The following is a 72,089-nucleotide window of genomic DNA, read 5'->3' as shown; positions in this document are numbered from 1 at the left end:
CACCTTGTCTAACTCACTCGACTGTTTGTTTTCTCTACTTTCATGTTCTCTCACACTTTCAATCACAGGAGGATCACCCACTTTCTTACCACTACGGAGGATTATGGCCTTCACATGCTCCCTTGGGTTTACCTCAGTCTTGTTAGGTAAATCACCTTGGTTTCGATTTTGACCGCATTAGCTATTTGGCCTAATTGGTCTCGACATTCCTATACATATTAGTGAGTTGGTCAATCATTCCCTCAATTCTTTCAAACCTTTGAGTAGTGGCACTAGCTAGTTTTTCAATTTTATCATTTGATACATTTGCTAGTTTCTCAATTGCCAATTCCCAAGCTAGTTTAGACTCCGGAAGTGGTTGTTTCGATTGAAAATCCGGTGGATTCATTGATCTTTGTTGGTTTCCTTGATCCTTCCATCCAAAGTTTGGATGATTACGCCACCCTGGATTATAGGTATTGGAGTATGGATTGTTTTGGAGTGGACGGTTATAATTGTTGAGATATTGAACCTGTTCGCTGCTAGAACACATAGAATCATCATGATCTCCTCCACAGTTAGTACAACACACAACAACTACTTCTTGGTTAGAACTAGAACCAACTTACCTGTTAAGCATCTTAACCACATTATCCATCTTTGCACTTAACATATTCAAGGTATCTACTTCAAGCATACCTGCGGTTCTCCTTGTATTACCTCGTTCGTTGGCCTATTGATAATTATTAGCAACCATTTCTTCAATCAATTGTTGAGTTTTCTTGGCCGACTTTCCCATCAACGCTCCTCCTGCTACCGCATCTACATGCGTCTTTGTCGGATAGATGAGACCATTGTAAAATGTTTGGACTATTAGTCAATCAAGGAGACCATGATGAAGACATCTTCATTGTAATTCCCAATAGCGCTCCCAAGCTTCATATAATGTCTCTCCTTCCTGTTGAGAAAAACTAGTTATATCCATTCTAAATTTAGCAGTTTTTCCAGGTGGAAAGAATTTGTTAAGAAAAACCTTAGCTAATTCAGCCCAAGTAGTAAAAGTGTTTGGAGGATGAGATTGTAACCAAACATTGGCCTTGTCCCTTAGTGAAAATGGAAACAGTCGAAACTTAATTGCATCATCACTAACACCATTAAGTTTTATAGTGTCACAAATTTCAAGAAATATTAACAAATGAGAATTTGGATCTTCAGTAGCATTACCTCTATATTGAGATTGTTGAACCATTTGAATAAGTAATGGTTTAATCGTAAAATTGTTAACAGTTACCGTTGATCTTACTATGCTTGTTTGAGATCCTTGTGTCCCCGATAGAGCAAAATCTCGTAGAGCTTGTCTATTTGCTTCGTTTTCGGCCATCTCTTCTTCAAATGGTAGCTCTATTAAGATTTCCTCTATCGGTTGCCAAATCTCTTGTTCTTCTTACTGTGGTGTATCCCTCCTTTGTCTACGAAGTGTCCTCTCAATTTTTGGATTAAAAGGTGTAACTTCCCGAAATATCCGGTGCATACACTACAAACAGAAATAAGAAAATTATGCAGATTCAATTGTCAAAAATTGATAAAAATACAAAATTAACTATAAACAACTCAACTAATAAAAATAAGGCTGTCTAAATTAATAGAGATGATTAGACCCTAATATTACTGTTCCCCGGCAACAACGCCAAAACTTGATGGGTCTTTTATATACGTACAACTAAATTTCAATTTATACCCGTTGACTGCAAGTATACAGACCAAACTAGTAGTTTAGGGCATTTAATCGGGTCGATCCCACGAGGAGCAATGTCTACAAGTACTAGGTCCAAATTTCCTCTATTATTTAGACTTACAATGAATTTGAGCAGAGAATTTATATTAACTACTACCTACAATCTGATTTAACAATTGCAAGATACAAATGGAGAAAATTTCACTAAAGACTTGAATCTAGGGATATAGATTCCACTTATGGCACAAAAGATCCAAATGAATGAATTTAACATTTATTACTACTCTTGTTTAACCAGGAATTCATTTCCAAAAATGCAAAATCTCATTCTCATGATAATAATGATTTAAAACAGCTTAGTTTCTCCTAATCTTTTGGTGAATAACTAATTCTGCTCTTGCTTAATTCATGAAATGTACATTAATCCACTTGAATGTATTTCTATTCTCATGAACATACAACTCAAGTTCTACTCATGTTTTTCCATTGCTACCACCAATTCTCATTGAATAATAACAACTATAAACTTGTTATTGGTGATCAAATAATAAAAAGTAATTAATCATGCACAAGTAAACAAGTTAATACAAGATATAACAAGTGCAAATCACATTCAATTCATATCACTTGGCCATAAGTTTCATCTACTCTCTAGATATAGAAAATTAGCCACTCATGAATGATGTAATAAACAAACTCATAACTTCAATAATGGAAAACATCTCAAGTTACAAGTACAAGAAGTATAAAGAAAAACTTAGCCAAATTGTTGGTGAAGCTCTCAAAATTCTGCTATGTCTTGCACTAGATAATTCCAAGATGAAGTCTCCAAGTGCTCCTTCAAGAACTTCTTAGTTAGAGAGAAAATGTTACAAGAAGAAAAACTAGCTACGTATGGTTCCCCTGACTTCCCCTTCATTTTCTACATAAAAAGATGGTAGAAAGTGCCTTTTTTCTCTCCTCATATTCCAACATCTCAGATTTGTTAAGAAAGTCAAAAGAAATGTTGTTTTGACTTGACAATAAATCATATTGAGTTTGTTTGGACTGAGTTTATTTGGTTTGCAAAATTTATTCTCACAAATCCCAACCACCTTTTTATCTTCCCAATCACCTTTTTATTTCACATACATCACATCACAAAAAGTGCTACAGTAAATATCTCAAATAAATCATCCAAATAAACTCTTATCCAAACAAACTCATTGTCTTTCTTTTTACTTCAGAAGCATGTGCCACCGAATTCTCTCATCAAAGATAGCTGGAAAGTTGTGTGAAAAGAAAGAAAAACGGCTGAGCCACTTGCAGAGGAGAGATGCAGATCCGAGGCCTTGGATCTGAGGGATGCAATTGGATCTGAGCTCGATTCCTAGCTGATCAGAGGTCTTTTTCTCATGGATCCGAGCTCGGATCGACTGACCTCGGATCGACTGTTTCAGAAGTACAGACGAGGGCTCGGATCTCCCTTGGTCCACACGGATCCGAGCTCTTCAATTTCCAGAATTTTCAATTCCTTCCCTTTTTCTTCATTTTTGCTCCTAGTTTCTTTTGCACTTTATCCTCCAGATGATCCTTACTTTTTCCTTTATCTCGTACATGAATTTCATATATCAATATCCTTCAAAATATCACTAATTAAAGCATTAATCCACTCATTTATCAAGTTTTGAACACTTAAACAACATTTAAGCAATTAGCACCAAAAGAGTTCAAATATGGTTTTAATCTTCTCAAAACATACCAAAAGTTCATGCCAAACTTGTACAAAATGTATGTTAAATATTCACTTATCAAGGAACTTGTGAAAATTGGAACTATGAGCATGAAAAAAGCTGATGCAGGCTGCTATGCATCAATTTTGTAGCCTTGCGTTGACCTGAGATTTAATCCAGTTTTTCTTTTGAATTCTGGTCATAAACTGCCTTGTTTTGCTTAGGATAATTTGTGATGGAATCAATATACTCTGTACATTTGATTAGAATATGAAACTGGGGAGGAACTAAGAGGAAATATTAGCTGCTAAGTTACTACCTGCTAGAACCTGTTAACTTCAACCGAGATGAAAAGATAGGAAACTCTAGATGTCCCTTGCAAATTCTAGCCTCTAAGCTAATGTATTAAGCTGTACTATGTTGAAAGGTCTCTTAACTGCAACATGCAAGAAAGAAATGGGTGGAAACTAAAGTGAACATTGAAGGGAAGAATGAATTTAATTGACTGTAGGTAGGTTGGCCGAGGGAATGAAGTAGGCTATGCAACTCCTTGTTGCTGATTCTGGAACTTTTACTAATGAACACATGGAAAATATGTTAATCCCTTGATTTAATAGATAGGTGCCTTTGAAATTAGCAAACTTAAGAAAAGTCTAGCTAAATTTGGTAAAAGAAAGCTGATGCAATCTGCGATGATACTGAGAGGGAGGAAATCAACTTTGAACAGCTTTCCATCCAATTTCCAACACTATAAATTTTCATAGATGATAGCCAAGGCTGCTCTGTGGTTTAGTAACTATGTTTAGCACTATGAGTAGAGTTAAACTAAGGCAAATAAGGAGGAAAGCTATGAATCAAGCTACTGAATTACATCATGGCCGAGTGAGAGGGAAGAGTTTGATCAGTCTTTCCTTTGAGTTTAGCTACCAATTTTCTATGTTCTGTTTAAGGCTACTTTGTATCTTAATAAATATGATTTGCCTGTTTAGTTGGAACATGAAATTGAAAGGAAGGATTTGAGAAAAACAACAATTGTTAGACTGTTACACTGCTAGAAAATTTAGTTGGGGAATGCTATAGCTAATGACAGCTTTTGTATGTGATTTTGGCCGAATAACATGCTGAAATTATGAGTTACTCACCTTAGTTCATGTTGAACAGAATGAATACTAAGTGACTAATATTTGAACAAATGAAAGATGGAATTTGTTGAAGATTTAGAAACATTAAACTCTCATGAAATTTTTGAAAACTTAGGTTAAATGGTTGTGAATTTATACGGAGCATCTTATAACATCTTGAAACTCTTTTTATGAGTATTTTAAAGAACTTAAAAATGGAAAATTAGTAAAATTTAAACGAGATTTAAACTATAGGCAACTTAGAATCTAGTTTAATCTAAAAAGGAAAGAATGAAAAGTCTATTTGCCTTAATCTTAGAATATTGGATAGAAAATGGTTTAATCTTAGGCTAAACGTTTTATAAGACTATAAACTTGGAATATGTATATTTCTTTGTTTAAAATGATAAAGTTGATAAGTTTCGAGATAAAATTTAAGAAAAGGTTGGATATATTATATATTGTATTTTAAGACAAACTTGACTTTAATAAGTTTAAATTATAAGGTAACAAATGATAAGTGATTATCTGCGAATTGTATCTTCATTTTGGAGTTATAAATTTATCTCAGGGGGTAGCTGTGAGCCAGAAAGTGAACCCGAGACTCGAGAGTAATTTATTTGGAATTTGGTGAGTGTTTCCACATTTGTGTGTTTAAAATTGCCTATGTATTACTTAAATGATGTTTATATAATTATGCCAGTGCTTTATTATGAAGTGTTTTCAATTGTCCCTCGCTTTCTAAGTCGAGAGTGTACTTTATCACACTCGACTTAGTTTGAGGTTGAAGGTTGATAATTGATCCAGTGTTATTGTAAGTGTGCATGACTGTAAGCCGTGTGTGTACTTTACCACACCAGCTGAACTGGGCCCCAAAATTCTTTGTTCAACGGACTATTTGAGTTAGCAAAAGGGCTTGGTCCGATAGGATGGTAGATTTGGGTAAGTATATAGGTATGTTCGAGTATTATCACAAAATAGCATATTACTGATATGGCCATCTAAGTGAGGGAAGTGTTTATTGTTTTGGAGGTTGTTGACCTTGGTCGATCAATCCTTGGTTTTGATGATTAACAAACTAAAATGTAGATTTGGGCTAATGTTTTTATGTGAGCAATTTGTTAGAACAGATTCTTGTGGCACAAAAGAAGAAGCAAAAACAGGGCACTCATGTGGGACGTCCGAAAGGAAGCTATCGGACGTCCGAAAGGATGAAGAACATCAAGAAGGAAACTCTGTCGGACGCTCGTGAGGAAGCATCGGACGTCCGGAAGGATCGGACGCATGCATCGGACGCACATCGATCGCATCGGACGTCCGAGAAATTTCGCAAAGATTTGATGACTCTCTGACGACGTTCGGACGCAGGGTTCGGACGTCCGACAGGTGGTTTGGACGCAGGGTTCGGACGTCCGACAGGTGGTTCGGACGTCCGACAGGCCAACGGCTAGTTTTGACAGCATTTAATATTTGACCGTTAGAGAGCCTTTTGAAGCCATTTCTCACCTTCTATAAATACCCCAAAGCACAAGAAGACAAGAGACTTTTGCCAACACAAAATACAAGCTTACAAGTGAGATTTTTGAGTAGAAAGATTCTTTGTTGGTTGTATAAGGGGTTGGGGAAGTTGGGTTGTGAGGTTGCTCAAGTGAAGGTTATTCTCTAGGAAGAGTAAAACCTTGGTGAAGGTGAACCTATCACTTGAAGTGGTAAAACCTTGGTGAAGGTTGCCTCATTTGTATAAAATAGTTCTTAATTGGGTGAGTGATCTTTCAAGTGTAGGCTGTTGAGGGTTAACTAGAATTGTTGTAAAACTCCTTGGCTCAACCAAAGTGTGTTTGGGGTGAGGAAGGAGTGAGCCTTCACTTGTACATCTTGGTTAGCATCGCCATCAATTGAAGAGGCTATTGGTTTGATATTTGGTTTGCATTTCTTATCCTTTCTCTTTAATTAAGTTTTCTTTATTGTGCTTAAATTTGATATATCTTTGTGCATCATTGTGAATTTGTTTGTACTCATTGGGTTGCACCGGGCACTTACAATTGGTATCAGAGCTTGGTCTCTTTTGATCAAGCTTAACCGCTTAGAGTAAAGATCATGGCAACCATAAAAGTTTCTTTTTTAGAAGGACAATCTATTGATAGACCACCTATGTTTAATGGTTCTCATTTTAGCATGTGGAAACAAAGAATGATGATTTTCTTACAATCCGTTTATATTGAATTATGGTATGTGGTAGAAGATGGTCCTTATGAAGTTAGAATAGTTGACTCTACCACCAATTTGAGTAGATTAAAGACTAGACAAGAATTGAATGAAAAAGACAAGAGATACCTTTCTTTGAATGTCAAGGCCATGTGTATATTGTACAATGCATTAGATGTAAATGAATCTAGTAGGATTAAAGGTTGTAAATCAGCTAAAGATATTTGGGATAAATTGTGTGTATTTCATGAAGGTAACCAAGATATTAAAGAACAAAAGAAATCTTTGCTTGTTTCTCAATATGAATTTTTCAAAATGCATCCTCTTGAAAATGTTGATGAGATGTGTAGTAGATTTTGTGACATTATTGAAGATCTTAAATTGCTTGGAAAAGAATATTCTTTGGGTGAGAAAAATAGAAAGATTTTGAATGCCTTGCCAAAAGAATGGGAAAACAAAATAAATGCTATAGAAGAGGCAAAGGATTTAAATTCTATGTCCATTGAATCTCTTGTGGATACCCTAACCTCTTATGAATTAAAGCTGAAATTCAAAGTGCAAGAGGAAGAAAATGCAAGAATGTATAAGAGAGGCATAGCTTTTAAAGCATCTCAAGTGGGGGATAACCCATCCTTCATGGGTAATGAAATCATGGAAGTGGACAATGATATAACTCCTCACATCAAAAGTTTCAAGAAGATCTTCAACAAGAGATGTTCAAGAGGAGATTGCAAAATTACATGGGATGAATGCAATTCAAAAAGAGAAAAAGAAGAGTTGGCCCAAATGGCACTAATGGCCGTTGGAGAAGATGAGGTAAGTTCTTATCACTCTTCTTGTGATGAAGATAATGAAGATGATGATGTGAAAATTCTTATGATTAAAATGCATAAAAGTTTGAGAAAATCTTATGCTAAAAATAAAGATTTGAAAACAAAAATAAATGATTTGTTGGAAGAAAAATCCAAACTTTTTCAAGAAAACAAATGTTTGAGAATGGAAAATGATGATTTAAAAAATCAAAAAAGTGTTTTTGATTGCAAAAATAATTTGAAAAGGAAGTTGGAAGAGAAAACAAAGTTTTATGAAAAAATGTTGGAGGAACAAAATGTGTTAAAGAAAAGAATTAATGACTTGAACGAGTTTCTCCAAAATGAAAAACAAACGTTTTCTCAAACAAAAGAAAGCAAATCTTTTCAAGGTACAAATAAGTTTGCTATGATAAGAAGTAAGAAAATTAGTTGCATTAAATCCACCTATGTGCAAAATACTTCTATTATGTGTCACTTTTGTTGCCAATTTGGACATATGCAAAATGATTGCTATGTAAAGAAAAATATGAGAAAAGGTATGAAATCCATGTGGATTGCTAGATCATGTTGTACTAACTCCCAAGAACCCTATAAAAAATTACAATTGGTATCATGAAAGTTTTGTCATTCTATATGGTCTTGATTTGGAAAATAAAGGGGGAGTTTGCTTTTTGATTGATGTCAAAAGGGGGATAGGATTTTTTGAAATTTCTTTGTATGTTGACATTTTCTAAGGGGGAGTTTTATTTGAACTTATTTGATCAAAGAAATCTTCATTTTGTTTGTCATCATCAAAAAGGGGGAGATTGTTGACCTTGGTCGATCAATCCTTGGTTTTGATGATTAACAAACTAAAATGTAGATTTGAGCTAATGTTTTTATGTGAGCAATTTGTTAGAACAGATTCTTGTGGCACAAAAGAAGAAGCAAAAACAGGGCACTCATGTGGGACGTCCGAAAGGAAGCTATCGGACGTCCGAAAGGATGAAGAACATCAAGAAGGAAACTCTGTCGGACGCTCGTGAGGAAGCATCGGACGTCCGGAAGGATCGGACGCATGCATCGGACGCACATCGATCGCATCGGACGTCCGAGAAATTTCGCAAAGATTTGATGACTCTCTGACGACGTTCGGACGCAGGGTTCGGACGTCCGACAGGTGGTTTGGACGCAGGGTTCGGACGTCCGACAGGTGGTTCGGACGTCCGACAGGCCAACGGCTAGTTTTGACAGCATTTAATATTTGACCGTTAGAGAGCCTTTTGAAGCCATTTCTCACCTTCTATAAATACCCCAAAGCACAAGAAGACAAGAGACTTTTGCCAACACAAAATACAAGCTTACAAGTGAGATTTTTGAGTAGAAAGATTCTTTGTTGGTTGTATAAGGGGTTGGGAAAGTTGGGTTGTGAGGTTGCTCAAGTGAAGGTTATTCTCTAGGAGGAGTAAAACCTTGGTGAAGGTGAACCTATCACTTGAAGTGGTAAAACCTTGGTGAAGGTTGCCTCATTTGTATAAAATAGTTCTTAATTGGGTGAGTGATCTTTCAAGTGTAGGCTGTTGAGGGTTAACTAGAATTGTTGTAAAACTCCTTGGCTCAACCAAAGTGTGTTTGGGGTGAGGAAGGAGTGAGCCTTCACTTGTACATCTTGGTTAGCATCGCCATCAATTGAAGAGGCTATTGGTTTGATATTTGGTTTGCATTTCTTATCCTTTCTCTTTAATTAAGTTTTCTTTATTGTGCTTAAATTTGATATATCTTTGTGCATCATTGTGAATTTGTTTGTACTCATTGGGTTGCACCGGGCACTTACAATTGGTATCAGAGCTTGGTCTCTTTTGATCAAGCTTAACCGCTTAGAGTAAAGATCATGGCAACCATAAAAGTTTCTTTTTTAGAAGGACAATCTATTGATAGACCACCTATGTTTAATGGTTCTCATTTTAGCATGTGGAAACAAAGAATGATGATTTTCTTACAATCCGTTTATATTGAATTATGGTATGTGGTAGAAGATGGTCCTTATGAAGTTAGAATAGTTGACTCTACCACCAATTTGAGTAGATTAAAGACTAGACAAGAATTGAATGAAAAAGACAAGAGATACCTTTCTTTGAATGTCAAGGCCATGTGTATATTGTACAATGCATTAGATGTAAATGAATCTAGTAGGATTAAAGGTTGTAAATCAGCTAAAGATATTTGGGATAAATTGTGTGTATTTCATGAAGGTAACCAAGATATTAAAGAACAAAAGAAATCTTTGCTTGTTTCTCAATATGAATTTTTCAAAATGCATCCTCTTGAAAATGTTGATGAGATGTGTAGTAGATTTTGTGACATTATTGAAGATCTTAAATTGCTTGGAAAAGAATATTCTTTGGGTGAGAAAAATAGAAAGATTTTGAATGCCTTGCCAAAAGAATGGGAAAACAAAATAAATGCTATAGAAGAGGCAAAGGATTTAAATTCTATGTCCATTGAATCTCTTGTGGATACCCTAACCTCTTATGAATTAAAGCTGAAATTCAAAGTGCAAGAGGAAGAAAATGCAAGAATGTATAAGAGAGGCATAGCTTTTAAAGCATCTCAAGTGGGGGATAACCCATCCTTCATGGGTAATGAAATCATGGAAGTGGACAATGATATAACTCCTCACATCAAAAGTTTCAAGAAGATCTTCAACAAGAGATGTTCAAGAGGAGATTGCAAAATTACATGGGATGAATGCAATTCAAAAAGAGAAAAAGAAGAGTTGGCCCAAATGGCACTAATGGCCGTTGGAGAAGATGAGGTAAGTTCTTATCACTCTTCTTGTGATGAAGATAATGAAGATGATGATGTGAAAATTCTTATGATTAAAATGCATAAAAGTTTGAGAAAATCTTATGCTAAAAATAAAGATTTGAAAACAAAAATAAATGATTTGTTGGAAGAAAAATCCAAACTTTTTCAAGAAAACAAATGTTTGAGAATGGAAAATGATGATTTAAAAAATCAAAAAAGTGTTTTTGATTGCAAAAATAATTTGAAAAGGAAGTTGGAAGAGAAAACAAAGTTTTATGAAAAAATGTTGGAGGAACAAAATGTGTTAAAGAAAAGAATTAATGACTTGAACGAGTTTCTCCAAAATGAAAAACAAACGTTTTCTCAAACAAAAGAAAGCAAATCTTTTCAAGGTACAAATAAGTTTGCTATGATAAGAAGTAAGAAAATTAGTTGCATTAAATCCACCTATGTGCAAAATACTTCTATTATGTGTCACTTTTGTTGCCAATTTGGACATATGCAAAATGATTGCTATGTAAAGAAAAATATGAGAAAAGGTATGAAATCCATGTGGATTGCTAGATCATGTTGTACTAACTCCCAAGAACCCTATAAAAAATTACAATTGGTATCATGAAAGTTTTGTCATTCTATATGGTCTTGATTTGGAAAATAAAGGGGGAGTTTGCTTTTTGATTGATGTCAAAAGGGGGATAGGATTTTTTGAAATTTCTTTGTATGTTGACATTTTCTAAGGGGGAGTTTTATTTGAACTTATTTGATCAAAGAAATCTTCATTTTGTTTGTCATCATCAAAAAGGGGGAGATTGTTGACCTTGGTCGATCAATCCTTGGTTTTGATGATTAACAAACTAAAATGTAGATTTGAGCTAATGTTTTTATGTGAGCAATTTGTTAGAACAGATTCTTGTGGCACAAAAGAAGAAGCAAAAACAGGGCACTCATGTGGGACGTCCGAAAGGAAGCTATCGGACGTCCGAAAGGATGAAGAACATCAAGAAGGAAACTCTGTCGGACGCTCGTGAGGAAGCATCGGACGTCCGGAAGGATCGGACGCATGCATCGGACGCACATCGATCGCATCGGACGTCCGAGAAATTTCGCAAAGATTTGATGACTCTCTGACGACGTTCGGACGCAGGGTTCGGACGTCCGACAGGTGGTTTGGACGCAGGGTTCGGACGTCCGACAGGTGGTTCGGACGTCCGACAGGCCAACGGCTAGTTTTGACAGCATTTAATATTTGACCGTTAGAGAGCCTTTTGAAGCCATTTCTCACCTTCTATAAATACCCCAAAGCACAAGAAGACAAGAGACTTTTGCCAACACAAAATACAAGCTTACAAGTGAGATTTTTGAGTAGAAAGATTCTTTGTTGGTTGTATAAGGGGTTGGGGAAGTTGGGTTGTGAGGTTGCTCAAGTGAAGGTTATTCTCTAGGAGGAGTAAAACCTTGGTGAAGGTGAACCTATCACTTGAAGTGGTAAAACCTTGGTGAAGGTTGCCTCATTTGTATAAAATAGTTCTTAATTGGGTGAGTGATCTTTCAAGTGTAGGCTGTTGAGGGTTAACTAGAATTGTTGTAAAACTCCTTGGCTCAACCAAAGTGTGTTTGGGGTGAGGAAGGAGTGAGCCTTCACTTGTACATCTTGGTTAGCATCGCCATCAATTGAAGAGGCTATTGGTTTGATATTTGGTTTGCATTTCTTATCCTTTCTCTTTAATTAAGTTTTCTTTATTGTGCTTAAATTTGATATATCTTTGTGCATCATTGTGAATTTGTTTGTACTCATTGGGTTGCACCGGGCACTTACACTTGCCTTTCGCCATCCAAACTTATCCAAATATTACTCGAGATATCAACTTATCATAAAGGTATCACTCTTTGGTACTCGGTACAAGAATCCGAAAATATGATAATTCACCACTCAAGCTGGCCAGGCTCAAAAGCAAATCACCCGTATTAGAGATTCCTACCCAACATACATATCTAAGGTCCCCAACAATAGACAATTGTTCCACACTTAACAAGTCAATCCCCACAGTCCGAGAACCTTCTGCCGGCACGAGCTCGATAGGACCTCTGATACCAACTGTTACAGCCCCACCTTCCCCTAAGGCGAACCAAAGGGTTCGGCGGACTGCCTGCCCAACTCTCACCAGGACTCAGTCATTCACCTCAGATAAAATCGAAATGAAAGATATTATGAATTTTTTTTGCAGAGAAATGAAAGAATAAAATTGTTGAAAGTTCAAATAGTGGAAATTATTAAGAATTACTGAATTTAGTAGTTATTTTTAGTAAGTTTTAGTTTTGTGAGACTAAAGTTTAAAAAACAAAGATGATCAAAAATAAAAAGATAAGGCAAAATCAAATTTTTCGATTTTTGGTTCGTTGCAAACTGAGAATTCAAAGAATCATGGCCATTTTTTTATTAGCAAATTTATGTTCCATTTGGATTGCTATTTTTTTTAATATTTTTGTTAAAAAAATACATTGTAAAGCTTTGATGTATATGCTGTGAAATGATAATTCAAAAATGTGTTTACAAAAATGTAAAAAAATTTTGTTAAAAAATTACAATCCAAATAATGCTTTTAGTATTTGGTTGAACCAAAGGCAAATATCCAAATTAAAAGCTAATCAAACGGACCAAATCCATCATAACTGCATGGTCCCATTATGCCTCACGTGTAGCAGATTAAATTATAGAACTTTATGCAATTTGGACCTCTGAACTATTACTAATTATCAGTTTACACCCTACACTAATAATTGCAGCATTCAATTACCTTATACTTTTTTTAACGTATCACATGTTACTCACAGGGACAATTGCGCTAATTGCCCCTCACGTATTAGCGATATGAAATTTTAGTCTCTCAGAATGAAAAGGAGCATTTTCGGTCCCTAAAACATTAAAAAAAAAAAGATCAATTCTTGTAGAATATTTTACGGACTCAGTCACGAGAACATCACATGACCAATTTTGAAGGTTAAAAATGGCCAATCACTCAGATGTTGACCAATTAGGGACCAAATGCTTTTCTTCTTCAATCTATTTCAACTATTCATTGAATCCCTAAATCTAATTGAAGTTGCCATGGGAGAACCATTAATCTGTGGTTGCGGTATACTAGCCATGGTGAAGACTTGATAGATGGCTAAGAACACAGGAAAGAAGTTCGATAGTTTGCCCATTATGAAGTAGTATTTGCTTTAGATTGCTTTAGATTCTTTTGTTTTCTTGTTTGGACAATCTAAGCTCCTAAGAGACAATTATTTCACCATGAATAGCATAATAATGGCAACGGTGCCTACTTCAAGTGGTATGAAATAAGCGACTATGAGAGGTGCGATAAACTGGTGAGGCACACATGGAGATTAACAAAGGAGGTGAAAGATTTGGAGGAGGATCTAGAGGAAAGAAAGAGCAATTAGAGAAGAATGAATGCAATACTGTTCATGGCTATTGTTACTATAATCTATCAATGGCTCTGGAAAGAGTAATTTGGCACTGGTTGCATATGTTTGTTTCGATTGTGATTAGGTGCCTCTGATATAGTGGCTATTAGGTAATGTATCAATGAAGATAATGTAAGGGACATAGATAATATTTAGCTGTGTAGTTATGAATGTACTTTTGCAATAGCATTGGAATGAAATGCTTTGTCTAACAATCTTCAAATTACATTAGAGTGTGTAATATTGCATGTATTGTCCAAAGTGATCGTGAATTCTTTGGAAGTCTGAGTATGAACTTTAATAATGAAGAAATAGATATTGACATAGATGACAGTAGAAATAACTTTTCGGATCAATGTCATTGCTCCAAAAAAAAAAGAAAGTTTACCAACAAAGTAGGTCACATAATTACACAATTCAACCTATTTGTCCATGCCTTTAATAAAATACAAGTCAGAAGTTGATCAAAGTCAGCTAAGGTCAATCCTAGTAGCAAGGCACTAATTGTTCCAAAAACAAAAAAGGTGAACTAGACAAAAGGACATAAGAGGTCTAATTTTGCAATAGTAGCTTTCTTTGTAGCAGAACCATTCAATCCTTCTTTGCAACAATAGTGGTCTTTGTAGTATAACCATTATTTGTAGTAGCATCTTTTGCATTCTTAGGCCTCTAAACATAAAAATGAAAAATAAACACTAAGGAAAAGACCACTAGATACTATCAGAAATGTGAAATTTAATGGTCAAGCAAGAAAATACAACATACAGCCAAGCCACATGGCCCATAAAGGGCCTTCCTATAAAGAGCAGCCAATGTAGAGTCAGAATTACTTCAAGTGTGCCCACATTTTTGACATACACCACATCTGTACTTCACTTTTTTACCCTAACCATGGTCAAGAACAAGAGAAAAAAAGTAACTAATATTAGGTAATAATGCAATAAATCTACAAATCGAATTAGTATCAAGAAAAAGAGTATTAACTAAAGAGGGGCGAGTCTTGGTTGTTTCAAGTTGAGTAGGCGGCTGGCTACTTGCTGGTTCAGGTGGTATCTAATTGATGAGATCAATCATAAGCTCATCACTTATATCAATGAAGCAAGTTCTTGTTCCAATCATTGGTCTAGGTGTGAATATTAAGGCAATTTAACAAAGTTGTGTGTCTAGACCAGTAGTGGAATTGTGACGACCCCACCTTCTTCTAGGGCGTACCTTAGAAGTTGACGGGCCGTCTGCCTGGCTCTCGCCAGGGTTCACTCACTTACATTAACTTCAGATATAACATTTTACACTAAACATCTAAACATCCATTCTTTATACTATACTAACTTGAAACAAAAGATTCGACCATTTCAAGGTACAAAAGAAACCATGACTACAATATATACACATTAACAGATCTTCCAAAATAAACTTTCTAATTCAACTCGATCATTCTTCAAACTTCAATTCCTGTAAGGAAAACAAACTAAAAGGTTGAATGAAGCCTAGTGAGGTTCCACACAAGCAACAATCAATTAAACATTTAAACAAGTAGCAAAATTAAACAAATAAGGAAACACTTCACTGAATAATCACTGTTAAAAGGGTACAATACTCATATTAGAGCCACTTCAATGCACTACACACTTCGCCGAATTTCTCCTTATAACCTCTGTCAGGATCAAGCGCTTACCATTGCACCAAAAGCTATAGCTTTTAGCGAAGGCGCAACTTTATTTCCTTAACCACAATGGCAGCGCAAAGCACCGTACCACGCTCGGCCAGCATGAGGGGCTGCACCCCTGGGTGCCACGGGCTGGGCGGTTAGTCCCTTCGAGCCGGGATCTGAGGGATGTTGCTGATTAGGCCAACAATCCCTCCCCCAGCAACAGCCAGGGAGACTCGAACCCGCGACCTCGCTCTGATACCACTTGTCAGGATCAAGCGCTTACCATTGCACCAAAAGCTATAGCTTTTAGCGAAGGCGCAACTTTATTTCCTTAACCACAATGGCAGCGCAAAGCACCGTACCACGCTCGGCCAGCATGAGGGGCTGCACCCCTGGGTGCCACGGGCTGGGCGGTTAGTCCCTTCGAGCCGGGATCTGAGGGATGTTGCTGATTAGGCCAACAGCAAGGCATGGGGGTTGCGAATGTCGGGACTTAGGATATATTAAAGATATTAGTGAGATTTGGGGATCCTGATTATTCACGCGTACATGCTTGGTTGTACTTCGTCAAGTTTTGATTAAGTAAAGTGCCTGAGCAATACCTAGAGTTACTGTCCCGTAGGATGTGTGAATTGCTATGATATATACAAAGAAAGTGTGTTATTTTCAATGTGTTTTATTAATTTTCGTTTTATGATTTGAAAATGCTTTTATTGAACCTTATAGCTATTTTATTTTGCTTATACTTATTTACGAATAACCATATGAATTTACGAATAAATGAATTAATTTTGAGGACGAAATTCTTTTAAGGAGGGAAGATTGTGATACCCCGACTTTTAGGATATTACGGTTTCTATATTTTATTTTAAGACATTGTTTTATTTTAAAGATTAGAAATCCTAAATTCTAATCACAAGAAAAAAAAAACCTAGTTTACTTGTGACTAACCGGTTTTCTTAAATTTCTTATATTTTAATCGAAACCCTAATTGTAAACAATGAAATTGTAAAATCCCGCACATTTTTCTTAAAATTTCTTTTATTTGGAAATTATTATTTTCTAATAGCCTTACTCCCAAATCACACCACAATAAGTGCAAATAAACATAGAATCAAGGGTTTTTCCTTTCATTTCCAAGTTATTATAAATTAGGATTTTCACGTCTTTTCGTAGTGTGATTAACCGGTACGGAATGTGTACTACATTTGGTGATTAAGAGTGATTTTTAGATGATATTAAGTGTGTGATTAGAAGTGATGATAATAAGTTAGGGAATTATAAGATAAAACCCTAGTATACGCGATTTAAGAAAAAACAGGTTGTACCGACGGGTACCGTTTGTTACCGGGTAAACACACCACTTGACCCATACTTTATTACCTTAATCTTCTCATTTTATTTCAGCTAATTAACCCTCAAAATATCTCATACATCAGCCATAATATTTGACCAAGAAAACAAGAGAAAAGAAAAAAAAAATTGACTTCCAATCACAAGGTGACACTTGTCACTTTTGACCCAAATTCATTCTATCATTTTTAACCTTCTTGAAGCTTCATTGAGCCTTCATTTTCTGCCTACTAGCCGAGAGAGAGAGGAAGAAAAGCCAAGAAAAAGAAACCACAATCCATCTTGAGTTTAATCCACTTAAGTGAGAAAACAAGAAATCTAAACCAATTAATCACTAGTTTGGGAGCTTGGGAAGTTTAAGGAACCAAAAATTTCAAGGAGAAGTGGAGGATCCTTCTTACAAGCTCTTGTCTTGAGGTATAATGGCTGATCAACCTTTCTTTCTCCATGAATCATGATTAAGTTGGGTATTAATGTTGGAATTGTGCTTGTGATGCTTGTTTCAAATGGTTTTGATGATTGGAGTGATGAATTTTGAGTTAGGGTTTTGATTGATTCACTTATATTTCTTGTGGGTTAGGTGTTATATGCTGTATATATTTGGTATATCATCTGTAAAGGAGAAAGTAGTGGTAGTTTTAAGGTAAAAATGTGAATTATAGCTTGAATATAACAAAATTTCTGATTTCTGGAAATTGTAGCTTCAGTTCTGCCCGGTTCCAGTTCATTATGTTAGAGGCCGAATTAGACTTAGCATAAAACATAAAAGTTGTAGAGAATGATATTTTATAGTGACCTGAAAATTTTCAACTCAATCGGAGCAACGTAGCCTATGAAACGACAAAAATACCCCTGACTCTCATAGGTTTAGTCCAATGGACAATTTTGATATTTCACAACACTAACCGTGTATTTTCACCCTGATGTGTCCTGAATTAGCATTTAGCCAAAACATGAAAGTTTTAGTGCTATGTCTTAGCTTTCCAACGCCCCTGGAATCACCTCATTTGGACTTTGGTAACCTGAGTTATGGTTGTTTACACATAGTACGGTTAATTAGCCCGAATGTGAGATTCTGGTTCTGTAAATGGCAATTTTGACTTAGATACACTACAAACTGGACTGAGTGGTCTTCATAAAAGTTGTAGGCCTTTGTCTTAGCTTCGAAATGGTATAAATTTCACCCCAATATGATAAGCGTAGCCTCGGTTGTGTTCGTTACGCAAAACAACGTTAAATCTATCTTTTGTTTCTTGACTCAACCTTCATTTCTGCACATGTTCCTAGCTTGCTTTTGTGCTTGTATGACTTGGAGCCTATGGAATGGCTATTGAAATGAGATGATTTTGCGTGTGACTTTGGGATTGATTGAGGAAAATAATGAAGCCATAAATGGCTGGAAAATAGGTAAATACAAAGGGCGTGCTGCCCAAATTTACACTCGAGAGCTAGGACGATATACTTGCGACTTGAGTAAGGCTTGAGAGCAAATACCACGTGAACCATCTAGGGTATTTACGTTTTCTTTGCCACTTCGACTCAAATAGCGATTTTAAAGTTTTACAAGTGAGTCTAAGTTTTACAAATATTTTACTTATGTCCTTTGGTTTCAATGTACTCTTTTCACTACCAAAACCATATTTATACTTTGTACTAGTATGTATTCGACTTGTCTTTGACTCACCTACATCTTTGATGGTTGAAGCATAATGTGTTCATTTGATTATTAGGGTTCCTTGGTGATTGAGAGTATTATCCGAAAGGAAACTTTGGACGTTATTTTGCTTAAATAGGTGAGTGTTCCTTGTTTGTTATATTTTCCTTGACTTCATGGCTTGTGTTATTGTTTGACAATGTGTTAAGTGCTTTCAAGGATTTCCAAAATGAGTTTTCTAGGCGAGTGTGTACTTTATCGCGCTCGACCTAAATGAAATGTGAAAATTTTAATGATTTAATGATTAAAACGTTACATGTGCATGGATGTAAGCCTTTTGGCTGAACTGGGCCCTACCCTTCGTTATCGATCGACTCGAGCCAGAAGCGGACTCGGTCGGGCGATATGGTGATCCTGAGTGAATATTTGGTATACTCGAGTATTACCTTGTTGTCGGGTGGAGCCAGGCCAACGTCCAGGAGGGGGTGAATGAAATGAACGAATGAATGTCAATGCAAACGAGGGTTTTACTTACAAAAATGCATTTTTAAATGATTGGAGAAATAAGGGGAATGACAGGAGAATGAACGAACGAACGAACGAACGAATAGCTCCCTGTGAGCCCGTATCCTTTTAATGAATATGTTATTATCGCTTTCCATTGTAAATGTTTCTTGAACTATTGATACTTTATGATTAATGTATTGGATTGAATGTTTGATTATGTGTTCGGAACCTCACTGAGCTTTTAGCTCATTCCTTTAATTTTGTTTTCCTTAACAGGGGACGGCAAGCCAGGACGAGAGCTCCGTATAGACTAGCCTAGTCGAGTTCTTTGATTTTGTAATGGTTCTTGTGAGGACTCGTAAAAGTATTATTTTCGATTCCTATCTTTGCTCATTTAAATATTTATTCAAATATTTGCTTCGATTATTATTTTCTAGCCTTATTAGACTTAAATACATGGAGTTATGACTTCATTATATTTTTAAAGTGACTCGTTTCAAAAATTAATTTTTTGGAAGCTCGATTAATGAAAATAGTGAAAACGTGTCTGAAAACTTTAGCCATTTGGGAGTACAATAAGTTCAAAACTTGGAGACATGTACAATGGTCCTAAAATAGGTAATTCTAGGTTTAAGTACTCAAGTGATAGTTAGTGGTACGATCGTTACAAGAATTTCTCGAAGGTTTCACTCTATCGCGCCTAAATTGGAAATACGCGTTTTCACGCGCGCGATTAATTGAGGGACTTTAGACCCTTAATTTGGGATAACTAGGAGTGAATAATATTTATATGAATATAAGTGCATTAAAGGTTTAGTGCACTAGTGCAACAAACTTAAGAGGAATCGAGCCCAAAACGCGCGCGTACGCATACTATTTGCGTTTGACTTTTTCGCACCTAAGCTCTTAGCCCTCAAGCTTCCTTAGCAAGCTAAAATCAGATCAAAACATCTCTCTTTTCCCTCTCATTCTGGCCGAGCAACAGCTGAAGCAAAACACCTTCAAGTTTTGCAAATTTCACCTCCAAATCTTGCTCAAACCTTCATAGATTCACACCAAACTTCACATACACTTAGCTCTACACTTGAACACCACTTTGAGCTGCAAAAGGGAGCTAAAACTCACGGTTTTTCTAGAGCAAAAAGGACCGAAAATCACTACCTTGGACATCAACTAGAGTAAGTAATGATCAAGCTTTCAAATTTCGATTTTTGGAAGTTCTAGTATACCTTTAAGCTCTTAGTTTCATATGGGTTGTTGTTGTTGTTGGAAAAATTGGAAGGTGGGCTCTATGAAATCCCACCTCTGTGTTAATGGCTGATTTCATGCTTGATGATGTTTATAATGTTGGATTAGTGCTTAAATTAGTGGATTATTGGTGGAAAATTGATGGAAACTCATGATGGGTGCAAAGGCCAAATCTGACCATTTTGCCCCTGCTTTGTTCGGCCACTTTAATGCAAAATTTTGAGGATTTAATGGCTTGATTGTGTTTTTTACATGTTTTAGTAGTTGTATAAAAATTTTCATTGAAAAATATTGAGTTTGGTTGGTCAAATGAATTTATTTCCCAAAGCTAGTAATCTGGAAACTGTTCCCGTAATGCTCAGACCAGTGTTCGTATTTCGTCCATAACTCCGTGCTCCGATGTCAAAATCAAGTGCCGTCAGTGGCATTTGAAACTAGACATTCCCACCTTTCCAACGGTATAAAATGCACGTTCTGGTTCCATGTATGTGAGCCGTACCACTCTTTTGAACTCAGCTGTTCTGTTTCTCTGTTCTGCTGGAATGAAATACAGAAGCTGTGATTTGAAACTCGATTTCGAGCTAGTTGTGTACTGAATTTTAAAATGATTTCTTCTGAGAAATTATAGCCCTATAAATGTATTTTCCAACACTATCAACCATGCTCAATTCCGAGTTAAATTGAGTGAGTCATGATCAAAATACGGTGACTGCCCTGTTCTTGAAAACCCTTGGATTTGGACAGATTTGATGTGAGACTTGTTGTGGTCTTACTAAATGAATTTCTTGGTACTAAACACCTACCAAATGTACCATGTATGTTCCTTAGACTTTTCTTGCACAAATGAACCATGTTTGGAGGTTTTCCTTAGCCGAATGTTTGGAAACGGAGAGAAATGGAGCTAAAAGCAGTTTTGCCTTAGTAATTTCAAAACTTTGGTTGATTGATTAACCACCTTCCCGAAGGTATTTTTCCATGAAATTTGATAGAGGGATACCCTTCATATAGGAGTACAATACTGCAAAATTTGGCACCAATCCAAGTCCGTTTCGACACTTAACTAAAGGTCCAATGTCGGAAACTCAAATCTGGAAATTGTTCAACAGTCTTGAATTTTCCCCAACTTTGAGATACCATATCTTTGTGCTCGAAACTCCGATTCTCGATCCACTTGTTCTGTCCTAAAGTATACTTGCACCTCTAATTGAGTTATAAATTTCAAGGGTTGGGTTGCAATGAGTGAATTCTGCCGAATTTCCAAAGTTAGCGAAAAACCAACCCCAGCTCAATCCTGAACATTCTGGAACAGTGATTTCAAGCTCATTTTTGAGTACTTTTCACTTAGATTCGTGGAAACGTGTCTTCTAAGAACTTTTAGTACTTTTCAACAGGTTTCCAACGGTATAAATTTTTCCAATTTTAGACTTGTATCGAGTGAGATACGATTTTTCAAAAATCCATATCAAAACTGAAATTTTTCAACTTTCAAGGAAATAGAGTTTTCCAAGAACTCTTTATTCTTTCGACATTATGCAAACGTTTTAACCTCGATTTCCAAGATAAAAACCCAAATGCTCCTGTACTTTATGAAACGCCACTCGAATCTAGATTTACAAGCAATTAAGGTTCCTTTTCACAAAATTTCCTAGATTATAATAATGCACGAATTATTTCTCGATAATTGGGTTGGGTGAATAATAATTCATTATTATTTGCTCAGGCGCACACGAGGACCTTCAAGAGGATCCCACGGTGGACGCTTGAACTTTCCTTGACCCTACTTGCACTTAATATTTGGTAAGTGTCAAGTGTATGAGTATTTAATACGTGCTTAACTGTTATGAATGATTACTGATTTTAGGAATGGAGACAAGTGTGTACTTTATCTCACTCGTTCTCATTTGAATAAATGATATTGAATGATATTGAATGAGATTGAATGCAATGGTTGCGTATGTCGCTGGAGTGGATCTCCTCGACACGCAATTGTCAATAGGGGACGCCCAAACTCATAGGTTGACCTGGGACTCGAGCCGGCATGGGTTTGGTCGGGAACCTAGGCGTGCCATGAGACAAATAAGCTCGACCTATTGAGAGGTCTTGCTTGGCATACTCGTGGAGTATTGCCTCATACATGTCTTGTGGGCCCGAGTGGGTGTTGGGTGGACGGAAAGAAGTAAGTGGTGATCTACGGATTGGAAATACCGACCCAGTTGACGGAGTGTCATCGGGGAAAGGTATACGAGTGACATCGGCAAAGCGAGTGGAACTTAGCTCCTGAGAGCTACTATATCCTTGAATTGTTTCTGATAAATTTTCTTTGGTGAATTGTCAATTATTGAAATATATTATTGTTTAGCTCGTAATTGAGATTGTTATTTGAACTACATGCTTGCATGTGTGTTCTTGGCCTCACGAGCGTTTTGCTCACCCTATAGATTTATTTTCCTTAACAGGACTGAATCTCGGGAAAGTGTGGAGAAACTCTCCTGATGTACTTTTGTTTTAGGGTTTCTATTATATTTTGGCTATGCCTTTGGTTTTGGAATTGAAATGTAACTTTTGGGGTGTAATGTATATTTGGGGTTTATGATGTATTTTGAATACCCGACGTGCGGGTTGGATAATGGATGACTATTGAAAAGCTTGAACGCTTCCGCATTTACTGTACTTAAGTTACTTACTTTTATTGTGTAGTTCGATAATAAGCTTGAATGATTTGGCTTGAGTCCTGGCGAGAGCTAGGCAGGCGTCCCGCGGATACCCTTTGGTTCGCCTTAGGGAGAAATGGGGCGTCACAGTTCTCGCCCTAGTGCTTGGCACGGTTTAGGTGTATGGTGAATTGAGAACCTTTGTATATTCGATGTTTGTATTCCCTTTTGAGATAGTAATGTACATAAGTTTGGCTTTAAGTTTTGGATTGTCGTTATATTTATTCTTGTGGGTTTATTCTGGTTTTGTTTGAAGGTTGAAGTGAACGACTAAATCCCGGCGAGAGCTGGGCAGACGGTCCGCCGAACCCTTTTGTTCGCCTTAGGGGGAGGTGGAGCTGTCACAGTTGGTATCAGAGCTCCTATCGAGCTCGTGCCGGGAGAAGGTTCTCGGACTATGGGGATTGACTTGTTAAGTGTGGAACAATTGTCTATTGTTGGGGACCTTAGATATGTATGTTGGGTAGGAATCTCTAATACGGGTGATTTGCTTTTGAGCTTGGCCAGCTTGAGTGGTGAATTATCATATTTTCGGATTCTTGTACCCGAGTACCAAAGAGTGATACCTTTACGATAAGTTGATATCTCGAGTAATATTTAGATAACTTTGGATGGCAAAAGGCAAGGCATGGGGGATGCGAATGTCGGGACTTAGGATATATTGAAGATATTTGTGAGATTTGGGGACCCTGATTATTTACGCGTACATGCTTGGTTGTACTTCGTCAAGTTTTGATTAAGTAAAATGCCTGAGCAATACCTAGGGTTACTGTCCCGTAGGATGTGTGAATTGCTATGATATATACAAAGAAAGTGTGTTCTTTTCAATGTGTTTTATTAATTTTCATTTTTTGATTTGAAAATGCTTTTATTGAACCTTATAGCTATTTTATTTTGCTTATACTTATTTACGAATAACTATATGAATTTACGAATAAATGAATGAATTTCGAGGACGAAATTCTTTAAAGGAGGGGAGATTGTGATACCCCGACTTTTAGGATATTACGGTTTCTATATTTTATTTTAAGACATTTTTTTGTTTTAAAGATTAGAAACCCTAAATTCTAATCAAAAGAAAAAAAAAACCTAGTTTACTTGTGACTAACCGATTTTCTTAAATTTCTTATATTTTAATCGAAACCCTAATTGTAAACAATGGAATTGTAAAATCCCGCATATTTTTCTTAAAATTCCTTTTATTTGGAAATTATTACTTTCTAATAGCCTTACTCCCCAATCACACCACAATAAGTGCAAATAAACATAGAATCAAGGGTTTTTCCTTTCGTTTCCAAGTTATCGTAAATTAGGGTTTTCACGTCTTTTCGTAGTGTGATTAACCGGTACGGAGTGTGTACTACATTTGGTGATTAAGAGTGAGTTTTAGATGATATTAAGTGTGTGATTAGAAGTGCTGATAATAAGTTAGGGAATTATAAGATAAAACCCTAGTATACGCGATTTAAGAAAAAACGGGTTGAACCGACGGGTACCGTTTGTTACCGGGTAAACATACCACTTGACCCATACTTTATTACCTTAATCTTCTCATTTTATTTCAGCTAATTAACCCTCAAAATATCTCACACATCAGCCACAATATTTGACCAAGAAAACAAGAGAAAAGAAAAAATAAATTAACTTCCTATCAAAAGTTTCATCTTTAGTTTTATAGTTAGCGTAAATTAGGGTTTTGGCGTATTTCGATAGTGTGATTACTTGGTGAGGTGTGTGTACTAAATTTGGTGGATAAGAATAAATATTAAGTAAGGGAAAGTGTGTGATTAAAAGTGTCAATAATAAGTTAGTGGATCATGAGTTAAAACACTAGTACGGGCGAGTTAAGGAAAATCGGTTTGAACCGACGTGTACCATTTGCTACCGATTGAACACACCACTTGAACACTACTTTATTACCTTAATCTCCCTGTTTTTATTTCAGTTAATTAACCCTAAAATATCCCTTAAACCAGCCACAGTCTTTGACCAAAGAAAGGGAGAAAAGAAAAAAAAATGAGAGGAAATCTAGTTGCGACACTTGTCGGAAATCTAAAAGATGTTGACCAAGCCAACTTTCTTTCTTCTTATCTTCCATTTTGGCTCATTTTGCTTCATTATTTCTTCTTATGGCCGAGAGTTAAGAGGAGAAAAAGAGAGAAGAAACACTTCAATTTCAACCTTGATTTTGGCCTTGTTTGAGTTGAATCCAAAAATCTAAACAGATTAAACCTTCACTTTGGTACTTAGGACGCTTTGTGTGGTAAAAGTTTTGGAAGAAAGGGGTGTGGTTTTCACTTACAAGCAGCTATTGGAAGGTATCATGATTGCCTTTCCTTTTCTCTTCCTTAATCTTGTTTAAATTTGGATAGAAACTTATGTTCTTGGCTTATTATGGTTAATGATTCAGTTTTGGATGATATAGTGGAAGGGTTAGTTAGGGTTTACATTTTCAGCCTTGATTATGGTTGTCTACCTAGTAATTGATAGTATTAAACTAGTAATTGATGGTTTTGATGATATCGTACTTGATAGTATTGAGCTAGGATATGAATTTTTAGAGTAGAAGTGAATTTCCAGCATTGATGATGAATCTGCCCTGTTTCTGAACTGCATATTTGTCCATGTTAGAGGCCGAATCAGGTCTTTTTCAAAACATGAAAGTTGTAGGGAATGGAGTTAAATATCTACCTGTAAAATTTCAGCTCAATTGAAGTACTGTAGCATGTGAAATGACTAAATTACCCTGACTACCAAATGCCCTATTTGGCGGGCAACTTTCTGTTTTCTCTGAGATTGCACATTTTGACCCCCTGAAAATGCACAAACTGGGTGTCAATGTCTTCATAAGAAATGTAGGTCAAACCTGCTATTTAGCTATTCGTCTTTAAAACTGGTTTACGGTTGCATGCTAGACTTACCTTGTATTTGGATGACATTAAGCCTAGTTGAAGGGCTATTGTATTAATATTGCTTATGTATGACTTTGGGCTGAGTTGAGGAAAATAATGTAGCCATAAATGGCTGAAAAATAGCGAAATACAAAGGGCATGCTGCCCAAATTTCTATTACTTGCTTTTATGAATATTAGTGAGATGTAGGGTTTGAGTTTAGGGTTAATTGGATCTTAAGTTACATATTTATCCTTGAATGCACTTCAATAGTAGTATATGAGTTGTTTTGACCAAGATTTGGTATCAACTAAGATGAAAAATGTTAGTTTTCTATCGAAAACTTTGAATTACATTTGCTCACTTCAATTTGGGATTGGTTATTCTTAGGGTTTGTCGGTGATCAAGGGTATAACCCGAAAGGAAACTTTTGACGTTATTTTGGCTTAGACTGGTGAGTGTTTCTTGTATGTTATGCTTCCAATGACTATGTGGATTATTATGAATGTTTGATTAAATGGTAAATGTTTTCAATGATTGCTAAAATGAATTTTTGCTAGGCGAGTGTGTACTTTATCTCATTCGACCTAAATGAACATGAAATTTTCAATGATTAAATGCTACTTGTGCATGAATGTAAGCCTTTTGGTTGAACTGGGCCCCTGCCCTTCGTTGCCAGTTGACTCGAGCCAGAAGCAGATTCGGTCGGGCGACTAGTAACCCTGGGATAATGTTTGGTATACTCGAGTATGACCACGAAGGTTGGTAGAAAACTGGCCAGTGAATTGGCTAGTGGCGGGAAATGAAATCAATGAATGAATGTCAAGAACACTGGAGGAGTTTTCACTTGCAAATATTTTTCTCATAATTGGAGGAATAAGGAAAATGGTTGGCGAGTGAATGAACAAATGGCTCCACATGAGTATGTATCCTTTTAATGAGTGTGTTTTCATTGCTTTTATTTGGTGAATGTTTTCTCGATTAATTGTTCTTCAATGTGAATAATGTCCTTGTTTAAATTGCCTGATTACTTGTTTGGGAACTTCACAGGGCTTTTAGCTCATTCCTTTAGTTTTGTTTTCCTTACAGGGGGTATGAGCGAGGCGTGAGACTGGTACAGGCTAGTGTAGTCTAATTTTTGGAAATTTTGTAATTGTACTCGCGCGAGTGCTCAACTAGAGTTGAATGTATCTAGAATTCAACACTTTTGTCATATTTGGGATTGTATGAATGTTTGAAATAGAAATGAATGTAAGTATACGTCCCAAGTTTGGGAACTGTTATTTCACTTATTCTCGAGGTTATACCTTATTTTATTTGAAGAGAATGAATGAGTCCTGGCGAGAGTTGGGCAGACGGTCCGCCAAACCCTGGGGTATGCCCTAGGGAGAGGTAGGGTCGTCACAGTATAAACCTCCCAACCTCCTTTGCCTCCCAGCGAACAACTTTGAGGTCAAACACATCAGCAGATGAAAATGACCAATCATATAGCTGACAAAATGTATGCACTCCAGGTGTTTGTTTGAAGTGGATCTCCACAATGGATTTGATTTCTGAGAAAACGGCCTGACAAATGGCATCTGATCGCATCTGGACCCCCTCAAAGAGTGCTTTATTCCTCGCCTTCCAAATATACCAACAGGTGATACTAGGAAGCACGAGACAGATGAACTGCCGTATCGCAGAATCTTGTGCCCGCAACCACCATCCAACTATGCGAGCCCGCAAGGAAACCACTGGGCAGTTCAGACCACAGAGGCCCCCAAAATAATTCCAAACCTCCAACGCTATGCGACCACTAGAAAATACATGCTTGATTGATTCCTCAGACGCCTCTTGGCAACAAAAACACTCTGAGGGCAAGTGGAAGCCAAATGTACATAGCGTATCCGGGAACGGCAGTTTTCCTAATAGCAAGCGCAACATAAAAAAAGACACTTTCAAAGGGATCCGAGGGTGCCAAACCTTAGCCAACACTACTGACGAGTTATGAGCTTGCCGAGCATCCCGAAAAGCTGATGCCAAAGTGAAGGTTCCAAAGGGCGTGAGCGTCCAAATGACTTCATCTACACACTCTCCGTCAGGAACCGGGTGCTGTAAGATTGAGGTGACAATATCTCTTGGAAAGGTTTGAGACAAAAGGCTCACATCCCAGTGCCCAAATAGACTCTTGAAAATAAGGTTCCTCTAGGTAGGTTTTTTCAAGCATATGCCAGTTAGTAAACCTAATTATAACTAGATTACTATATGAATACATGTGCAGTCGTATTTATTACAACCCTTATATTTAGAAACTTTTCCATGTTATTTTTTTTTGTTTTTGACAAAAAGCAAATTTCATTAACCAAATTGCTAAAAATCATCCATCATGGTTTGATTTACATCACAAAAATCTAGACTAACCGCAAGATAAACATGCACTAAAAATAATAGATTTGCAATTTAACAGATACAAAGATCTCAAAAATTATGAATAGGTCTCAAAAATTTTTTTAGAAATTTTAAAATGTCTTCTAATAAGATAAATCGTTGTAGTTCCCTTCTGTATATGTTGCAATCATCAGATCTGCTAATCAACTATTTTAAATTTCAATAATGAGGATGAGATATGTTGAAATTTATCCAAAATCCAAAAAAATTTCAGATTTGAAATAAATTCATATCTAACAATAAAATAAGAAAAAACTACACAAAATTCTCACTAAAAACTTCTAGGAAAACAGAACAAAAAGTTCTCACTGGGAACCTCTTGAAGGTTTTGGAGAGCTATTACTAAGAAACCTTGATAGAAAAATAAAATAAAAACAAAATCTGTGGGGGAGAGATCATGAGACTATGGTGGTCTCTCTTCCAAAGAGAGGAAGGACTTTTGAGAAGTGAAAAAGAAACAGAAAAAAGTTACAGACGAGGAGTGGGAGAGAGCATTCCGTGTTACTACATTAGTGCAAAAAATAAAAAAATCTTAATCAACGAGTTTCTATCGAGTATCTGTTATTCAAGCCCTTCTAGAAAATGTTATGTTCATTTGTTGGATGCCCAAATTTGACACAATTATTTATCCTATTAAAAAATTACCATCTATTGAACCTCTAAAAACTATGGCATTGGGAAAAACCTGAGTCTTAAAAGGGTTTTTTCCTAATTATGTAATGAAAACTTGGTGAGCACAATTTTTTTAGTCCTAATAACATTATGATGGAAAATGCAAGCTTTTATCTCCTTTTCTTTTTCTAAGTTTAATGAAGATTATTCACGTTACAGAGACAAAAGGGAAGATCGAAAACTGAGAGTCGGACTAAAGATTGAATAAATTTAATTCTTCTAGGGATACATGAAGCAAAGATTTCAATTCTCAAAATCATTACCGATAAATTCTAATTGGGCCATTAAACTTTTGTATTAGAAAAACAAATTGATAGAAGCCTTAAACTTTTGTATTAGAAAATAAAGTAGACTTTAGACATCTTGGATTTTTTACATCTTATTCTAAGAGACTAGTAGAAAAGGAAAAAAATCTAATTCGGTTATAAATTCGTCTTGCTTTAAAAAATAACATCCATGACAGATATAAGCATGCTTGGTATGTTGCACGAAAAGTGCAATAAATGTCCAAGAAAAAATTAGGGATATTAATTTCAAATCTTCTACATATTTAATTTCAAACTTTTTCATTAGAAATTTGAGGAAACAATTTTAGCTTCCAAACTATATCGTCTTTTCTTTTCTTCAATTTAATAGTGGGGTTGAGCATTTAGGGACTCCTTGGTAGGGCAACAAACGAACGAGTCGCTCGCGAGGGGAGTTGAGCTCGAGCTGGCCAAATCGAACTAGAGCTAGAGATCAATCTCAAAATATTAACCTCGTTGGCTCGCAAGTCGAGTAGCTCTATATATATATATATATAGTTTTTTTTATTTTTTATTTAATAGTAAAATTACATATATATCCCTAATTTTTAACTATTTATTAAGAAAAATATTATTTTACCCCAATTCTTCAAAGCTACTTCTCTCTCTAGCTTGAAGAATTGGTGTAAGAATGGTGTTGGGTTTGAGGGTTATTTATAGCAAAATTTCCGTAGTGCTACAGTACCCGCTACAGTGTTGCTACAGTGCGCGCTACAGTGCAACGTTTGTCTTTTGTTGCCGTGTTTGCACAGTAACTTGCCGGATTGCTACAGTGCCTCCGGTGTTACAGTAAAAATGATTTTTTCTGAATTTTGTTCCGATTGAGCCAGCTTGAATATCTTGTTTTTAGAAGATAGTTGCGGATAGCTCTTGTTTTGTTTCTTGAATCATTTTGTCAATCTCAGGTGCTTGTGTTCCCCCTTGATGCTTGATCCAATGTTTGTGAAGAATTAGTCTCTGAATTTTTCTTCGCCTCATGAAGCTTTGATCCTTCAAACTGCGAACTGTGTTGTTTGTTGGTTTTGCAACAATGTTGTTATGTTGATACCGAAGATAGGGAGGAATGCTTTATCCAGTTTCAAAGTTGTAAAATACAACATTGAAGAATCTGATCCTATCTTCCCTGCATTGATGTTTGTGAGAATAATATTCTTTTGCGATAGAATTATTGGCAAGGTATTGAGGTATCCATTCTTCGACTGTTGCTGAATTTGTCATTCTTCCTGCAAAACAAAATTTGTTAGTTTTTTAGAAAAAGGCAGGAGGGCATTTGAATCAAGAAGTTGGGGTATTATGCCCTCGTTTGTAGTAAGATAAGGAACAAGTTTTTTAATAAAAGGTGTTCCAAGAATAACATTGTTGGATAGTTTTTTGGCAAGAAGAAATGTATTTGGAATAGATAAGAAGGAGAATTGGATTTGAACATTTGTTAACTTGAAGTTAATTTCAAGTTTGGATCCATTAGCTCCTCTGAGAATTTCTTTGTTTTGTTCAAAGAATTGAGGTGGGATAAGGCTTTCAAGAATACAATTTTGGTCTGCCCCCGTATCAAATAGGGCTTCAGTTTCGATCACATAATTATTATTAATTAGCAATCGAATCTGGACCAAATAATCCTTGTCTTTCTTGGGTTTTTTAGAAAGTTGTTCTAGGAATTCAGAATCCTCCTGGTTGATAGGTTCCTCAATTGGTGTTAGGTTTTGAAGAACAAGGTTGCTAAGGTCTTGTTTGGCTCTAATCGATCTAATCTTCTCTTTGAGCAGATCAATTTCTGTTTGAAGGTGTTGTAGGGTCAAAGGTTTAACAGGTTTGGAGGGAAACCTATCAAGAATGTCTGTGAGATTATAGGTTTTAAGAATTCTAGGGTCTCTGGCTAAGGGATTTGAAGAATTTGTGGCTTGGTTCAGGGATTCTTTGAATTTGTCTAAATAGAGTTGTCTCTTCTCTATTTCAGGAGTATCTTCGATGATGTCAAGAAGAAGGTTTTGGTCTTTTGTTAAGACATTGATGGTAGGGCCTTCTCCTTCTTTGTCACTGGTGGTTTGTGAGGAAGTAGATGTTGAAATATCATCTTCCAATTGATTGAGATAATCTTCTTCTTTTTCAGAATCAGTTTCTGAATCATTAGAAGGTTTGATATTTGAATTTTGACTTGGTCATCTAGTCCCAAAGTATTAATCCTTTGGTTGAGTTTGCAATATCGAGCTATATGCCCGAGTTTATGGCATTTGTAGCAAACTGGAGAAGAGTTTGTTATTTGAGGAGACTGTATGGGTGGAGACTGTATGGGTAAAGGTTGTTTGGGCTGATATTTCTTTTTGTATATAGGTGGTTTTTCAAAATGTTTTGTGGGCTTGGGCCGTTTGTGAGGTTTTTTGTAGCAACTGGGTAACCCAAACTGTTCACAAAAGGATCCAAGGTCTTTTCTCCTTTGGGCTCGATCCTTTGCTAGTTGTCTAAGCATCTTGTCTTGTCTACACACTTTGAGTGCCACTTGTTGAATTTGACTGGTTAACTGTCCATAGGTTATTTCTTCCCATGGTACAGTTTCATTGTATTGAGTCCTTAATTCTTCTCGAACAAGGTCTCTTAATGATTTTGAAAGACCATCAAGGAATTTTTCTTTCCAATAGGCCTTGTTGCCATCCGTCATGGAGTATATCCTGGTTAAGAATGTATCCTTATACCATCGGAAGTCTGAAAGACTCTTGCATTTGAGATTGTTTTGTAGCTTCGATGATTTTTCCCTGAATATCCCTGGATCTCCGACGAATGTTTTTGCAATAGTGAATATCAAGGTTGCCACCGCATCTGAGATAGTATCTCCATCTCGAAGAATTGGTTCACCATTAGTATCCACCTTGATTGCATTAAGAATGCTGTCTTTGTCTTCTATGGTGAGGTGTTCATCCCACCAACCTTTGAGTTGTCCTGTAAATCCTGTAATAAGAATATGAGCAGCTAATTGGTCAGTGCAGCCATGTGATGTCCTGTAGGCTGTTGCCACCATCGTCATTTGTTGAAGGATTGTGAGAATGTTGTATTCAGAAATCCCATCTATACTCCATTCATATATGTTGTTGGCATTATATGAATTTTGCAGGATGTTGGGTTTTTCTTCAAGAAGGATATCTGGATAAGTGGCTCTGGAATAGTATAGTTTTTGTGGATTTTTCCAATTGGAAATTTGGTTTTGTGAAGAAGAAGGTTGATGTAATTTGTTTAAAGTCAAGGGTTCTTGAGGTTCTCCTTTGGTAATAGTGCAAGCTGTTTGACTAACACTTGCAGAACCTTGGTTATTTGACCCTTGTTTGGATGGTGGGGTAGAGAAGGATTGTTCTATTTTGGCTATCCATTTTTCTAATTGGGTTAAGGGTTTGTTTTGAAGCTCTTTCTGAAATTTGGTTGGTATTTCATGAGGCTTGAAAATTGGGTTTGATGAAGAAGTGGTTGTAGAAGGATTTTTAAGAATAGGTTGGGTTAAAAGATATTCTCCAAGTGCTTGGAAATACTTGTTGGTGTAGTTGTTTTGCTCATAAATTCCCTGGATGTCCTTGCTATTAATTGCTCCTTCATCCTGGATATTTTTGAGCTTGAATGGCTTGGCATTTATTTCCGTTGACTTGTATGTGAAGGTCATTGACTTGGATGGTGGAAGTTGTGCTTGGATTTCTCCTTCAGCTGTTTGCCACCTTGTTACCACATTTGTTGTTTGCGAAAAAGGATAATCAATCCCTTTTCTTTGTGAATATACTTCAAACCAATCGAAGAACTGAATATGTTGTTTTGTTCTTCTTAGAAACCCATAGAATTCTTCTTGTATCTTTTGTCGATTCTGTCCCTTGTATTTGTCAAAGAACCACATTCTTTTTGAATAATTGTTGTCAGCATAAAATTCTGTTCTGATATTTTGTTTGTCCAAAGAAATCACCCTTAACTCATCAAGTTGAGGACGATTCTCTGTTATTGAAGAATATGTAGGAGATCTAGGAATTCCTTCTTGCTCCGCATCATCAGAGGATTCATCTTGGGCCTTTGAAGGAGTAGGTCTGCTAGCTGCATACCTTGCTTGTGGAATTTTAGAAGAAAGATCTAGGTCTTGAAGTCTGGTTGAAATGGAAGGGGTCAGCGGTCTGTCTGAAACTGACCTTCTTCCTGTCGAGTATCTAGGCATATCTATACCAATTGTTGATGAAGATGATGCCCTGAAACTCATGGATCTGTTGAATTTGATTTGAACAGCTCCAGAAGCAAATTGTTGGATGCTTGAAACTGATGTATTTTGTATTGGATCTGCTGGAGTTACCTCGGGAAGAACCTAGCTTTCTGGTAGTGAGATTTGGTTCCAAGTAATAGATCTTGGGAATGTAATCCTAGATCTGGCCAAATCTGTTTGGAATAGGACTGTTTCTCCTTTTTGCAATGTCTTTAAGGCTCCTGTCCTGAATGCTGAATTCATAACTTTGTATTGAATTCTATAAATGATAGCCACAGGAAGAGTCCCAGTTTTGACTCTATAATTGGCATTTTTTATGTTTAAAGTTAAAGTATCTAGAATATTTTTGTCTTTTAAAGAAACTGTAAAGTTTGGAAAACAATCAAAGTATACTGGTCCTCCACAAAGGCTAGTTTCTGCCATACCTAGGAGGGAATCATTGAATTCTAAGAATCTGCTATCTCTAAGACAAAGGAGTAGGGATGTATCTAGTCCTTCTCTAGTAAAAGGTTTAGCTGCAATTTGTATTAATCCAAAATGAATGTAATTGTATTTTTCTTTATGTTTTTCTATTGTTCTTTTGGATAATAGTTTGATTTCTTCATGGTCAGCATCTAAAGCTATAGTTTGTTCTACTGTTTTGATTGTATAATCCGAGGTGGAAAACATCCATTTTCTATCTCTTTCGTATATATCAGTTTGAGTATATTTTGGAATTTCCCAATTGTCTATGTCTTGATTGACATCTCGTATATGAATTTCTTCTTTTAGTTTGTTGTTTGAAGAAGAACTAGAAGATGCAGAATTTGTTCTAAAAAAGGAAGCCATGTAAAAAGACAAGTAAAATTAAAAATAAGCTTAAATAAATGAATAAACTTTATAATCCTCTTCCCTTTGGCACAGAATCCTTCGGGATCCATGGAGGATAAACTATTTTTCTTAATCAAATTATAAAGGATAGTGTGAAACCTACAAGAAAAGATCTAACCTTTTGAGAAGAATTAACTATGCATGACGACCATATTTCCATCATATTAAAGATAGTAAAAATAAACCTACGAGAATAGATCTAAATCTTTTGAGAAAGATTAACTATACATGACGACCATATTTCCAAACAAAATCATAAGATTGATAGTAAAAACCCATTTTCCCTGGATCTGATCTTGTGACACTTCCCCGTCTTGGAGTACGTCCCAAGAACCTAAACGCCCCTACAGAGCCAAATCCCATGGTCTTACCTGGACCAGACGTTGGCACTTACTAGATCCATGCCATTCAATTAGATCCAAAGTCATGATATCAGAACTATCAAAATTATAATAAGCTTGAGTACATTAGATGGTAATCACGAAGTTAACCAGTCTCATCTAATAAGATCTAAACTTGTAGATCTACACTATCAGTAGCATAAATAAGAAAGATGGTAATCACGAAGTTAATAAATTTCATCAGGAAGATATAAACTTGTAGATCTACACTACCAACATCATAATAAGTAAAGAAAGATAGCCATCTCCCCACTTCCCCCTCTGGCTCTGGGTAGCTTTAAAGAAATATTATTTTATTCATTCTTAAAAAATAAAATAATTATTTTTAATTTTTCGAACTCGAACTTGACTCGAATTTGAGTCGAGCTCGAGCTCGAGATTTAAATTGGCAGATCGTCGGCCTCGAGTTCGAGTTCAAACTTGATAAAATTAAGTCAAACTTAGCTCGATTAGGCCAAAACTCGACTCGACTCCGCTCGTTTGCAGCCTTACTCAGAAATGAAATCTAAAGACAAAATAACCGGTGAAGAAAGTGCAAAAATAACAGAGGCAAGGACGTTTAATTTACTCATAAGAAATTCTTTGTTTGGCTTTAGTATCAGAGATCAAATGACAAATTAAAAAACTGAGTGACCTGAAACTACATATTTACAGCTTAAGCGATCAATTCAGTTACAAGTTAGATGATGAACAATGAAGTATTACTTCGATTGATTAATTAGTGTTTGAAAATTTTCTTTTTCAATAAAATCTCGTAATCGTGGCAAAGATATGTTAGCTCTAAATTTATTACTTTAAATAATTACAACGAGGGGACATACGACCTTGCCTCGGAATTTGAAACGATATCAAATGTAACCAACTCAAAACTACGGCAAAGTTATGTTAACAGCATATGTTCATTCCTAGAAATAAATAAAAGGATGAAATATATGACCTTATTTGAGCGTTTGATACTATATAACAACAAACACACATCTTATCAGTCTAGATATATCTTTTACTTGAGAAAACAAGCGGGAGAAAGTAAATCTAACACTAGATTGGGTAGAGTCGAGTTGACCACTTCGAAACCATGGGAAATGCATAATTGAACACCTTCAAGCAAAGCCTCAACTTCGACCTCCCTATATGTGCCATAGCCATAGAAAAAGGAGAATGCAATCAAGCAAGTGGCCATGTCATCTCCTGATAATCAGGGGCTTCCCAAGAGAGGTTCATCCACATTCAACACGCAGTATAGAATAAGGGGAATTTCTACTATCAGCAATCTAAACTTTTGTTTACAGGCCCTTAGTCTCGAGACCAAACCCTTGTGCAGATGTTGATTATCTTGAGTTTTAAATTTTTGTGAAGGAGTTAGCTATAGAAATTGAGGGCAAAAGCATTGAAACTTTATGACAAATTTGTGCTTCTACGCTCACTGTCCTTCCAACCTTATTCCTTGCTCTTCACAGTTCCCAACCTAGTTAAGAAGTAACTGTATAATGCACTGCCTCTATGTATAATTCGAAAGAGGTTTCGTATTTTATACATTTCAAAAAAAGTTATAAAAAAAAAAAGAAATGTTCTAAAAAGCTACTAATACTTTTCACATAAACTTATAAACTATGTAATAAATATTTTAGTATATCATGCTTTTTGAACTATACTTTAATTTTTGAGAAAATTTTAAAATTTGTGTAACAATAGTGAAATATCTTCTATTGATAATTTGTGAGGACTCGAAAACTTTTCACATTTTACTCGTTTTAACTACATTGCATTTTATTCATTTAATTACTTATTTATTTGTTTAATGATTTGACAGATGTGACCCTTAACTAATTTGTAAGCCCCCTGCGTTAGGGTTGCCGATAGCTTTCTGGAAGAGAGATTTTCGCAACCTGCATTAGGGTTGCCGCTGCTAGCCTCCCCATGGCTGCCCTTCGGCCAACGGCTGAGGGGCATGGAGGCTCGCCATCCGCATGAAAGTCTTTCTCGCAGCTTTTTACTCAACCAGATGATTCGCCTATACAACTCCACCCAACGACGCCCTACAAAGGTGAGGCAGCGGTAATATTCACCAAAACAGATATGGAGAAACTTGCTGCTCCTTATCGGTGGACACTGGTGGGAAATTCTCCCATGGTCGGCCAGCTCCGGAGGAGATAAAGAGGTTCTTCACAACGCTAAACTTGAAGGACCATGTTGTTGTTGGGCTCTTGGATTACCGTCACGTGTTGCTGCGGTGTTCGGCCGAACCAGACTTCACCAGAATCTGGACGAGAGGGATTTGGCAAATGGGTAAATATCCAATGCGTGTATTTCGTTGGACAACGGATGTCCACGTCCACAAGGAATCCTCATTAGCTCCAGTATGGTTTTTGTTTTCGTCTCTACCAGGTCACTTCTTCGACAAACACTCGCTGTTCTCCATCGTTAGTCAAGTGGGGAAGCCATTATTCTTAGATGCAGCGACGGCTGCTGGTATGCGGCCGAGTGTGGCGAGGGTGTGCGTGGAAGTGGATCTGCTGATGCCGCTATGTCCGAGGGTTTGGGTAGCGGTGGAAGGTGCAACTGATTTTTGGCAAAACATTGTCCCTGATGAATTACCAGCGTACTGTTCTGGGTGTTGGAGACTGGGACACTCGGTGACTAATTGTAAGAGGAAGTCGGTGGAGCAGGGGTCAGGGAAACAAAGAGAGAATGCACGCCTGGTGCAGCAAGGTCCAGTCGTGGCACCTCCCTCAATTGCCCAAGGCCAAGAGCAGCCTGTTGTTGTGGCAACAGCGCTGATCCAAGAGGGGCTACGGGATCAAGTGCGGCAACTTCCCCTGGCCGCTGATGCCGCTGACCAGAACCAATCACAGCTGCAGCAGGTTCGGGAGATGGTGATCAGACGGCAGGATATTTACGACGCACGAGGTCAAGTGGAGTTCCCTCCACCAGTGCAGAAGGCAATCGCGGGTCAGGCAGCAACAAGAAGTGAAGAAGAATTGAATCAGGAGTTCGTGTCCTCTGAGGAAAGCGAAGTTGAGGAGGTAAATGGGCATGAGGAGGATACGTCCGCCCTGCCAAACAAGCAAGAGGTGGTGCGGATAGCAAACGAGACAGGTGAGGGAGCTAGGCTGGTTGTCCAGGGGAGGAGTCAGCAGGCTGATCAGGTGCAAATCCATGGCGGTGAAACACAGGGGCATGAAGGCACCCCGAGATTATTCGAAGACAGGGAGTTGGAGTTCGAACAAGAGGAGCATGAAGATATGGACGACACTCGGCCTACTGATTTACCCCAGGTAGCGGGTAATTTGTCGCCAAGGATGGTTGTTGTGCCTGAAACCAGTTCAGCATCATTGGTGGTGGAGCTAAACATTGATCACCCCGGCGACGGTGGTATGGGGTTCAAAATGCCCAGGGGACGGGGGGCTCGGATTCATTTTCTATCCGATAGGCAGCTCAAGTCAGTAACAATTACTCATAACTCTTTCCAGGCTCTCCATCATGATTAATGTGCTTATATGAAATATTAGGGGAGTATCTAGGAGACCAAATATGTATAGGTTGATTAAATTAGTACGATTGCATGGTGTTCAGTTTGTGGCTATATCAGAGCCAAAAATGCACATCTCTCATAGTGATTACATCCGCATGCGGCTATCTTTTGATTCGATAGTGGTTAACCTGACGGGGGACCTCTGGGTTTTCTTTAGTCATCCTTTTAGTTGTTTGGTAGTTGGAAATTCTAGTCAGCATATTTTGTTGTCTGTACAACACCCGTGGTTGTCGGGTCCTTTGCTTTTTTCTTTTGTCCACGCGAAGTGTTCAGTGGAGGAACGTCGTGATTTATGGAGCCAGTTACTTGGGGATAAACCTGTGGCCACGCCTTGGTGCATTGGGGGGAGATTTCAATGTCATAACGGCCCCTCACGAAAAATGAGGAGGCCGGCCTTTCGTCGTGTCTGAAGGCATGGAGTTCCTGTCATTCATGGAAGAGGCAGGGGTTTTTGATGCTGGATTTTCGGGGCCGAGCTTCACATGGAGCAACAATAGGAGAGGACGAGCGCAGATATGGAAACGGTTGGATAGATTAATACTCAATGAAGAGTGTCTGGGTGTAGCCTCGGCGATCTCGATCGTCCACCTGGCCAGACATCCATCGGATCATTCCCCGCTAAAGATCTCGTTTGCTTCCAGAAGGGACAATAAACCGCGGCTATTCCGTTTCTTAAATGTATGGACCACAAGACCAGATTTGATGGAAGTGATTCGACAGGCTTGGAATATGGAAGTGCAGGGATCCCCCTTCCGGATTCTATGCTCAAAACTATTGGCGGCTCGAAAGGGTATTCAAGGGTGGAGTAAACAGTCCTTTGGTAATATCTTTGATGCGGTAAAAGAGGCCAAGGGCGGGTTATTGAGGGCCGAGGGTGCAATGGTGCATGAGGACTCTGAAGGGGCACAGGTGGAGCTCAATAAGGCCCATGCGGAGTTAAGACGGGCTCTAGTAGTGGAAGAGCAGCATTGGCGTCAGAAGGCTAGAGTGACCTGGCTTCGTAGTGGGGACCGAAATTCCAAGTACTTCCATGCGGTGGTTAAGCAGCGGAGGGTGCAAGGAATGATCCACAGAGTTAAGAGGACCAATGGAGTGTGGGTGGAGGACAATGATGGAATAGCAACAGAGGCAATTGAATATTTCTCTAACCTATTTGCTGGTGATACTAGTTCAAATTTGGATGGGTTGCTAGGTTTAATTCCATCCTTGATTATGGGGGAGGACAATATGATCTTGGAGGAGGTTCCGACCTTGGAAGAAGTTAGGCGTGTGGTGTTCGCAATGGATGGGGAGAGTGCCGCGGGGCCGGATGGCTTCACCGGGAAGTTCTTCACCTTCGTTTGGGACATCATTGCTCAGGATGTTCACAAGGCCATAGTGAGCTTCTTCTGTGATGCAGAGTTTCCCCGGTTTATCACTTCTACCTCCATTGTTCTGATTCCCAAAGATCCGAATCCCCAGGATTTTTCTAAGTTTAGGCCTATTAGTCTTTGCAATTTTTTCAATAAACTAGTATCCAGGATCCTGGTGGAACGGGTAGCCCCGTTTTGCCGAAAATTATCTCTCCTCAGCAGACAGGTTTTGTTAAAGGGCGGAACATCACAGATAATTATTTACTAGCCTAGGAGCTGATCACAGGCATTGGCAAGAAGGCACGGGGAGGCAATGTAGCGTTGAAGTTGGACATGGCAAAGGCGTATGACCGGATGTCTTGGACCCATGTGATTCATGTTTTGCGGAAGTTTGGATTTGGGGAGCGGTTCATAGATATGGTGTGGAGACTGCTAACGAATGTCTGGTTTTTGATTATTATCAATGGGGTGTCACACGGGTTTTTTAAATCTAGCAGGGGCTTAAGACAAGGGGATCCCTTATCCCCGATGCTGTTTGTTATTGGGGCGGAGGTGTTATCACGGGGTTTAAATAACTTGACTTGACAAGTGGGTTTCGTGGGCTTTCGGGTCCCAAGGGGTTGTCCTACGGTGACACACCTAGCTTTTGCAGACGATGTGATAATTTTCTCGAATGGGTCTACTGCTGCGTTAAAAGCTATTATGCAAGTCTTGGGGGAGTATCAACGGTTGTCAGGGCAGCTGCTGAATGCTCACAAATGCGGATATCTAGTTCATTCGTCACTGTCGTCCGCTCGCAGAAGGGTGATAAGTGAATATTTAACATATATTTTGTACAAAATTGGTATGAACTTTTGGTATGTTTTGAGAAGATTAAAGCCATATTTGAACTCTTTTGGTGATAATTGCTTAAATATTGTTTAAGTGTTCAAAATTTGATAAATGAGTGGATTAATGCGTTGATTTTGTGAAATTGTGAAGGTTATTGATGTATGAAATTCATGCACGAGTTGAAAGAAATGTAAGGATCATCCGGAGTACAAAGTACAAAAGAAATTGGGAGAAAAAATGTAGAAAAAGGAAAGAAATGAAAAACTGGAAATTTGATCAACACGGATCCGAGATCGGATCCGTGTGAACAAGGGGCGATCCGAGCCCTCGTCTATACTTCTGGAGCAGTGTATCCGAGGACAAATGATCCGAGCTCGGATACCCCTCGGATCTGAGGCTCGGATCTGCCTCTCTCTTCAGCAAGTGACACAACCGTTTTTCTTTACCTTTCTCACAACTTTTCCAACTATTTTGAGGGACAGAAATCGGTGGCACATGCTTCTACAACAAAAGGGAAGACCAAATGAGTTGTAGACAAAAGGAAACATCATATCTTTGACTTCTTTTTACAAAATCTGAGTGGAGGAAATTATGAAGTGAGAGGAATAGACTTTCTACCACATTTTATGCATAAACACAGGGGAGAAGCATAGAGAACCATACGTAGCTAGTTTTCCTTCTTGTAACTAGTTTCTCTCTAGCTAGGAGTTCTTGGAGAAGCATTTTGGAGTTTTCACTTGTAATCATCTTGTGCAAGAATATAGCAGAAATTGGAGGGTTTCACCATCAATTGGCTAAGCTTTCTTTTATTTTTCTTGTACTTGTACTTTAGGATGTTTTGCATTAATAAACTTGTGAGTTTGATTGTTATATCATTCATGAGTAGCTAAACTTCTTTATCTAGGGAGTAGATGAAGCTTATGGCTATATGACATGAATTGAATGTGATTTACTCTTGTTAAATCTTGAATTAACTTGTCTATTTATGTAGTGGTTATTACTTGTTATTGATTGATCACCAATAGCATGCTTATAGTTGTTATTATTCAATGAGAATTGATAGCAGCAATGGCAAAACATGAGTAGAGCTTAAGTTGTATGTTCATGAAAATAGAGATACACTTAAGTGGATTACTTAGCATTTCATGAAAGAAAACAGAGTAGAATTAGTATTTCACCATGAAAATAGGGAAAACTAAACTACTCTAGGCCATTTCATCATGAGAATGAGACTTGGTAATTTTGGAAATGAATCTCTGGTTAAACAAGAATAATAACAAGAGGTAAATCCATTCATTTGTATTGTTTATACCATAAGTGGAATCTATATCCCTAGATCCATTCTTGAGTGAAATTTCTCCATTAGCAATTAGCAATTATTAAATTAGAATTGCAGAATAGATTTGTAGACATTTGTAAAATGATTTCTCTGCTCAAATTCATTCAATAGTCTAAATAATAGAGAAAACAAGGGCTTAGTAATTGTTTAAATTGCTCCTCGTGGGATCGACCCGATACATACCCTACATTACAGTTTCGGCCTGTATACTTGCAGTTAACGGGTATAAAAATCGGATTTAAACTTACATTGATATAAAAATCCCGTCAAAGGGTGATTGAGAGGGTCACGCGTTTCTCACGACGGGCTTTCCCATTTCGATACCTTGGATTTCCACTATATATCGGACGGTGTAAGGCATCATATATGGGAGAGATAGGTCAGGCGCTCGTGCAAAGAATTATGTCCTAGAAATTAAAGCTTCTCTCTACGGGGGGAAAGCTAACTTTGATCAAGCATGTGTTGATATCGATTCCAGTGCACTTGCTATTGGCTGCGGTATTACCGGCCTCGGTGTTCAAACTACTGGAAAAGGTCTGTGCCAACTTCCTATGGGATGCTTCAGATGACGAAATGAAGTATCATTGGATTGGCTGGTCTCATTTATGCTATCCGGTTGAGGAGGGCGGAGTGAGCCTTAGACGGTTACGTGATATTTATAAGGCCTTCTCTTGCAAGCTATGGTGGCAGTTTCGGGCTGGGTCATCACTCTGGGTGAGATTTATGCTGGCTAAGTATTGTAGAGACCTTCACCAGTGCCAGGTTCAACTGAGTAGATGCGCCTCCGGTACTTGGAGGAAAATGCTAAACATTAGCAGGTAAGTAGAGTTTTCTCTAATCTGGCAGGTCCAGGATGGTGGCTCATGTCATTTCTGGTACGATAATTGGCTGGGGAATGGTGCACTGTTCCTCAAAGCTACGGTGATCCCTGCTCTCTCGTTCAAAGATTTCATTATGAATGGGAAATGGAGTACCCATCTATTATCGCGAGTCCTCCCCTGGATTTACTTCCTTCTGTATTGCTCCACTCCGTCCCCCGAGGAGGGCGTGCAGATGAGCTCATATGGAGTTTGACGTCGTCTGGCAAATTCACTCTTGCATTGGCTTTCGAGGAGGTACGCCAAGCCCGCAACTCGTTGTTCGTACATTCCCAAATCTGGCATCGTCGAATCCCGTCGAAAATATCCGTCTTCATACTGCGGTTGCTGTGTGGGAGGTTGCCATTCCCCGACGTCTTGTGCAGGATGGGGTTTCAGATGCCTTCAAAATGTTTGTGTTGTCCCAATGGAGCAATAGAGACGGTGGAGCATGTTTTTTCTGAGGGACAGATTGCTAAAGCGGTATGGAACTACTTTGCTAGCATGTGTGGGCTTACGCAGGTAGGGTCATCACTGAGGGCTAGGGTAGTGGCTTGGTGGATGTCACCACCGAGGGCAGAGAAAAGGCGACTTTTATTCACAATAATGCCTAGTTTCATTTGCTAGCACATTTGGAGGGCGAGGAACGGAGCAGTTTTCGAAGGTACCAGGATGCAACCGGCTAATATCTGCCAAGGCGTTATCTCAAATATCACGTCAGGTTTGGAGAATCACTTTAATATCAAGTTGGGGTGGGTCTCTTTTTCTCAGCTATATGACTGGTCTGGGCAACAAGGCGGCGGCATTAGAGTGGAGATCGCGAGGTGGAGGGCAAAAGAGACGGGTTGCCTAACGCTGAACACAGATGGCTGTTCCAAGGGCAACCCTAGATGGAGTGGCGGCGGCGGGGTCTTGCGAGATTCTTTAGGAAGGCCTATAGTGGCTTTCTCGGCGTTCTTTGGTAAAAGGTTGAGCTTGCACGCGGAGGCCCTTGCTTTGCTAACTGGACTTCAGTTGTGTGTGGAGAGGGGGTTCGCCAATGTGGAGATTCAATCAAATTCCCAGGTATTGGTGGGAATACTTCAGCGTCGTTTCAGGTGCCCGTGACGGATCTAGAACGAGGTGGATCAAATCTGGGAGCTGGTAGCGGACGTAGCACGAATTTCTCATTGCTTCAGAGAAGCGAACCGAGTGGCAGATATTCTTGCCAATGTGGGTGTCTCTCATCAGCATCAGCCTTGTGTTATCTATGAACACATTCACACGTTCCCAAAGTTGGCAAGAGGGGAGGTTCGTCTTGACAGGTTGGGCATGTCATCGGTTAGGAGGCTAAGAGGGGCAAGTGTGATAGTAAGGCGTGGTGGGGAAACTTTGTAGTTCTGGCTCTTTTGTTTGATGCATTAAATAAATAAAAAAGTCAATTTTTCTAAAAAAAAAATGATTTGACAATGATTTTTAGTCTTAATGATCTTTTTTAATTGTTACATGTGGAGGTTAGTAAGTGGGGTGACTATGACTTTAAGTGAGGTGTGTTAGGAAACTTTAGTGAAAAGAGGGAGTCTTAGTGCAAAAAAAGAAATTTTTGGGGAAAAAGATATTTGGTGCAAGACATCATGAGAATTGGACAAGTGGCACACTAGGAACCAAGTCCTTTATAAGACTTCACCTACCAAGCTCTTTTCTTTTCATTTTCAATTTCTTGTCTTCCACGAGAGAGAGAGAGAGAGAGAGGCCGAGAACTCTTAGGAAGAAAAGGGGTCCAACTCAAGTTCCAATTTTGCCTAGAATTGTGGGAAAAAGGAAGGGAAGACTTTGATTACTTCACTTATCCTTGGTTTAAACTTGGAAGGAAGAAGATTTGGTGGGTTTGTGGGTTTATTTCATCTTGTTTGGTGGAACAAAGAGGTAAACATGCTAGATTACCTTTTTTTTCTTATGTTTAAGATAAGTTGATCTTGTGGGTTTAAAGACTAGAACTTGTGGTGAATCCTAGAAGTTTCCCAAGTTGTTGATTTTGAATTTGATGCTTGACTTCTTGAGATGACAACTTAGGGTTTGGATGTTTATATGTAAATTTGGTGGCTTTACTTGTTAAGATTTATAGTTATATATATCTAGATGGGGATGAAGCCTTGTGGATTTGTTAGAAATTTTTGGTTAAAAATTGAGTGATTAGTTGGATAAATATTGGAAAAAATTTTGGGAAAAATTTCTGTTTGCTGGCCGAAAATAGGGACTGGAAATTTCAGCTTGGATTTAAAATTTTTCATGATCATTTTAAACTAAATTTTTCTTGAAGCACTCTATAAGACTTTAAATTACAAGTGTGCATTGGATTTGAACCAAAATCATGGACTTTAAGTGGTTTAAACTCCATTTTCTCACTGTTTTCTTGGCTGAAATTCTGCTCAAGTTGGCTGAAGAGAGAGGGAGAGAGGTTTTATGCAGCTTTTCTCTTGAAGTTGTGGGGTGAAATTGTTATATTAATGCCTTGTACACTTGATTAACATGGCTGATGGATTTGAGCGAAATATGATAAGTCTAAGAGGTGAAAAACCTCACTTTTCTCTGTTTTAAGTGCTGGATTTCCGGCCTAGAAACAAAACTATTTTGGGCAGTTTTAAGCCCTAATTTGTCGATGAAAATGAAATATTTTCGCACTACCTTTTCTTTGAATCATTGACCTAACATGTACATGGATTTCCCCCTTGAATTGAACAAGAAACTATGCATTTTGGGGAGAGTTTGTGAGTGAGAAAAATCTAAAAACTTGAGATTTCTTAGTTGGGACTTCGAAGTATTTTCGTTTAAATGTGTGGCTTGGAGTAGTAGATCTTATTGTACTCTAGTTATTTGCTTCTAGGACTTGGAAGTGAGCCCAAAGTTGCACCCGAGACGGACATTTGAACTTTACTTTAAGTGTGAGTGTTCTAAGTGCTTGTGAAGTGTTTATGTGCCATATTTCCTTGCTTGAATGATATGTTTGCTTGGTTGAGATACTTGCCGTTGAATTGATATTGTTTGTGCAAGGATGTACCTTATCATACAGGACCCTTCATGGTTAGATTCCTGATATTTGTATTAAATGAATTGCTTTACTTATACTTGACTTGATGGTCATTTGGGTTGTTATCCATTCGACTCCATTGCGTGCTTGGAGCCCCAAACTCCATTAGCTAGTTGGTCGAGTCGAACCAGCAAGGGTTTGATTGATGAGATTTATGAATCATGGCTCTTGTCACTTGAATTTGAATTGGAACCTGTACTTGAGTTCTTGAACTTGATTTGGAACCAATATACTCGACTATTACCCTTCTTGAATTTCACGTGCAGGTCCGGTAGGGGGTTGAACGGTGATTGGAGAATGACGTGAAACAGTAAATTACTTGATAATATTATGGAATAAAGTTAAAGGGATGTCAACGGAAATCTTGACGGAAATCTTGAATTTTGATTAAGCTACTTGAACAAGTTCATGAGAGGCCCGTATCCTTTTAAATGAATGTGTTACTGCTTAATTGAAGTGTAATTGCTCTATCTGATGGTGGTACATTCTTTGTGGCTTGTGTATTATATTATTGATTGCATGACCTTCTTGGAACCTCATTGAGCGAAAACTGACCCTTTTAGTTTGTTAGGGTGCAGGAATTTGGGCAATTGATTGCGAAGAGCCGAGTTTTGTCTAAATCTTTTGCTTTTGTGTAATAATATCAACTCTCTAGTTTTGTTTATGACTTGTAAGTTTGAAAACTCGACTTTTGTAATTTTGAGCTAGTGATATATCTTAAGATTGAAGTGATTGTAATTTTGAGCTAGTGATGTATCTTAAGATTGAAGTGATCACTATCTAATGTATTTGTTGAAGAATGGTTCTTGTTAATGTCACTTGGAAATGTGATTCTTGCTTTTGAGGTGGTTGCACTTGTAACCAAGGTTTGTGAGTAAGTTAGTGATTGAATCCTGATGAGAGTTTTGAAGGCGGCCCACCAATCTCTTTGGTTCGCCTTAGGGGGAGGGAGGGTCGTCACATAATAACAATAGATTTCCACATATGAACATAATAAAGTGATAAAGTTTTAATAAATTTAATTTCTGATACACAAGAATAAGAATTAAAAGTGGCTCAATGTAGCATAATTCTTAAAAATTGTAGTAATTTTACCTGTACTTTTAATTTCATTACTTTTAGCTATATTCCTACTCTTCACGCATGATTTTATGTATGTGATTTTACCAAACTCATATTTTCACATTGAACTTTTAATTGTACTTTTGAACAAAATAATTTTGTACGACACAAGTTCGTATTATATTTCATTTTATACATGCCCGATATCTTAGTAACTATGTTCCCAACAAATCAAAGAAGGTAAAATATAAAACAACACTTTGTATGCTGAGAGGCGTTTCCAAATTTCTTTTTACTCGGGAAAACGAAAGCTAATGTCCATATACGCGTCAAATGAACGTCTAACTTCACCGTTTTAAGTTTATGGAACTAACTTCTTTGCTCCTTGTTATAAATTACTTTTGGTTTGCATGTTTACAATGTCTGACAAAATCCTGAAAAATTACTTGTTCATTTCACTATTTCAATTAGAATCTATAGACTTGATAATATCTTTTTAATGTTGTAGATCAACATAATATCAAACTTTATATTGATTTCCTTATGGTTATCTTTTGTCTAAATACTAATTTTGATTTACAATTTCTTATTTTCTTGCTTAATTTTCCCCTTTTTCACATATTCAGGTTTCCTATTGTCGTATTTTAGGCTTGTCTTAAGAAAAAGGCGCTTTTAAATTGTCAATTTTCAATCTAAAGCTTCAGATCTGTCTTTGTATCTTTTAAATTAGACAAATTCTCGTAGTTCCATGAAAGGAAAGAAAGACTAGTTTTGTTAAATAATTTATAATGCATTCAAGTATAAGAACACATGTCATAGATTTGTAAACCTTAATAAATGCCTTTCTTGCGCAAAAGTTCATATTTTTCGTAAACAATAATTTAAAAAAACCTTTAGTGTTTGCTATATAGTTACTCAACACCAGTTATTAGCATAGGCCTTGAATAACAATGACACTTTTATTATACCTTGATCTTATAGGGTAAAAGAAATTTAAATTCAAATGCTGAGTCATGAATATGAAACCAATCCATTAAAGATTTATATTCACATAATCTCATTTAGTTTTAGTTATCACTTCATGGCAGGAATGCGACATGTTTAATATGAGAGTAATAAATTTTTTCGGATGCTTATGCCTAGTAAGCCAAATAAATGTTGCAACATTGTGTTTTACCAAAATCACCTCTTCTTTGTTTTCTTGAATATGCAAGGTTAAGCTATGTTTGACACTGTTACACCCTTATATATATAATCACAGCTAATCAACTATGTTTGATAGAGTGTTGTTATTCATATTCTAATAGCAGCAAACAATCTTCCCATTCGTGATGGATCTGTGATTTTTGTGACGTATATGCAATGCTTTTACAATCATGCTGCACATTTATAAATGTTTGTTGTTGATGGTTGCCAGGAATTTATCGCTACTGGAGAGGTTGGAACACCTGAAGCTCTCATTTGCGCTGCCTGTTGGTGCCATACAAGGTTCCGTCAAATTGTTGAGTTCCAGGTACCAATACCCGCCCCTCTTCCGCCACATGAAAACCCTGAGATTCAAATCCCAGCTGAGCCAGTTGTGGAGTTGCAATTTGCTGAAGATGCACCTAATAGTCCCCCACCAGTTGAGGAAAGCTTTGAAAAAGATCAAATGTAGGTGATCTTGAAGAATCAAATGGGTAGAGTCGAGTTGACCACTTGGAAACCATAGGAAATGCATAATTGAACACCTTCAAGCAAAGCCTCAACTTTGACCTCCATATATGTGCCATAGCCATAGAAGGAGGAGAATGCAATCAAGCAAGTTGCCATTGCCATCTCCTGATAATCAGGGACTTTCCAGGAGAGGTTAATCCACATTCAACAGCAGTATAGAATGGGGGGAATTTCTACTATTAGCAATCTAGACTTTTGTCTATAGGCCCTTAGTCTCGAGACCAAACCCTTGTGCAGATGTTGATTATCTTGAGTTTTAAATTTTTGTAAAGGTGTTAGCTATAGAAATTTAGGGCAAAAGCATTGAAACTTTATGACAAATTTGTGCATCCGTGCTCACTGTCCTTCCAGCCTCATTCCTTGCTCTTCACAGTTCCCAAACTAATTAAGAAGTAACTATATAATGCAACCCCTTTGTATAATTCGAAATAGGTTTCGTATATTATACATTTCAAAAAAATTCTAAAAACTAAAAAAAAAAGAAATGTTCTAAAAACTACTCATACTTTTAACATAAACTTATAAACTACGTAATAAATTTTTAAATATATCATGCTTTTCGAACTATACTTTAAATTTTGAGAAAATTTTCAAATTTTTGTAACAATAGTGACATATCTTCTATTGATAATTACTATGGATTTCTACATATGAACATAATAAAGTGATAAAGTTTTAATAACTTTAATTCCGATACACAAGAATAAGAATTAAAAGTGGTTTAATGTAGTATAACTCTTAAAAATTGTAGTAATTTTACCCGTGCTTTTAATTTCATAACATTTAGATATACTCCTACTCTTCACGTATGAATTTATATATGTCATTTTACCAAACTCATATTTTAGATTCAACTTTTAATTGCACTTTTGAACGAAAAAATTTTGTATGGTACAAGTACGTATTATATTTCATTTTATACATTCCCTAATGCATGCCCGTTATCTTAGTAACAATGTTCCCAACAAATCAAAGAAGGTAAAAAATAACACAGCACTTTGTATACTGAGAGGTGTTTTCAAAATTATTTTACTCAGGAATACGTAAGCTAATTCCATATATGCATCAAATGAATGTATAAATTCACTATGTAAGCTTATGGAACTAACTTCTTTGCTCCTTGTTATAAATTATTTTTGGCCTAGATGTTTACCATGTTTGACAAAATCTTGAAATATTACTTATTCATTTCACTAGCTCAATTAAGATCTACAGACTTGATAATATCTTTAACTGATGTAAATCAACATAATATCAAACTTTATATTGATTTCTTTAAGGTTATCTTTCGTCTAAATACTATTTCTTATTTTCTGTTTTTCCCCTTTTCACATGTTCAGGTTTCCTATTGTCTTTTTTTAGGCTTACCTTAAAAAAAAGGTGCTTTTGAATTGTAAATTTTCAAACTAAATCTTCAGATCTGTCTTTGTATCTTTTTAATCAGACAAATTAATGAGGAGGGGCTCATGGCTGCTCAAACTTCTAGTGCTCAGGTCATGCAAATACCCAGTGGTCCAATTACAAGAGCGCGTGCTAGGAGAATTCAAGATTCACTTCAAGCTCTTGTTTGCACGATTCAAGAACGAGTTGGTGATGACTTGAGGACCATTGAAGGATTACATAATGGAGAAACTACTCTCTACACTTTCCTTCAAATGGAAGAGCCAAATGAAGACTAGTTCATGGCGTACTAGCTTGCTAATTAGGGTTTTAATTACCATTATTAGTTGTTTGTTAGCATTAATAATTTCGGTCAATTTATCCTTCACTTTGGCCGAATTTAGAGTCTTAATTTTAGTCCATTAGTAGTTAGATATTTTCACCCTAAATGAAGGGCAAGGTCGTCCATTGGACATTCTAGGGTTTGAGTCCTGTAAGGCTATATATAGCCTAGGTTTTCATTCATTAAAGACAATTCAGATTTTATAAAATATATGTGAGTTATTTCACTCTCTCTTGCCTCAAGAGAATTTCCTTTGAATACTTGAGAATCAATCTCAAGCTGTTCATTGAACTTATCAATCAAGTAGTCTCCTTGATTGTGGCGTTCTACTATCTATACTTTTGGTTCACTAAATTCGCTAGTCTTGGGTTAAGGATTCTCCTTAGTTCGTGGCTTGTGATTCTAGAAGGGTCAAAGTTCCGCAAATCATCCCAACTTGGTGTTCGTCTAGATCCGTCGCACATCAGTAATGTTGGTAGATCCAAAGGAAAGAAAGACTAGTTTTGTTAAATAATTTATAATGCATTCAAATATAAGAACACATGTCATATATTTGTAATCCTTAATAAATGCCATGATAGACTAGTAAATTTTGAATAACTTGTCTTCCTTTCTTGCAAATTCCTTACATATTTCTTGAAAATTTCCTTTTATTTGAAAATTATTTGAAAATTATTATTCTATACCATATTGCTACTTAATCACCCTAGAAAAAGTGCCAATGATCATAGGAAATTAAGGTTTTCCTTTCCGATTTAAATTCGAAGTGAAATAGGGTTTTTCGTGTATCCGTCGTGTAATTATCCGGTACGGAGCGAGGATCAAATTTGGTGCTTAAGAGTGAATTTTGGGTGAGAAATAATATGTGATTAGAAGAAATGATAAAAAGTTAGTGAAAAGGAAGTAAAAACCCTAGTACATGTGATTTAAGGAAAAACGATGCGAACCGACGTGAACCGTGCACTACCGATTGAACACACCGCCTGACCACCACTTTCTTACCATACAAGCTCATTAATATTTGAGCACAATATCTCCTTATTTCCAGCTGGCTTTGACCGAAATTTAGGGCTAAAAATGCAAGGAAAGAAAAAGAAATTTTTGTTGGCTTTGGTGGTGACAAGTGTCACTCCCCTATGGCTCCTTGACCAAGCTAAGTCCAACCTTCTTATCATCTTGTTGGCTTCAATTTCCCTTCATTTTTCTGCTACTCGGCCGAGACAAAGAGAGAGCAAGAAACAAACTTCCTTCATCTTGAGTTGAGCCATCCAAGTGAGGAACAAAATTCTAAACCGATTAAAGTGTGAGTTGTGAACTTGGTAAGTAAGGGGAAACAAAAATTTCAAGAGGAGGTGAAGTATTATTCTTGCAAGCTTCATTTGTTGAGGTATAAGGTCTACCCATGGCTTTGGTTCTTTTATTTTGGTTTACGTTGTTATATAATTCATGTTTTGGTTAGATTAGTAGTGATACAAGTTGTTGTGATGATTTTAAAGGTGATATATGTAAGTTAGGGTTTGGTGATTTCTGCCTATACTTACAATATGGATGATATATGTTGTATCTAAGCTTATATAGGAGGTTGTGGTGGTGGATTGAGGCAAGAAATGAAGAAAGTTTCCATTGAATCCCAAAATTCCAGATTTCTGGAAAATTATAGCCCTATTTTGTCCGGTTTTATTGCATCATGTTAGAGGCCGAATTAGGCTTAATATAAAACATGAAAGTTGTAGAGAATGATATTTTTTAGGTTCCTACAAAATTCCAGCCTGATCGGAGGAACGTAGCCTGTAAAAAGAACAAAATACCCTCACTGCCCTAGGATGTTTCCAGTGATCCGTTTTAGACAGTTCATCTAGTTGACCGTGTCTATTCACTATGATCTGTGCTGATTTAGCCATTTACCAAAACATGAAAGTTTTAGTACTCTTTCTTAGCTTTCCAACGCCTCTAAGAACACCTTAAACGGACTTTGGTAGCCCGAGATATGACCATTTAAATGTAGTACTGTTACTTAGCCGATTAGTTCGAACCTGGTTCTGTGAACTGGGAATTTGATTAGGTTACACTGGACATTAGACCAAGTGATCTTCACGAAAATTGTAGGACTTCGTCTTAACTTCGAAATGGTATAAGTTGCACACCAATCCTATAAGTGTAGCCTCGGATGTGTCCTTTCCGCAAAACCCTATCAAATCTGTCTTTTACTAAAGCTCATTTCCGCACTTATTGTTCACTTGAATTTTTGTACTTATATGACTTTGAGCCTATGGAATGGCTATTGAAATGAGATGATATTGTGTGTGACTTTGTGATTGATTGAGGATAACAACGAAGCCATAAATGGCTGGAAAAATAGGTAAATACAAAGGGCGTGCTGTCCAAATTTTCGCTCGAGGGCTAAGTTTCTATTTGAACTTGTATACTTTTGTTTGGCCAATACCATGACCGGCTTTCCATTTTAAAACATGATACCTCTTTAGTGTAACACTTCAAATGCTACTTACTCCTTCCCAAAATATAGAGGTATGATTTAGAGTTTTCTCGGCCACAAGTGAACCACTTTTAAGTGACGTTTAAGTGTGAACGTAAGGTAGTATTGTCCTCCTTTTCACATGATTTTATCATGACGTTTAGTCAATACTAGCTTCTTGGGCATGAGGTGATTTTGAACTATCTAAACGATTCCGAAAACAATATTTTTAGCCTATCTCGTTGGAGTCCGAGTTGTCTTTGGTCCAAGTGTTTTCTGCCGGACATTTTATAACTCGTTTAAGTGTTTTCTGCCGGATATCTTTATACGCTTTACTTATCATTTGCCTGTTTTTCTTTGATTTCACTTACTTGTTTGTACTAGATAGACGGTAATATTCTTTCTCATTTACTCTTAGATTTTCTCGGTGACTGAGGTAATATCCGGAAGGATATTTGCACGTTATTTTACGTAAATAGGTGAGTGTTCCTTGTTTGCTATATTTTTTGACTTCATGACTTGTGTTCTTGTTTGATAATGTGTTAAGTGCTTTCAAGGATTTTCAAAACGAGTTTTCTAGGCGAGCGTGTACTTTACCGCGTTCGACCTAAATGAAACGTGAAATTTTCAATGATTTAATGATTGCTACATTAGTTGCGCATGATGTAAGCCATTTGGCGGAACTGGGTCCTGCCCTTCGTTACCGATCGACTCGAGCCAGAAGCGAACTCGGTCGGGCGATATGGTGACCCTGGGTGTGAACGTTTGGTATACTCGAGTATTACCTTGAAGTCTGGTGGAGCCCGACCAATGTCTGGGAAGGGGGTGAATGGAATGAACGAACGAATGAGGGTTTTACTTACAAAAATGCATTTTCAAGTGAATGGAGGAATAAGGGGAATGTCAGGAGAACGAACGAACGAATGAACGAACGAACAAACAAATGGCTCCTTGTGAGCCTGTATCCTTTTAATGTATGTGTTATTATAGCTTTCCATTGTAAATGTTACTTGAATTATTGAAATTCTATATTTAATATTTTGGATGGATTGCTGCTTATGTGTTCGGAACCTCCCTGAGCTTTTAGCTCATCCCTTTAGTTTTGTTTTCCTTAACAGGGGAAGGCGAGCAAGGACGAGAGCTCTGTATAGACTAGCTTGGTCTAGTTCTTTGGTTTTGTAATGGTTCTCGCCCTAGTGTTTGGCACGGGCTAGTTGTATGGTGAATTGAGAACCTTTGTATATTCGACGGTTGTACTTCTTTCTGAGATAACAATGTATATAATTTTGTTTTAAGTTTTCGATCCTTGTTTTGCTCTTTCTAGTGGTTTTATTTCTGATTTGCTTGAGTGAACGACTGAGTCCCGGCGAGAGCTGGGCAGACGGTCCGCCGAACCCTTTGGTTCGCCTTAGGGGGAGGTGGGGCTGTCACAGGTGGTATCAGAGCCTGCTTCGCGTGGTCTCTGCGCGAAGTGAGCCTGGACTGAGTGGTGAATAGGTATGAAGGATTAAGTACTCGTTCGAGCATAAGCTATGAATTACGAATGTTATAGGCCCTAAATCTTTCCGTAGTATCTAAGGATCATAGATAGGTACGTCAGGTAGGAATTTCGATTGTAGATAGTTTACTCTTGGAACTGGCCAGTTCGAGAGGTGAATTATCTTATTTCGGATTCTGGTGCCTGAGTACTCCAGAGTTGAGACGGTACTAAGTACTTGAGATTTGCATTTTGGGAATATGAACAGGCTTTGTCTGGTTAGAATAAGTATAAGAGGTTAATGGACATCGAGTCGGATAGAAAGTGACGTGAGAGACCGGACGGGGTTATTCTAATTGGGTGTGGGACGATATATCCCTTTTCTTTTGATTCGCCCGTATATTGTCGCTACATGCCGTCAGTTGTGTATTTGTGTATATGAATATCTGCCTGACTTGAGACGTATTTGTATATTTGATTATTTATTTCCTTGATATGTTTATGTGGTGTGTTATGTGTGTATATGTTTATTTGGGTATTTGACGCCCTAAATTTTAGTTACTTTAGTCACCTTATTGTGTTTATTCATTAAATTTTTTTTTTTAAAAAAAAGAGAGAAAAGAGAGGGAAAAATATATATGGAAGGAAGACGTAGTCAAGGACGAGGTCGTGGCCGTGGGACTAAGCGAGCCCAGGAGCCAAGAGAAGAAAGGGAAATCAGAGTTGAACAAGAGCAAGGACCAAGGGTCGAAACCGAAGACCAAATGGTGACGGCGATGCAACAGATGACGAATATCTTGGCACGACTGGTGGATCAACAAGGCCAAATGGCCGTGAATCAACCGCAGAACCCTGAAATCGGAGAAGACAAGGCTCTTGAAAGGTTCCAGAAGTTTGCTCCTCCAAAATTCCTTGGAGAGCCCGATCCGTACTTAGCTGAACAATGTGTAGAAACCATGGTTAACATCTTCACAGCTCCAAACTACACTGAGCAAAGGCAAGTGAACTTTGCTGTGTTTCAATTTGAGGGACCGGCCCGAGCATGGTGGAACGTGATTAGAGCAAAGTGGGAAAGAGAACAGACCGTATGGACATGGGCGAATTTCATAAGGAAATTTAACGAGAAGTACCTCCCTCCTTTAGTCCAAGAGAGGAGGGATGAGGAGTTTATTGGGTTACGCCAGGGAACGCTAAGTGTGGCCGAATATGAAACGAAATATACAAGACTATCCAAATTTGCTTCTGAATTGGTGGCCACAGAACGGCGAAAAGTAAGACGGTTTATACAGGGATTAAATTTGGAAATCCAAGAAGCATTAGCGGCGGTACAAGTGAACACGTTTACGGAGGCCCTTGAGAAAACTCAAAGAATCGAGACTGCAAAGGCACAGATAAAAGCCTCCCAGACCCGGAAAAGGGGTACATCGGGCAGTGTAGTGGAGGAATTAAGTGAAACAATAACACCTCGTATAGTGCAGAAAGTGAACCCGTTACTCCGCCCACCATGGACATTAGGGGCGGTAGATGAAAGGTCTACTAAAGAAAGCCAAATCGGACCTGGGAAAAGTTTTCAAGAAAGCCAAAAGATGGCTTCTCACGTGGTCAGTGGATACTGTGGAAAGGCAAATCATGCCGAAAGCAATTGTTGGAGAAAAGGACGGAAATGTTTAATCTGCGGAAGTGGCGATCATCAAGTTAGCAACTGTCCGAGGAGACAGTCACGTGAAAGAAATACTCCGCAACTGGATGGAGCTAAATCACAAGTGAATGAAAGAGGGAAACGAACTAGTGTACCGGCAAAGGTTTATGCTTTAGACAACCGACAAGTTCTGGACTCGTTTGAGGCAACTGAAGGTAAAATTTCGAGAACGAAATTCTCTTAAGGGGGAGAGAGTGTGAGGACTTGCAAATTCCTTACATATTTCTTGAAAATTTCCTTTTATTTGAAAATTATTTGAAAATTATTATTCTATACCATATTGCTACTTAATCACCCTAGAAAAAGTGCCAATGATCATAGGAAATTAAGGTTTTCCTTTCCGATTTAAATTCGAAGTGAAATAGGGTTTTTCGTGTATCCGTCGTGTAATTATCCGGTACGGAGCGAGGATCAAATTTGGTGCTTAAGAGTGACTTTTGGGTGAGAAATAATATGTGATTAGAAGAAATGATAAAAAGTTAGTGAAAATGAAGTAAAAACCCTAGTACGTGTGATTTAAGGAAAAACGGTGCGAACCGACGTGAACCGTGCACTACCGATTGAACACACTACTTGACCACCACTTTCTTACCATACAAGCTCATTAATATTTGAGCAAAATATCTCCTTATTTCCAGCTGGCTTTGACCGAAATTTAGGGCTAAAAATGCAAGGAAAGAAAAAGAAATTTTTGTTGGCTTTGGTGGTGACAAGTGTCACTCCCCTATGGCTCCTTGACCAAGCTAAGTCCAACCTTTTTATCATCTTGTTGGCTTCAATTTCCCTTCATTTTTCTACTGCTTGGCCGAGACAAAGAGAGAGCAAGAAACAAACTTCCTTCATCTTGAGTTTAGCCATCCAAGTGAGGAACAAAATTCTAAAACGATTAAAGTGTGAGTCGTGAACTTGGGAAGCTAGGGGAAACAAAAATTCCAAGAGAAGGTGAAGTATTATTCTTGCAAGCTTCATTTGTTGAGGTATAAGGTCTACCCATGGCTTTGGTTCTTTTATTTTGGTTTAAGTTGTTATATAATTCATGTTTTGGTTAGATTAGTAGTGATACAAGTTGTTGTGATGATTTTAAAGGTGATATATGTAAGTTAGGGTTTGATGATTTCTGCCTATACTTGTTATATGGATGATATATGTTGTATCTAAGCTTATATAGGAGGTTGTGGTGGTGGATTGAGGCAAGAAATGAAGAAAGTTTCCATTGAATCCCAAAATTTCAGATTTCTGGAAAATTATAACCCTATTCTGTCCGGTTTTATTGCATCATGTGAGAGGGTGAATTAGGCTTAGCATAAAACATGAAAGTTGTAGATAATGATATTTTATAGGAGCCTACAAAATTTCAACCCGATCGGAGCATTGTAGCCTATGAAAAGATCAAAATACCCTCACTGCCCTAGGATGTTTCCAGTGATCCGTTTTAGACAGTTCATCTAGTTGACCGTATCTATTCACTATGATCCGTGCTGATTTACCCATTTTCCAAAACATGAAAGTTTTATTACTCTGTCTTAGCTTTCCAACGCCTCCAAGAACACCTTAAACGGACTTTGGTAGCCTGAGATATGACCATTTAAATGTAGTACGGTTACTTAGCCGATTAGTTGGAACCTGGTTCTGTGAACTGGGATTTTGATTAGGTTACACTGGAAATTAGATCAAGTGATCTTCATGAAAGTTGTAGGATTTTGTCTTAGCTTCGAAATGGTATAAGTTTCACACCAATCCGATAAGTGTAGCCTCGGATGTGTCCTTTCCGCAAAACCCTATCAAATCTGTCTTTTACTAAAGCTCATTTCCGCACTTATTGTTCACTTGAATTTTTGTACTTATATGACTTTGAGCCTATGGAATGGCTATTGAAATGAAATGATATTGTGTGTGACTTTGTGATTGATTGAGGAAAACAATGAAGCCATAAATGGCTGGAAAAATAGGTAAATACAAAAGGCGTGCTGCCCAAATTTTCGCTCGAGGGCTAAATTTCTATTTGAACTTGTACACCTTTGTTTGGCCAATACCATGACCGGCTTTCCATTTTAAAACATGATACCTCTTTAGTTTAACACTTCAAATGCTACTTACTCCTTCCCAAAATACAGAGGTATGATTTAGGGTTTTCTCGGCCACAAGTGAACCACTTTTAAGTGACGTTTTAAGTGTGAACGTAAGGTAGTATTGTCCTCCTTTTCACATGATTTTATCATGACGTTTAGTTTATACTAGCTGCTTGGGTATGAGGTGATTTTGAACTATCTAAACGATTCCGAAAACAATATTTTTAGCCTATCTCGTTGGAGTCCGAGTTGTCTTTGGTCCAAGTGTTTTCCGCCGGACATTTTATAACCCGCTTGAGTTAGTTTTGTTTTTGGTTTATGAAACCCTAGTTATTTTCGTCCTCCGATCCAAATATCCTCTTTTCACTATTAAGGCGTCTTTATACGTTTTACTTATCATTTGCCGGTTTTTCTTTGATTTCACTTATTTGTTTGTGCTAGATAGACGGTAATATTCTTTCTCATTTACTCTTAGGTTTTCTTGGTAACTGAGGTAATATCCGGAAGGATATTTGCACGTTGTTTTACGTAAATAGGTGAGTGTTCCTTGTTTGCTATATTTTTTGACTTCATGACTTGTGTTCTTGTTTGATAATGTGTTAAGTGCTTTCAAGGATTTCCAAAACGAGTTTTCTAGGCGAGCGTGTACTTTACCGCGCTCGACCTAAATGAAACGTGAAATTTTTAATGTTTTAATGATTGCTACATTAGTTGCGAATGATGTAAGCCGTTTGGCTGAACTGGGCCCTGCCCTTCGTTACCGATCGACTCGAGCCAGAAGCGGACTCGATCGGGCAATATGGTGACCCTGGGTGTGAACGTTTGGTATACTCGAGTATTACCTTGAAGTCTGGTGGAGCCCGACCAATGTCTGGGAAGGGGGTGAATGAAATGAACGAACGAACGAGGGTTTTACTTACAAAAATGCATTTTCAAGTGAATGGAGGAATAAGGGGAATGTCAGGAGAACGAACGAACGAATGAACGAACGAACGAACAAATGGCTCCTTGTGAGCCTGTATCCTTTTAATGTATGTGTTATTATCGTTTTCCATTGTAAATGTTACTTGAATTATTGAAATTCTATATTTAATGTTTTGGATGGATTGCTGCTTATGTGTTTGGAACCTCACTGAGCTTTTAGCTCATCCCTTTAGTTTTGTTTTCCTTAACAGGGGAAGACGAGCAAGGACGAGAGCTCTGTATAGACTAGCTTGGTCTAGTTCTTTGGTTTTGTAATGGTTCTCGCCCTAGTGCTTGGCATGGGCTGGTTGTATGGTGAATTGAGAACTTTTGTATATTCGACGGTTGTACTTCCTTCTGAGATAACAATGTATATAATTTTGTTTTTAAGTTTTGGATCCTTGGTTTGCTCTTTCTAGTGGTTTTATTTCTGATTTGCTTTAGTGAACGACTGAGTCCCGGCGAGAGCTGGGCAGACGGTCCGCCGAACCCTTTGGTTCGCCTTAGGGGGAGGTGGGGCTGTCACAGCCTCCAAGCGAGCATTCTCCTGTATTGGGACACAGGTTGGGATCACATGCAACAAGTCTGTCGCATTGCCCGTGGGCTCAGAGAATAGCTCTGAAAAATATCGTACCGCTTCATTAGATATACCCTCATCGGATTCCACCCAAGCTCCATTTACATCACTTTTGCTCATTTTGTCTCATATTCATATAAATTAGGGTTCAAACCCTAATTATTTATAGTTAAATCTTGCATGAAAGCCATAAAGAAATTGTTGCAAGTTTTAACTAGCACCATTAGAAGGCTTTCTTTTGTGACACTTAACTATTGAAGTGTATTTTAGCTCATTTCTTAGATTTGAGAATTTTGTTATATCATCAATTAAAATCCCATCATATTGAGATTGAGTTATTTCTATAGCATTTCATTCCTGATTCTTTCATGCAGAATTTCTTAACCATTCAAACCTTTATAATACATATAAAGATATATGGTTAATTACTTGTTTTAACCATGTGTATTAAGAAAGGATAAAGAGGTTAAGAAATAAGAGAAACTTAACCTTCATGAAAGAAGAAATGGAAAGAAAGGTAATTTGGTTCTCATTAAATCAAACAGCGATAAAGACCAACATTGTCTGTAAGAGAATGATATTTGATACTCTACTTTGAGAGAAAGTAATTCAAAAGAAAATCTCAATTGTTGAGTGTTATAAATTGTGATATATTTGGTGAATTGACTAAAGCTGTCAATTTATGCTACCAGTATAATAAGTTTCTGATTATATGAAAAGTGAACAAAAGTTTCTTTATAGAAACTAAAAAATGTTTAGATAAAGATAAGTGATGTAATATTGCTCATTTTAAGAAAATTTGTTATTTTTCTAAAACATTATTTTCTTGTTACTTTAGAATTTCTATTTTCAAATTAATTACTATTGGGTATGATTATGAACCTCATTATTCAGTAGTAGATTTTGAAAATAGTGAAGTTATTAATTCTAAAGTTTTCAGTACCATCCTTTGAATTGAGCAATATACTGCACTTGACCACAATAATTATATTGACAGCAAGTATGTTTATCACTGGGAAATTTCCTTAAATTTTGGCATAAGAGATTGAGATATATCTCTATAAGAAAATAAAGAGTTGATAAATCATAAATCTTTAAAGATTTTAGATTTATCGACTATAATATTTCAGGTAGACTGCATAAGTAAAGCAGACTATTCAACCATTATGGATGCCATAAGAGTTTCATTATAATACTAAAATTTTGTGAATTATTTTCTATCCTTTTTGATTGGTGAGAGATATTTATCTCATTATTAGGTAACCATTCATCAAATATAAAGTTCCTTTCTTATTTGATAAAAGATCAATATTTGATACCTTTGTGAGTGTTCAAACGAGAAAGGAAATTTGAAATTTGAGGAATAGAAAATAAAATGAAGGCACACAAAATTAGGGGACTATCCTATATGTGCTCATTTTATAAATTCCTTAATTATGAAGCATTGCTAATAAGTAAAAGCAATGCTTGATTAGTTACATTCAAAAGATGTACCTTAAGAAAATAATGAGATAGTTGTGGATATAGCATTTTGACAATCTTTATATCTTGTGAGTAATGCCTTGAAATTGAAGTATATGCTTAAACAATTTCCTCCAATGTTATTTAAACACCACTTTGATTATGGTATGGATGGTAATCAAGTTTAAAATATTGATAAGTGTATATTTTGAGTGTTTTAAGCGTGTTTTAACAACTTTTATAACTAATTAACTAGGATTCTAGTGAAAATATGTATTTTGTGGTTTAAGTGATAGAAATTGCATTTCTATGGATTTTTATGGTAAAAACTTCATGTTTTTGTAGGTTTAAAGATTCAATCATCAAATGGCATAAATTGAGAAGATATTTGGATGATTGATGATGGTTTGAAGTGGTTTAAAGAAGATATGAAGTGCAAGAGAGGAAATGCAATCAAGAACAAAAGAAGAAAAGTTTTTCAGCTTTGATACCTTATGGTATTTTGACTATATCCTGAGTTATAGGTATCAGATTGAGGTGATTCTTGAAGCATTTTGAAGCTAAGAGATATATCCACATTTGATATGAAGACATCGAAATCCAGTTCGGCCATTTTCATAGTCAAAAAGTTGAAATACAAAAGTACAACTCTGATGTTGAAAGCTGAAATAGAGCCCTGACTGTCGAGGGTATTTTAGTCATTTCTCAGTCCAAAGAGCTCTAAATTGGATGATTCTTGATACATTGAAAAGATAACTCAAATAGTTACAACTTTGATGTTTCACGCAAGAGTTAGTTCAGCCTCTATCATCAGGAAAATATCAGTTAAATTTGGACGAAAAACAGAGCAAGTAAATCCGAGTTGGGATGTGTGCTAAACCCGACCTCAGATAAACTTCTGTAATCAGAGGCTACATCCGAGGGAAGGATCTGAGCTCGGATCCCCATGTTACATGCCTCGGATCCTAATGAGCAGTGAAGATAAAAATGAAGAAAAATGAGATCCAAGGGGTATTTTGAGCGATCCGACCTCGGATCTTGCCCTCAGATCACCAATTTCGACTCTGCAACTTGTGCTCTATTCACACAAGCTTTTTGACCAATTTATCTGCAAGAAATCCAGCTAGAACTGAGCAAGCAAGTATAGAGAATTCAAGATGCATCTTTTGGTGATTCCAAGGAGCAATTTACATCAACTTTAACAACTCACCTTGAGCTTGAATTCTTCTATAAATAGTAGCCTTTGGAGAACATTTTAAAAACTTTTGGAAGGCCAGAGAAACTCACCAAAAATATAGTTTTCACTAAAATTTCCTTAGTTCATTGGTTAGGATAGTATAGTATAGTTAGTGTAGATTATCCTTCTTGTATTTGTAGTTAGATTTGGATGAAGATTGAGGAACAAAGATGGAGAGTTTGAAGCTCATGTGACAAGGGTGACTTCTCTCCTATCACTTTCTCTTTTGTATTTGATTTCATGTTTATCTATAATACAAGTTTGGATTTGTATTTTTATCATGTTTAGTTAAAGTTTATGCCTAGAGTTAATGGACGAACTTTCTATATCTTGTTAGTAATGTTTACTTGGTTACTTGATGATGCTATTTTGAGCAAGTTATTTATCACTTTTGCTTTTCTAATTATGATTAACCAGCCATTAGTTGTGATTATCTAAAGGTGCTAAGTTTGCAATGAGAATTGAAATTTAACACTAGTTCAAGGAAGTGATAAACGTAGGAGTACACTCACGAGAGTAGAGGTGCTCGTATGTGGCTTAAGTGACTTGTTTCATGTAATTTCATAGAAGGAATGAGCTTGTAGTTAATTTCATAACCTCGAGAGTAGGTATGGTTTAGCTACAAGTATAGTTGATTCACTACGAGAGTAGGTTTCACATATATTAGGAAATTACGCCCTAATTAGCCAAGATAATAGCATTCACTTAACCGGTAATCTCATTTGCAAGAGTAGTAAGGAATTCCATATCTCTAGGAGCTTTCTAGTGTTATTTTCATTACCTTTATGTTTATGGTAGTCTGGATAATCAAGGAGTTCGAAAAACATCGGTAATTGTCACTATTCCCTGTGGGATCGACCCTTAATACCCTATACTCGTTCACGATTCGTAGACTTGCGATAATCACGTGTGGGGTATTTAAGAATTATAAATGTAAAACTTGATTGTGGATGAACTTATTGTATATGTATACTCCACGCACGTCAAGTTTTTGGCGCCGTTGCCGGGGAAGATTTGTCAATATCGGTGTTAAGAACAACTTTATTAGTTTAGACATTTTTATTTATTTTTCTTGTTTTTGTTGTGTCTTGTATGTTTGTTGAGTCTTTAATTGTATGTTTTCACTTGTGTCGAGTCATCTATTCTTCTTGACTAAACTTGTTTTTTAAGTTACTTTAAAAGCATATTTAGGGATTCAAGGAGAGTAGAAAACCTGAGGGGACAATGCTTGAGAAATGGAAGATCGGCAATGGATCGTTATTACGTGCAAAGCTCCTTGAATAGAGGTAACCAAAAAATTACCGAAGGTATGTCATTTGAAAATGGCTTTAGGTGCTTAAAGGCTAAACTTGATGTTATAATGTTACAAATTCAAATGGACACTTTTATACATGAAATTGAGCAAAAGAGGAATGTTAATACTTTTAATTCTAATCATATGATTTGTGACTTATGTGGAGGTGATCATGCTACTTGTATACTAGGCAAGCACAAAATGAACGTTATTATGATGAATTGGGGCATTACAAGCCTTATTTTGATCAAAATGGACCTAATTGAAGTAATTCTTATACTTATGGTTAGAATAATCAATATGCATATAGTGATTCTTCATGTTTTTATGATTACCAACCCGAATATGTCCAATATGAATCTAAGCCATCTTGGGAATTGGCAATAGAAAGGTTAGCTAATGCATCTTTACTTTGGGAACTAGAAAGTGAACTATTAGCTAATGATTCTAATGCATCTTGGGAGCTAGCCATAGAAAAATGTTCTAATCAATTTGATTTGGCCATAAAAAAGCTAGCTAATGCGACCTCTGATCGTTTTGCTAGGATTGAGAAAAAGTTAGATGAATTAGCTTCTCACTCTGGTAGAATACAAGACCAATTGCATGATTTGTGTGAAATTATTTATTCTAATGATATGCACTATGACCCTAGCATGAATGGTGAGCATGTTGCAAGTGAAAGTGGATTGCATTTCGATGAAAATGATGAATCCAATTTGAGTTTCAATGAGGAAATGTCCATTTCACAAGATAATATCTTTGGAACTAACGTTGAACCTCAAGAGATGAGTATTAGTGCCTCATTTTTCACCCCTCTTGAGAAATGTGTTGAAAGTATAGGTTTTAAAGGTATTATTTGTCCAAGAAGGTCACACGGACATTCCTTTGGTAAGAACTCAAGTGACACATTCAACGTAATCTCTATGAATCACTTGAGATAGGTAAGCTACTTTCATCTCTCATATCATTAGAATACGTGACTTTTGCTATTGAGCCACCATTTAATGATCCACCATGTCCAAAAAATGGTGGATTATTCTTTAACAAAACCTCGAAAAAAATGAGGTGATATAGTCAAGCTAATGACTATAAAGAAGCGCTTGTTGGGAGGCAACCCAATGATTTCTAATTTTTTTTAGTAGGTTTTAGTAATTTGATTAGTATTTTTTTTGTGTGTTTTGTAGGTAACAATGACATGAAGTCATGCGAATTATTTCAAGTGCAAAAGAGCTTATAACAAGTGGAGAGCGACGTGAAAAAAGGAAGCTTAACCTTTATTTTTGAGTTTACACTGCTTAATTTCTTGATATGAGGTTAAGTTAGTTATTTGCATGAAGTTCAAGTGAATTAAAGTGTTTAAATGTGTTCATGACCTATTTGCACTCTTTTGACCATTTGAGCACCACCGTGTGCATTGGAAGTGTCGAGGGGACTATTTGATCCAAGAACTTCAATCCTTAATTTGGATTCTACATGTTTTTGATTTGTTTTGAGGTGTTGAGATTCATGTTTAAGTCACTTTCCGTATGCGCGAAGTGTTGAATTGCTGAACATTTCGTTGTAGAGCACAAATTGGAGAGTGTGTTCGAATTGAGGTCAAATTGAAAATTGCAGAAAATTTTGCAATAACTGCAGATTCAACAGATCTGAAACCTCGGACCTACTTCTGCAATCAGAGAATGAATTCAAGCTTTTTGATCCGAGTTCAATCATCATGATCTGACCTCGGATTCCTTTAGAAATAAGTCAAAAACGAAGACTCGGTTCACTTTTTCTCATTCTTCCCTCTCTTCCTCCTTCAACCCCACTCACACACTAACACCTCAAACACACACCACTCACTAAAACACCACTTTTCACCATTTAATCTTCAAAACAACCTTCACCAAATCACTTTCTCCCATCCTCTAGAGCGGATTTCATAGTTCACATTCTTTCAAAAATAACTCTAAAGTGGTTTCAAGCTTAATTACCGTTAGTTAAGGTTGCACGTTCTCGAATCACTCAATTGAGGCCAAATTGGAGTAAGTTTCTTGGGGGTTTTCGCATCATTTTAATCTGTAATCATCACCACACTATTTTGAGGTAACAACTCTTTACCTAACTTTGTCATTTGAATTTTGCCATGGTTGAATATTTTCTATTTTTAGGCAATTTTTAATATGTGAAGTTTGGTGTATTTATTTGAGCTTATTGTTGCTATTGGTGATTGTTAGTGATAAATAAATCTTGAGGGTGTATTTATTGTATTCATTTGGTGAATTTTAGCTAATTTTATGCTTAATGTGGCTTGGTAATAAAATTGCATTTTAAGTGGCCTATGTAGCATTTTAATTGGCTTTGTGAGAGTTTATGATATTCATGTGAGTAGTCTAGTTTACCTAACGAATGAAAAGGTGCTTCGTTGAATGATTTCTTGAATTCTTAGGTAATTCTAAAAGAAGAGGTGAATTGAAGATGGCCTTAGTTGATGAAATTCATAAATGCACTTATAATCTTTGTGGTTCAATATTTTTTTAATATTTCATGAGTTCTCAGGAACGTCATTTATATTTTGGTTTGGTGTGTTTGTCTCCATTTTGAGATTGCTTTTGTACTTGAGGGGACTTGATCATTGATGAGAAAATGTATAAATGGAACTTACTTTGTTCATGATGATGGGTTTATTTTGTGAAATTACCTTCCCTTTGCTTTGGATACTAATGCATATACTTGATTAGCGAAGATTAGCTCATTTCATGTTTTTATCCCTTGAACATTGTATGGTTCCACATGCCTGATCACTTTCCCCTTTTTCCTTGATTTGCATGCTTACGTCTTGATCGTTGCAAGTTTATACTCAGTTGTTTTATTTTGATTTTGCCATTTCAAATGGTGCATTAATTGAATTCTCCTTTCTTCGCACATAAGATTGGAAATTCATCACTTGGTCATGGATTTGGATAGCGCAAGTTCAATAGGGGAGTACTACTTTCTCTTACTTTCATTATTTTTCCTTTCTCACATTGAGGACAATGTGAAGTTTAAGTGTGGGGGAGGAAATATTTGAATTTGCATTCTAGTGCCATGTGATGATATTTTTTGGATTTAAATGCTTTAGAAATGTTGAAATTGTGCTTGGAAATATTGCCATATTGAACTTTTCTTGAAAAATTGGTTTGTTGACAGGGAGTTTCGTCCAGTTATAAGGGGAAACTCTGTCAAAATTTTTCTAAAATCTTTTCCAATATTTCACTATAACCCAAAACTTTTTGCAAATTTTGTCTTTGTTTTAAAAAGGGCTAATTTGTTCCAACTTTAAGTGCTTTAATTCTTCCACTTGTTGAAACTTTATATGTACTTTGGAAGATTTAGCCCTCATTTTACTTGAAAATAGTTATTATTCAATTAGGATTTTTGCATGTTAGAAAGTGTATCCTGTAAAGTAGGGAGAATTATGCCTATAATTTTGCATGTTTAATGAGATTTCTCCTCTTTGTTTAATTTTGCAAGTAAGTGATTGATATAGTCAATAAAAGCTATACTCTTTTTTTGATTATTCTTATATATTTTCTATGAGGGAATATCTATTTATTGTCTTTTACTTTAAAAAAAAGAAAAAAAAGAAGGAAAAAAAAACAAAAAGAAGAATAAGAATTTTTTGTTCTACTCCAATGATTCTTGTACTGAGTAACCAGTGGTTGGCATTTACAAATGTCGACACTCGCGTAAAATAGGGACTTGAATTAAGAGTATGCATAGTAATTTAAATAAGTGAAATGTTGAGTAACTGAAACTCTTCACCTAAAAGTGTCGATCTTCGGGTCAAAAATTGTTTCCACTATTTAAGTAAGATATCCGGCCATAAATCCCTCTTAGTTAAAATTTTTGAGGAAAGAATGATTATAGGTGGAGGATAGCTATAAATTAACTATGTGATTTGCTTATTTGTAAAATTAGATTAGAGTAAGAGATTAAGTTTAATTTGTTGAATTTCGGGCATAATTATCTTTCCTTTACTTGATATTATGAGTATTTAGTGTAAATTGAACAATTACATAATGATTGTTTGCCAAGTTATGAGGAATTGAATTCAAAAGGTACATATAGTATTTCACCTCTTGAATCATTGTTGTTGGAGATGTGTTAATTGCTTGAGGACAAGCAATTGTTCAAATATTATGTTCAGTTTTGTGAGGGTAATCAACCTACACATAAAGAAGCTGTACAAAGGAAACAAGGCTATCTTACTTCAAGAAATTTAGATTCTTTTACACTTCAAGAATTATTAGAACTGGAGATTTAAATTTCTTAAGAACATGAAGTAAGTGGAAGTATTTTGACTCTAGAATGGAGTTTTGAAATGGTAAGGATTCATATTTGACTCCTTTTCATATGGAAAATTGATTGCTTTTCTCAAAATAATTATTTAATTATTTTATATAAGCAATCAATTGAAAAACTGTTAATCTTAGTCCCTAACTTTTGATGTTTACAAAACAAATGGATAATATTAATAGCTTTTCAAGAAATACTTTCAGTTATGCAGCAATTTGATTCTAAGAACAAGTGCAATTGAAAGAAGACAAAGGTTGCTGAAAGCTGTCGGACGCTTGGATCGGACGTCCGATAATCATTGCGCAATTTCGGACGCATGAAGAACTCCATCACCGGACGTCCAAAGGAAATAAGACATTCCCCCTAATTCACTGACTTCGATCGAACGCAAGTATCGGACGTCTGATAGAATCCTTCAAACTCTTTGTCTGTTATCGGACGGAAGTACCAGACGTCTAATAGGATTCTTCAAATTCGACGAAAGCTGTCGGACACTCACAAGGACAATACCGGACGTCCGATAGAATTGAAGAAAATTTCTCAAACTCACTGCCTGCTGTCGGACGCAAAAAATAGGAGTACCGGACGTCCGACACTCCCAACGGCTAGTTGACTCTTCAACTACTTTCTATCCGTTGGAAGTATTAATGAAGCACTTTCTTGGTTTTCTATAAATAGAGCATGGTCAAAAACTCCAAACAACTTTTGCACACTGAAGATACAAAAGATCTAGAGTAGTTTTAGTGAGAAAACACTCTCCAAGGAAGATTTGTAGTCTTAGTGGTGTGAGGTTCATTGTAAGCTTTTCATTTGTGAGTGAATACTTCATGAGTGTAACTCTGTGAGGGTTGTCCTGAGGGATAGTAAAAATTCCTAGTTTGACCGAGTGGAGTTCGGAGCAAGGAGGAGGTGAACCTTCCTTTGTACACAAGAGTGATTGTAATTCATCAACTTTAAAAAGTTTGTTTGAATTAATCTACAAGCTCAAGAGAAGTTGGGTAGTTAATTGGTTTGCAATTCTTTCCTTTTTATTTATTTATTGTTACGTTTGTGATCTTTACATTGCTTATCTCTTCTACTTCTCTCAAATGATTTTGTTTATTTATTAATTGATTCATTGTATGATCACTTAAAAAAGAGGGTAAATTTCATATTGAGCAAAAAGTGCCCATAACTTAATTAGGTTTTTAATCAACCTAATTCACCCTCTCTTAGATTATTTTAGATTCTTACAAAAACTCCTTGTCAAATAAATGCATAAAGATAAATCCACTTTGAACTTACTGGTTGAGTTATCCTTGAGACAGTGGGAGGCAATGTGAGGACCCAAAAATTTAATTATTTTAATCTCATATAACTGGTTTATTTAAATATTTATTCACCCGTTTTCTCCGAATAATTTATTTCAACCCTTTTAAAACTATTTAGATGGAACTATGCCTTACATATATTTTTAAAACGTTCCGTTAGCAAATTTAATTTTCGGAAGCTCGTTTAGTGAGAAATAGCGAAAATACGTTTTTCGAGGTAGTATTTGATCTAAGAGTGCAGTGGCCTTGGAGATTTGAGAACTCATGCGTTAGTCTTAAAATAGTTATTTTTATGATTAATTACCCTAATATTGTTACTTATATTATCGTTACAAGAATTTCTTTTAAGTTTCGTTTTATCGCGTGCGAATTGGAAGTTCGCATATATCAAGTCGGAACAGCTAAATGGAGATTTAAGAAACTAATATTAGACTACTAAGAGTGAATAATTATAATGTTAAAGGAAGTACATTAGATTTTAGTGCACAAGTGAAACAAACCCGAGAGAAAACGGACACGAAACGCGCGCGTGCGCGCACTATTCCTAGTTGATTTTTGGAGAAATTTTGGCCACAAACCCTCAAGCTTCTCCAAGAAGCCTCACTCATCAGCTCTTTCTCTCTCTCCTCTCTCCCAAGGCTGGCCGAACCTCCAAGGAAGAAGAAGAAGGAAAGGTCTTCACCATTTCACCTCCATTCTTGCACAAAATCCTTCACAAATCACCATCCAACCTCAAAATCACTTGGGAATTCACTTAAGCTAGAAGAAGGACTTCATCTTGACGGTTTTCTTAGGGCTTTAGTGATCAAAAATTTTTGGTTTCATTCAAAACTAAGGAGGTAACCATTCATACTACCCAATCTTTCATTCTTAGCTTTAAAAAGTTCGATCTTGGCCTTGAAGCTCGTAGCTTCCTTATGGTTGTTGTTAGTTAGATTGGAATGATTGATGTGAGCTCTATAAATTTCCACATTGATTGTGTGGGCTGATATGATGAGATGATGCTTGATTTGAGCTGTTTAAGTGTTAGTTAAGATGATTACGGTTATAGAATCGAAGGAAAGTTGAAGGAAAATTTTGTAGGAAAGCTGACCGAAATCTGTCCTGTTCTTGCCGTTGCTTTAGTTTGAATTTTTGATACTCAAATGACCTTGAAACTGATGTATATATGTTGTGTATGGTGTGTAGAAAGTTTCTACCAAAAATTGTTTGAATTGGTTGGATAAAAATTGAATTTTGGCAAGAACAAATCTGGAAATTCGTGTAACAGTGGTCCACTGGCAGTGTTTTTGGAATGAACATATCTCTCTGTCCGAATGTCGGAATTGAGTTCCGTCAGTGGAATTCAAAACTAGACATCTGTAGTTTTCTAACGGTGTATAATGCACCTTCTAATTCGAACTGAGTCATCTGTAGTGATTGATCAAAATCGGCTGCCCTGTTCTGTTAGCCTATCTAAGAGAAAGGTAGAAGCTGCAATTTGTGGCTCTGTTTTCTCTCATTTGCAAAATGAATTTCATAACGATTTGTTCTGATGAAATGTAGCCTTATGGTTCTAGTTTTCAACTCCATCAACCGTTCTCAATTCCAAGTTGTATGGTGTTAGATATGGTCCAATTTCCAAACTACGACAAAACTGGAAAACCCTCTTTTTGGCTGGCCGACTGAGTTGGTTGCTTGTGGGAGGTTTTATTTTGAAATTTTGATGTCAACCAACTATCAATTGCTTATGAAATATTTCTTGGACCTTGGTTTCACAAATGGACCAAAATGGAACTGATTTCATGGTACAAAGCATTTAAAAAGGAAAAGAAAACAAGAAGGCATATTTACTTTGGGAAATTTCTTGAACTTTGGTAGTTTTGTTAACTACCTTCCCGTATGATTTTTCAAATGAAATTTGATAGAGGATTAGCCCTCATATAAAAGTTGAATTGTACCAATTTTGGTGTTATTTTAAGACTGTTTCGATATACAAATGTTATGCCAAAGTTGTTCTTCAAATCTGGAAAATTGACCAACAGTTTTCATTTTTGGGCCAACTTTGAGCTGCTATATTTTGGTACTCAAAACTCTGAATTTAGTTTCGTTTATTGTGTTTGAAACTTTGTTTAGAACTCTTATTGTAGTATGAATTTCAGAGGCTAGTTCACTTTCTGTGAATTTTGATGAATTTCCAAAATTTACCGAAAAACATGATCGAAACTGTCTTGTGCACTTATATCAGCCACTTTGAGCTGAAATTTGAATGTCTTCCGTTTAGAATCTTGGAAAGGTGTCTTCTGCAAAACTTTTAGTACTTTGAACCAAGATTCCAATAGTATAAAGTTTTCCAATTTTGGACCTACTGAATTCAAGTTCTGAATTTTCTAAGTGAGACATGCAAAACTGAAATTTTCCGATCCGATGGGAAATGAGTTTTTGGAAACTCTTCCCTATCCTTTGAGATTGATTGACCATTTTAAACTTGATTTCACGAAGGAAATCAGTTTTTCCTTGTGTTATTAAACCCCACCTTTGAGTCTCAATTTACGAGTAACTAAGGCTCTTTTTCATGACATTTTCTTAATATTGTACAAGTGTACAATCTTTCTTGTTAACAAGGGGTTATAAGTGATATTATGTGATAGTCAAGTATTATTTGTTCAGGCGCTCAAGGGGACCTTCAAGAGGATCTCGAAGCGGACGCCTAAAAGTTATTTGAGCACTTACTCCCTATTTTGATTGGTGAGTGTCAAGTGCATGAATTGTTGATAAATGCTTTAATTGTTAATTGAGTATTATGGAATTGTTGAGACAAGTGTGTACTTTACCACACTCGCTCTCCCTTAAGTGATGCTAAAATTGAATTGTGCTATGTGAATTGATATTCGAATTGTGTGAAGTGAATTGCTTTGTGAATTAAGTGAAGTGCTGCTATCGCAAACCATATTTGTATTGTGATGTCGAGTGGAGTGAACCTCCTCGACTTATGTGTATACTCGTGGGGATGCCCTCGTCCTCTC

At 36.8% G+C, this 72,089-nt stretch overlaps 2 protein-coding genes and 1 non-coding gene across 3 annotated transcripts in view; 2 read left to right on the top strand and 1 right to left on the bottom strand.

Annotated features, from left to right (window-relative positions):
• Nucleotides 1-637, bottom strand: part of LOC140036372 (uncharacterized) — a 1,144-nt gene extending 507 nt beyond the window's left edge. The window contains exons 1-3 of the mRNA XM_072077756.1: nucleotides 609-637; nucleotides 258-518; nucleotides 1-121 (exon numbers count right to left, since the gene is read on the bottom strand). The exon at nucleotides 1-121 is cut by the window's left edge and continues 507 nt beyond it. Of these exons, the coding sequence (XP_071933857.1) occupies nucleotides 1-121; nucleotides 258-518; nucleotides 609-637 (411 nt within the window). The remainder of the gene's footprint in view (nucleotides 122-257; nucleotides 519-608) is intronic.
• A 229-nt stretch (nucleotides 638-866) lies between these two features.
• On the top strand, nucleotides 867-973 carry LOC113733585 (small nucleolar RNA R71). Its single transcript, XR_003459089.1, has one exon. It is a non-coding gene; the product is annotated as a small nucleolar RNA R71 (small nucleolar RNA).
• Nucleotides 974-38,674: 37,701 nt separating this feature from the next.
• On the top strand, nucleotides 38,675-48,425 carry LOC140036371 (uncharacterized). The gene is made up of 5 exons (XM_072077755.1): nucleotides 38,675-39,746; nucleotides 42,261-42,600; nucleotides 42,699-43,161; nucleotides 43,411-43,704; nucleotides 48,186-48,425. Exons 1-5 carry the CDS (start codon nucleotides 38,675-38,677, stop codon nucleotides 48,423-48,425), a joined length of 2,409 nt encoding a protein of 802 aa, XP_071933856.1.
• Nucleotides 48,426-72,089: the final 23,664 nt, after the last annotated feature.

Source organism: Coffea arabica, chromosome 2e (genome assembly GCF_036785885.1).
Source record: "Coffea arabica cultivar ET-39 chromosome 2e, Coffea Arabica ET-39 HiFi, whole genome shotgun sequence".
In the NCBI taxonomy this organism is placed as follows: domain Eukaryota; kingdom Viridiplantae; phylum Streptophyta; class Magnoliopsida; order Gentianales; family Rubiaceae; genus Coffea; species Coffea arabica.
This window is presented reverse-complemented; position numbering and strand designations above follow the sequence as displayed.

Excerpts from the sequence above, each read along its gene's own strand:
- LOC140036371 (XM_072077755.1), top strand. The coding sequence starts at position 38,675 with ATGGAGTTCCTGTCATTCATGGAAGAGGCAGGGGTTTTTGATGCTGGA. Across the intron at positions 42,601-42,698 it reads AAAATGCTAAACATTAGCAG|CTACGGTGATCCCTGCTCTC; the intron begins GTAAGTAGAGTT and ends TGTTCCTCAAAG. Across the intron at positions 43,162-43,410 it reads GCATGTGTGGGCTTACGCAG|CTATATGACTGGTCTGGGCA; the intron begins GTAGGGTCATCA and ends TCTTTTTCTCAG.